Consider the following 72,089-nt stretch of genomic DNA (forward strand, 5'->3'; position numbering starts at 1 on the left):
TTACGTTTTTGTACCATTAAGATATAACTCTAAGCAATAAAAACAGAAACACTTCTTTTATTCCGATTCACAGCAATAAGTACACAAAGCACGTATATACAATGCAAAGTTATCGACAAAGATCGTGTCAAAAAGATTAGCAGCTTATAAAGATGTTGCCTAAACCAGGGCTTCCCAAACTGGGGGTCGCGACCTGCAAGGGGTCTCGTAACGAACTTTGGGGGTCGCAGAAAGTGTACCGATTTTTCACAAAGTAATTTTTCACAAATATTAACACAGTTGTTAACTTTAAGAGTTGCACACTCAATACTTCTATTTTTAGGAATTCATGTAGTAGGCTACAGTAAAATCAGAATATAAAGCCTTTTTGTTGCAATGTGAAGTAAGATAGCTTTCAAATTAAAGCTTTAAAAGGCTAATAGTGTTGAAAATTGGAGTCATGATTTTTCTAACGAGAAAAATCAGATTGAGTCCACCATTTTCGTAATGACATCTGGTTTTTAAAATTATGCTGTTTATCAAATTTGCTTGAAAAACTGAACGAACTTAACTTGTCTCTTTCAAGCAGAAAACATCAATATTTTTACATTGAATTCTAAATTTGAAGCGTTCATCAAAAATAAGAACAAAAAATTTAAACATCTGTTCGAAAATTAACACCAGGTTGAAAATAGTCAATTTGAAATGTTTTCATTTACTGAAGACTTTTTGGCTACCAATGATGTGGAATCAAATGTTATTAGAGCTCTGGTTATTAACCATTTGTCAAATCTGTTGAAACAGTTTCAGAAGTATTTTCTACCAAACTGTATTGGATCCAAAACCTAGGCTATTTACAAGAACTCAAAACCAAAGTACTGAGCACATCTCTCAGGAAGAACTTACTGATCTATTTTCTGATTTGAAGTTTAAATTTAGCCTACTGGAAATTTATGAATTTTGTGCAAAAAAAGTTTTACACTTTTTGGCTTTACGTAAAGTGGAATACCTACCATTGATTCAGCAGCAGCCAGTAGGGCTAACCGCACTCCTGCTGTTTGTATCAACGTTTCATGTTAAAAATTTTCAGCCGAGAAAACTGAAGCAAACGCAAAGCACTAGTATGGAGGATCGTCTCACCAACGATTCAATTACAATGATCAGCTAAAGGCTTCCTCAACCAAGCAAACATTGATGTAGAATCGTGGGAACAACTTGCCAGTGACAGGTCAACCTTGAGGAAAAAATCTAGTAACGGCACGGAATTTTTCGAAGAAAACAGCATACAAAAGGCTAAAAAAAAAAAAAAACATTAGAAAAAACAAGCTAAAAAGACGACGTTCTCCACCCTCTATACAATGTGACTTATGCCACGTCTTTTCCACCATAGACTATGGGATTTCAAAGCCGCATCCGATATCGCCATCCAAAGCGAAACTCGGTTTGATGACAAAACCAATGTTCGAACACGAGCTGGAGCCGACAACAATTTGTACGAGTCAGCGTTTCCAACGTTGATGGCAATCAAAACAAAACAAACACCATCAAAAACAAACAGCCTAAGCATCATTGAAACATTCTTGGGACTAGCATTAACAAGCATTGACCCACGGCTGGACTTGCTTTGTTGCAAAAACAACCGGTCGCATTCATCAAACTGAAAATATGTGTTTGGTTTTTAGCTTTTTTTTCTTTTTTTTTTCAGTAGGCTACGCGTAAATTGTAAAATATAAAATAGCTTAGTAGGCTTCAAGTATCGTTAGGTTGCTTTTAGTTTTCATTCGAATTAAACCTTTCCATAAATATCACAAATGTACATTTCGCACTGCTTATCCTTTTTACCGTGATAGGTCGCGGAAAATGTTAGGACATTGAAAGGGGTCGCTAGCAAAAAAGTTTGGGAAGCCCTGGCCTAAACCCTAAACCACCAACTTTTTAAAACTTGCAATATTTCTGTCTACAGTATAAATTCAACTCCCATTCGAGAATGTTTCAAGTTCAACGAATGGTAGTTTTAATGAATAGGCTACTGCATGAAAACATGCACAATGAGCCAAAGTAGGAAAAAAATACTTGAGTCACCACCAGGGGCTCCGAGAGGGGGAGAAGTCGGGCAACTTTTTCCCCTAGCACAACATTGTAAAGGAAAAACGAATAGGTTTTCGTTTCGCCACTTTTGAGAGGGGACCATTTTTATTACTAAAATAAAAATTACCAACTTTAAAATAAACAGATTTTTGAATGGAACGTGAAGTTACAAGTATTTTTCGACCATTGTAGGTGCTACTTTAGATGGGTTTCATCAAGAATAAATCATTCCCGTATTGAGTCAGGCACTCAGGTTATGTTAACTGTTTCAACACGTAAATTATGATGGTTATACGCCTGCTGATCTCCGTAATCTATATCTCTGAACGTTTTATGTGGTTCTAACTTGAAAACTAGTGGTGCTTTGGCTAAGCGTGTAGGCTACTATTTTTACTATTATTAAGTTAAGTGATGAAGGCAACCACGGACACAGTAAACTACAAAGTGGAGTGTCATTCTTACAATATGGTTTTGAGCACACATTTAAAATATGCAAACTTATCTCAATCAAACTTAATCTAATTTGATTGGATTAAAATTCAGTTACGATGAACACACTACAGTGAAGGTAAAAAGGTAAAGGTGGCCCCATACTTGATTCAAGTGTCCGGTATGAGAAGATAAGGTTCTCATTTTGCTATGCCTTCGGCACTGAGAGTAGGGTGGCCAGTTCCTTTTTCTCGGCCGCCTTTCCTGCAGCAACTACACCCACCCAATTTATTACACCCTGGATAGAGGTGAAAGGTGTTTTTCAACCGAGCTGAAGCCGGGATTCGAACCACCTAATTGGAAAGCCAACGCCTTACCTTTGCGCCATCTCACCGCAAGTAGGATAAAACATTAATAAAGTTTGGGAGAAAGTTTCGTATGATATGAAGCAATCGGGCATGTTTATAGAAAATTAATAGGCAAAGTAGACACACACTCACAGTTCATCCAAGAGTTCTGCATAAACAAACAACAGTAGATGACTGTGAATTCACGTAAATGCAATCCATCTTGCATTCCACTTAGCTCGGCTAGGTACTTATACGATCTAACTTGAACCCGCAGTATGGCGCTAGGTAATGGCAATGTTGAAAGTGACCTGACAGGTAATGCGCTTTGTGCAACAAGCAACACACCACCTATTAGTTCAATCCCAACAAAACAATAGAGCAATGCATTGGTAAAATATCAGCATTTGCATATACCCTGACAATACCAGTAGCCTATCGTAACTCGTGAAACAAGCTGACGCTGGAGGGCGATGCACTTGCGCGTAGGCAGGCGTCGAAGGCTCGGAGCGAGATTAGACAATCCAGGAGCCCGCAGTGCAGCGCTAGAAAGTCGCAACGTGGAAAGTGACTTGATAGGTAATGTGCTCTGTGACAGCACAATACCTATTAGTTCAATCTCAACAATGCTATAGAATAGTATAATGCATTGGCAAGCTGTTGCATCTTTGCGTATTATCCTGATGAGAAGAATACCAGTGTGACCGACTTCTGAAACAAACATAGCAGTGGAAGGGAAATGTGTTGGCAACCGACCTGGAATGTTCCAATACAATGCATAATTTTCGATGCTGATTGCCACGGGAATGACGAACTTCAAAATGAAGGGCTGAGTTGCAAGCATCACCTTACCTTGTAGTTCGACAACAAGATCGTGAAAAAAGCCGCAAAACAACATCCCGATGATCAAGGACATGGAAATGGCGAACTACAGGATAAAGGCTTCAAATGCGCACAGCACCGCACCAAGTAGTTCGACATCAACAAGACCATGAAAAAAGTGGCAAAAAAAGTCATTGCCGAAAGTGATGCAGTTGCTTCGGATCAACTGAGGGTGACGGATAACGTTTCCGTCAAAATCGGATGTTTCTAAGCACTAGCTCACAGCACTACAGATTAAAACTGGAGGAGAAGTGGACACTGTTTGATCGTCCACTTTATTATCATTGCAGAGGTCAGAAAAATAGGAAATGTCAAAAACGTAAGTTACATTAATTTTAAATTTATTCTTGCGTCTTTTATGGAGTCTAATGGAATAGACCACAAACGCACTCTGCCTTGTAATTATTCTGTGGTTTAAATTACACCACATTGAAACTATGTGACTTTGTGCATATAGGCCTACCCCAGGAATATAACTAACATAAATCTCTGAAAAACTAACTATCTAGCACCATGTTTAAACAAAATAGCAGCATTGTGAACCGTAGGAGTTTGACAGACCCCAACAGCTGTACAATGTAAATCCTGCTGTAGCGTCAGCACAAACCATTTGAGAGTTTCACTTTATGATATAAACCACAATGATAAACTTGTGTTTTTGTACTTCATAAACATTACAATAGTGTAAAAACGCAAGTAATATTTTCAAGTAGGTCTAACCATGTGATGATATTCTTATGAATTGAAGGAAGTAGAAATGTTCATAGAGCTACTAGGCAAAGTGCATCCACACAAACACTTCATCCAGCGGTGCTGGTTCGACTCTCAGGGTGTGCGCTTGAGCAACGCACGTTAAGGACTGCTCTCCATTCAGCGGGATCTAATGGATTGAATAGTTCCCCGGCAACAAGACTTCAACAATCGGAAACCTCACTCTGTCAATCTCGGTGACCTGGCCTGCGTCAGTGACTCAAAGCCTCTACAAGTATGCGAAACTGCCAGGGTTAAGCTCTGCAAGAAGCTTTCCCAGTCCGAGGATAAAAATTCAAATCAATCAATCAATCCAAGAACAGCAATCACCAGTAATATGTTTAAATGACCGTGATATCAGGTGAATGTAATTCACCTTCTCTGGCTATTGTAGCCTACTTTGCTGGGCTAGATAATCTGAACTAGAAGTGTGGCGCTAGAAAGTGACTGTGTTGAAGGTGAACTAATAGGTAATGTGGTCTGTTTAACAACAACACACCACATATTAGTTCAATCTCAACAAAGCAATAGAGCAATAAATTGTCCAATTGTTACATCTTTGCGTATTACCCTGATCAGTATATTGACTCGTGAAACAAATATGACATTGGAAGGCAATGCACTTGTTTTGGACAAACCAGGAAGGTGGCGAATGTGTAGGCCACCAACCTGGGATGTTCCAATACATATTTGCACCAGTGAGTCATCTGCAACGTCGAAACGCTGAAATGATAATCACGTCGAAGAAGACACAGTTGTTTTAGAGACATACAAAAAATCATTTACCATTTGGAATCAAGAAATTTGACGGTTGCAATTCACGCTGCTGAATGTCATGGAAATGGCGAACTACAGGATAAAGGCTCCAAGTGCACACAGCGCTTTACCCAGAAGTTCGACATCAACAAGACCATAAAGTTGCAAAAAACTCTCAGAACAGTTGCGTTGTAAGAAACGAGGGTCACGAATAAAGTTTCTTGTCAATCTCGGATGTTCATACTTACACAACATGATGCACTGCTCAAAGCTAGAAGAAAACAGAAGTGGAGCAGTTCGTTCGCCACGTCACATCTAGAAACTCTTAAGCCATTTACAAAAATGATGCAGTTGCTTAGGAACATCCTAGTAGGGTGACGAATAACGCTTCCTTCAACCTTGGATGTTTTTAAGCACTTGCATAACACTGAGCACAAAGCACTTCTCAAATTAGACATGGATGCTGTTTGATCGTTCTCTTATTGTAGCAGCAAAAATGAAGACTACACTAAATTTATTATAAAACTAAACGTAATCTGCTTTCAATGGGAATGGCATGACTTGCTGTGCTGAAACTACGCCAAGGGTTGTGCATCTGAGTAACAACGAGGGAAGTAGGGGTAAGCGGGCATGTTGATAAAAAGCTACTAGGCAAAGTAGACACGCAAAGTAGACAGTTTATCCAAGACTTTTGCATAAACATCACATTAAGCTGCAGGCTCCACTCCTGGTGGTGCCTTTCTGTTAAGTTTAGCTTTGCGATCATACTTTCCCGAAACCCCAGACACCAGTAATGTATTTAGATGACCATGAACTTAGACAAATGTAATTTCTCTTGTCTGGTTATCGTACTTTTCTCGGTTAAGTAGGCTACCTAGGCTATTTAGTCTAACCTGAACCCGCAGTGTGGCGCTGGACAGTTGCAGTGTCAAAAGTGGACTAATAGGTAATGTGCTCTGTGTAACAACAACACACCACATATTAATTCAATCCCAGCAAAGCAATGGAGCAATACATTGGCCAGCCGTCGCATCTTTGCGTATTACTCTGATCAGAAGAATGCCAGTGTGGCGACTCCTCACGTAAAGATGACAATGGAGAGCGATGCACTTGTTTCGGACAAACCAGGAAGGTGGCAAGTGTGTTAGCAACCGACCAGGGATGTTCCAATACATAGTTACATCAGTGGGTCATCTGTAACTTTAAAGGAATACAAGAAATCATTTATCAATTGAAGGAATCAAGAAATTTTAAGGTTGCAATTCACGATGCTAACTGCCATGGAAATGGCGAACTTCAGGATAAGAGCTTTAAGTGCAAACAGCACTTTACCCGAAAGTTCGACATCAACAAGACCATGAAAAGAATTGCAAAAAAACTCTCAGAACTTGCTAAGCCATTGCCGAAAGTGATGCAGTTGCTTTGGACAAAACGAGAGCGATGTATAACGCATTCCCCCAACCTTGGATGTTCCAAACCACTTACACAACACAGAGCATAATACACTTCTCAAATCTAGAAAATCAGAAGTGGATACTCTTTGATTGTCCCTTATAATTGCTGAGGCCAGAAAAAACTGTAGGAAAATTTTAAGTAGGCCAATATTATTGACTAATTATCTGCTGCTGAATATACGTAAATCCAATTCCGTTGTCGGGTTATCTTACTTTGCTTGGCTAGGTAGGCTACGTATATGATCTAACCAGAACCGCACTGTGACGCTAGAAAGAGGCACTGTCAAAAACAACCTAACAGATAATGTGCTCTTTGTGCGTCTACACACAACCTATCAATTCAATCACAACCATGCCATGAAATAGAGCAATGCGCTGGCAATTTGTTTTATCTGTGCGTATCACCCTGATCGGTAGAATAACTTATTGCGAGTGACAACTCAGTGAAGATGACAATGGCATGCGATACAATTGTTTTGAACAAACCAGGAAGATGGCTGATGTCAAAGCCACCCACCTGGGGTGTTCCAATACATATTTGCACCAGTAGGTCATCTGCAAATGTGTGTAGAAATCACAGAGACAAACCTCCGCTTTGAACATTATAAAAGTATGCATGTCGAAAAAGGTTCGAAAGCGAATCACCACTCAACCTGGAATGGCGGAACACTTCTTCCTACCTGACATGCTTGAACTTGTCACTTTGACGTGGAGAAAGCGATGTGTGTGCCAAAACGACGTTGGCTGCTTAGGTTACTGGGAAAGAATAAGCTGAAATTATATGAAAAATAGTTTTATAGTTCAAAATTGTAGTAACTTGAAATATTGAAGAAATTAACTTACATAAAGAGCCAAGTTTGCCATGAGCTTGAATGCTAAGATGCAAACAGCACAATGCACGAATCGATTCCCGATGTTGAATGGCAAACTACAGGATGAAGAGCTAAAGTGTAAACAACGCTTCACACTGTAGTTCGACAGCAACAAGACCATGAACAGAATTGTAAAAAAACTCGAAACTTGCTAAGCCATTGACAAAAGTGATGCAGTTGCTTTGGACAACGCGAGGTTGACCGATAAAGCTTCCCGTAAACCGCGGATGTTCCAAAGCACTTGCACAACGCAGAGCACGAAGCACTACAGCTTAAATCCAAAAAATCAGAAGTGGATACTGTCTGATCTTCCCTCACAGTACTTGCAAATGCCATTGCCATAAACTTTTGTAATAACAGCACATAGAACCTTTTAATGCCATTTTCTGAAGAAAGTGATATACTTGCTTTGGATATAACGAGGGCGACGGATAACATTTTCCGTCTACCTCGGCTGTTCCTAGAGGTGTTACAGATATTTGTGCACTTACACAACACTGGGCACGAGGCACTTCTCTAAATTTAAACCAAGTTGAACTCTCCGTTACGTCTTGACTTTCCAAAACACCTTCACACCGCATGTAAAACTGTACTATAGTAAAAAAAATGGTAAAAGCAAACACATCCATCGAATCCACCATACTTTTCCAAGGACAAAAAATGATCGAAGTCTAACTGGCGAGCCTAAACTATTCGATTTTTGTTCTCCAAGTTGTTACTACAGCGACTAACTCGTATCTGGTGATTGCTAGAAAATGTCTCCGCACTTATATCCATTTCTGTTCTAGTTAATCAAGCAAACATCCTAGGACTAGGTGATAGACAGAAAGTACAACACCAGATTGAGGTATCACTGTTTCTTTGTAAAACTGCAGACACTGAAATCTGGAAGATAACTATAACCTGCCGAGATTTCTAAGATTGGCCTTTCAGGTCAATCTTTGTCTGATCTAATTTTCTTCTTTTCTGCAATGAGGCGAAGCGATTGTCAACCTCATTTTAGGCTTAAATGAAAAGATAGAATGTCGATAACATGTCATCGATGTCATCAACCAATTTTTCAATCAGATGCCAAATTTAAAACTTCATTTCAATAAAAAGTGTCAATTTCCTACTTCTTCCACAGCTACAGTATACTTTCGACTACTAAACTATCTCATTTACTTTAGCTCAGATCCTTCTGGTTTTTATTACAAAACGTTGTTGTCCGACAAATCTAAAGAAGAGATTTAAGTATGATCATTCTTAAAGCTAAAAGATGTCTAAATGCTCAAAGCAATTGATTTAAATCGTGCTCGGGAAAGTTTCTGTTTTTTTAACGTTGAAAGCAGTGAAATATACGTATAAAGCTTGAATCAAAATATTTTGAAATTAAGGCATAAACTCACCATTTCAAATTACCCGCCACAAAATACGGAGACACGTGATCATGTGACAATAGCAATCAAACAACTTCTCCTAATTTACTGCTTGAAACATGCCCTGCATGCGAACGAAGAATTGCTAAGCATCGGTAAGAAGAAAGAAAGTTTTCTTTCGGTTAGATCAGTGGTTCCCAACTCGTTTTTAAGGCGACCCATTTAAAAAAAAAAGTCAGTTCGGTAAAATCTTGCGACCCAAGCAAATTGTCGTAATATTTTGGAAGCCATACAAGATTGTGTTGCAAACAAACAGCACTACAAAAGCAGTAACTTTTTCCGAAAATAATATGTTTATCAAATCACTAATGAGATAGCTGTGCTCGCTTGCTGTCAGGGAGCTTTTGAAGTCGAGGCGTTATTTTGCTTAGGCATAGCCGCATGTCGGCTTTAACTTCCAGCCGGTTTCGCTGCTCAGTTTTCAATACACACATGGCGCTAAATCCAATCTTACAAAGCCAAGTTGTTGCAAATGGAATCTGTTTTTGAATCCCAAGTTGTGAAACTGTGAGATACACTTTGTACATGGAAGCCCAAAAGTGGATGTTTGCAGAATCTTTGAGGTATTTGTCTTTGAAGGACGCAAAAGAAATACAGTTTGCTACTTCTGTCGTTATGTCCATAAACTGTTCTGCAACATGGATGGAAAGTTGAGGCAGATCTTTTCCAACAAATGAATCAATTATTATTCAATCATTTTGGTTATTAAGTGTTAGAGATTCTCCATAGTAGTGCACAAACTTTTTGGCAAACTGTTCCAGGTGTCTAATTATTATCATTTGCTTAATATCAACTTCCTTGCCACAGATATATTGCGTTAGCTGAGGAAATATATCGTACTCATCTCTGGTGACATAACTTTTCCAGAATATGAGTTTTTTGTGGGCAGAAACTTTTGCGGCGCGATCAATCACCGTAAAACCGTTGCCTTGCATATATAAATTTAGAGAATTCAGAGAGTAAAATATATCGGCAAGGTAAGCAACTTTTACCTTGAAATCTTCTTGCAAAAACTTTTCGGCTAATCTCACACAGTTCTGTTGCCTCAGGAAGATAGCAATCTCCTCTCGCAAATTACAAACTCGCTTCAGGACACGACCTCGTGACAACTATCGCACTTCTGTGTGCAACAGCAATGCTTGATAATAATCAGAATCCACAAAGACGAAAACAAATGCCGATATATTGGACTTGTTTTGATGAAGTTTACACACTTCACATCATTCAACACTTCGTGCAGCTCTTGAGACAGCTTTTGTGCAGCAAAGGCCTCTCTGTGGAGAAAGCAATAAGTTCATACAGCACTTGGGGCTTTGTCTTTGATGCGTTTTATCGTTTTACCACACCAGACTATGCGTGGTCCAACGTGTGGAAAGCTTTGTCATAGTTTGTCTGACATAGCGTTCGTGACATATAGTGCACGTTACAATATATATCCCGTAACTTTGTCAAGTTAATTTATGTTTGAGACTGAAATTTTTGTTGGGTTTACATTTAATAATAATAATAACAATAATAAAAGCGAAAACTGTTAAAACTTCTTGCACTACGATCATGCTACAAAGCTTTCCGATGTCTCGACATGAAACGCTTCATGACTTGTGTTTATATTTTCCAGTTTTGTGATCGATCTCTTCACGTTTTGAATTTTTTTATTGTTATATTTTTCGCCCAAGATACAATATGCCTGAAAAACAAGCGACCCAAAAAAATTATCAGGCGACCCAACTTTGGGTCGCGACCCATGAGTTGGGAACCACTGGGTTAGATTACTTGAAGCAGATTTATCAGCTCACTGGCCGAGTGGTTTCGTCGGTTCTAGGCTGGTAAATCTGAGATTGATTCCAGGTCGGGTCACACTGCAGACTTTAAAAACAATACCGACTGTGTTTTTTTGCATAACGCAGTGAGAATAAGTCTGGTAATAATGTGACGACGTCTTAAATCTGATAAAAATTGAAAAATGAGCTCTGTCTCTAAAAAGACTTTAGCTGTTGTAGAGCGACAATAAATAAAACCATAACATTATGATTGTTATTGAAACTGATTAAGAACTGAAGGTTGATTTTTTTTGTGCAAACACTCTGAGTTGTTGATATCAGAATAGCGTTGGTGCAATCTTTTGCAATGATCTTTAAGATGATCCTCTCATTGTATGAGGTTTTAATTTTGTACAAAACATTCGAATTTTTTTTAGGTAATATTCAACTTCAACCATACACGTAGTTGAACCTATAATTAAAATTTTGCAATTGGTGGTTAAATTTTACTACATTTTACTGCAATTGGTGGTTAAATTTTAAGTTTATGTTATGTGTTTGAAGATATTTTATCACCACGTAATTGCACAAAAATACCAGCTTGGATTAGATTTTCTTTGCATAGAAACGTGAAAATGTAAAAAAAGTCATTTAAAAACAATATTTTCTGTGCCTTTACTAAGTAAAAATGATCGATATGCATTCGGTATTCAATGATGCGTAACATTTCTGGTAGAAAATCCAGCGTTTGATTTCTGGCCTGATCATAACGAAATCCAAGTGAATCTCCATGGGAAGGAATATCACACAAATGAAGACAAAGAAATATGCTACAGCTAAAAATTATGAACATACACGGATACAAACCGTCTAAGAAATGCAAACTGTCCAGGTTTGAAAAATGTTATTATTAAAATGCATAGCGTCGTTGCATGCCAAATTGTTTGGAAAACAGAATAAAATTAATCAAACTGCTAATTGGTGTAATTATAATATAAAAGCTTGGTTTTCACTTTCAGTAGCATGATGATTGTTTATTTTACAAGTGTAGATACTAACGATCTGTTTTAGCCTGATGCTGCGAGTTCACTGCTGTGGTGGTAGCGGTTTCCCACAAGCTTTTGAAACACAGTTTACTAGTCATATGCAATGACGATTGGTGTGGTCAGAGTACTGAACTTGTGAAATGTAATTGGTAATTTATCCTCAGGTTTTCATAGTTTTGATGACCAACAAATTCTTTACTCAAACATGTAGCTTACTTTAATTAGCATAATTCTTTACTCAAACATGTAGCTTACTTTAATTAGCATAAACATAACTTTTAATAAAATAGTAAAAAAGCTCTTTTAAAAACAGAAAGAGACTGTTCTGATGATTTATCTTATTTCCTAGCAATCAGTTTTTTTTAATTTCACAGAGATTGAAAAACTGCGATAAGAGACGGCTAACCTATATAACAATTCTTGTTTTAAAAAAACACAGAAGAGTTTAATCAAACAAGCCGCATGTCAGATCGTTCAATTTGTGACCTCAATCATTTGTTTCGGCATCCGCATAAATAATAGTCCCTCAAACAAACACGGAGCAATCAGAGTCTGCACCTTCATAGCTTGAAATCAGGAAGTGTATTTCGCCCTTATTGGCGTTGTAACAATAGTTTCGTTTATCAGCGCAAGCAGCATGGTTTGCTGGATGGATTTCTCATCTTCGGACTGAGAAAGGTTCTGATCGGTTATTTCTGTGAGGTTTGCAAAGTCGTACAGACTTTAAACCACTGACGCAGGCCCCGTTACCGAGATTTACATAGTGAAGTTTCCAATTTTCGAAGTGTTGTGAATCATATCATCCACTAGGTGGCGCTGAATGAAAAACTGTTCTTGAAATACGTTGTTCAAGCGCACACAGTGAGAGTCAAACCAGCGCCACTTGAGGCCACTTCATTGGCCCACAACAAGTGAACAGAAAAGTTAAACTGCATGAACGACGTGATGCGAACAATAGTCAACGACTGGATTACTTGTTCACATACTTGCAAAGAAACCTAAAGAAAAAATAACATATTTTAAGATTCAGAATAAAATAACCTTCTGTTCAGTGACAACTGTTTAATTTTTTTTATCTCTGTGTTGAGTGTAGCTGATTTACATTTAAAGCAAAAATAAACGTTGATGCATATGTTTCTATGCTTTGCTCATCTAGAAATCCCAATTAACAAACATATCTTGGACGCCACCTACACAATGTTTGGCATTACAACGTAATGCTTGCGCAGTTGCGTCAAGCTGTGGAAGATACAATCATGGAAAACTACGGCTTCCATTAATTTGTTTCTGTTTCGATTAACCTTCATATATATGCCCAGTTGGTGCCATAATCAAGCATACTAGAACTAGACGTAAAGAAATTAACAAGCATTAAAATTGAAGAAACAAAGCATATACTGACAAGTATGGAATCCAGTTACTTTGTTCTTATGATTCTGAGCGTTTTTGCATTTGTTGCCAATGCGGGTTTGTTGTCCCAAGTGCGAGACAACATTGTCGCTGACAACAACGATTTCGGTTTTCCAAGGTGAGTCAAATAGTTTGAATTGAAATTGCAATGAAAGACAAATTGTTTGTCAAAATTTTGGTTGCAAGGTCTGATTTCTAGCTATCTCAATTTCAATCAAAAAACACAAACGATTTAAACGTTTAGTTTAGAGCATTTCTGATAATTATATCTAGGCTATATTTATTTTGCACTTTTGGTTCAAGTTAGTTTAATTCAATATTCAACATTAACATTTCATAAAAAATACATGTAAATAATATTTTGTTTATAAGTAGCCAACACACTAGAACTAGATGTAGGCCTACTCATTCTCATGCCATTATTCTTTTCTTCTGTAAGTACAGATACTTGTCTGAAAGTATCCAATACACAAGATGTACTTCACGCTGTATCGTTATGCTTTTATTCTGTACGAGATTACTTGAGCAAATTATATTTTTGTAAGTCAAAAGCAAAAAACAACAACAAAAATTGAAATCAACAACTTTAATGCTATCAAATAATGTTTCGTTGCAGTGAAATTTGTTCTGGAAATCCATTTTGTGATGACTTGTCCGAACAGCTGAGCAACAATCCTTCCTTCCTCGACCAACTTGAAGTTCGAGATGTCACTAACTCTGGCAAAGATATGTCGCAAAACTTTAACACTTCTGAAGTCGATGAGAGCAAGTCAGTATCTCGAGTTTCAAGGTCTACCAACACACCGAGTTGCCCTTCGTTCACTGAGCAATACGTCCTGAACGCCAGATGGATAAAAGACCGAAGCGTTTCCCCTTGGAGGTGGCAGATCAACCGTGATTGGAATAGGTAAGATTAAGCTCTTGCGCAAGTATGGACATGAGTAACAAAATAGTTGTTTCGTTGTTGTAATTGTTGCCTCATGTGGCTGCATTTCATCATATTGCACAGCCGCATGGTGAGCTCTCAATGTTATTGCTTCTATATATTATTGGTTGTCACAACAGATACAACTGAAAATAATATTTCTCTAAATTATTTCTCTAAACAGTTGAATGCCATTTTTATTCGAGAATAGCAATTTTTAGCTCCAAAACAGTCAACAACGCTTAAAAGTGTTTTTGCAACAAAAAGATCAAAAATTTAAAATTGTTATTTCATCCTGAAATAGCCATTTGAAGCAACAAAATAGCCTTTTAAACAGTGAAATCATGTATTTCCCAAATGAAACCACTGGAAACCGCTTAAACATGCGTTGTGCACTTTGAAAAAGTAATGTTGTGTTCAAATCGAGTAATGTTGCTTATTTGAAAGAAAAATTCTCGATCTGTAACTTAATACTTATCCATTAATTTAAGAAAATTCTAACATATTTAACATCTATTTAGAGTTCCAAGAGACATCCTAGAAACCGCTTGTCTTTGCAATGGATGCATCAGCCCAATCACATTTAAAAATGTTCATTACCTGGTGAGCGTACCAATGGTCTTGCCCCGCAAGGTGCATTACAGGAACAGCGACGGAACATACCGAGAGGCAAGCTACGTCACTGAAATGGGTTGCCGCTGCGACTTCGCTATTTACTTGTAATAATTCTATATCTCGATTGTTCTTGCAAAATCATAAAGTGCTTTCTACAAAATGTAAGATGAATGAACTTTAGTGTTTGTTTGAAAACTGCTCTAACATTAAGTTACAGTTGACAATATGAATGTGTTTTTTTTTATTTGATCAGGTACTTTTTATGCGATTGATTTTTCAACAACTTATGTGTAAATATTGTGACAAGCATTCTTATGTTATTCTGACTGTAAATGACATACTTTTATGCGAAATCGTTTTTGTGTGTTTCGTATTGAACTTTTACAAGTGTTGTGATTTTATGCAAGAGTTGAAGATATAACCTTTTATAACTCACCAGAAATTATAAATCTCTTTATTTATATATTGTGGTTCGATATGAAATAACATGATCTACTGCTTTTACAATCAGACCTGTCAAGTGTAGTCTACCAGGTGCATTATTAAGAAAATTGTAAACTGTGCTATTTTATTTTATTTATCAATTATTTTTTACTGTATGTTATCAAATCTAAAAAATATTTATTGGATTTGTGAATATATCTTTGTTGTATGACAGCTGTTATTAAATTTGTGCTTTCAAAACGGAACTGTAGAAATGTATTGTTTTTGTTTGCAACAAATTTGAAAGATGGTTTTACAATGAGACAATTACAATATCTTTATGGAGAAACCCTCAAAACTATTTTTTTGTACTACAACGATGCAGGCCCGTAACTAGCTTGGAGCGCTAGGGAAGGCAATAAGTATTCTAGAGGGAGCCCAACTTTTACCTTCCGTATCGTGTATGAAATCGACGTTTGTACACAATGTGGTTATATTTGCGCAAAAAACATTAATCGTAATACAGAGCATTTAGCATAGATTACACTGGTCTGCACGATTTTTGAAAACTGATTTAGAGTAATTTTTGGGCGCTGAATCCGAATCTGACCTCAGATTTGTCCTATCACGTCAGGTTTGTGAGATATAATAACAACAAATCGTTACTTTTGTCAAAAGTGGAAAATTTGACGTTGCGTTTATTACACATACACATTGTGCTATATCCAGAAATCCAAGCCATGTGGTGCATAAGTAGCTGAAATACACTCACAGTCCCACACACTATAATTTTGATACCAATATGTTTTCTAAGCAACATTATTAAAAAGACAGTAGGCCAACAAGCTAAAAGGGAGGCTAAAAATATACCTGACTCCCCCCGTCACTGTTTTGCATGAAACCACAAAGATTTAAGCAGGCCTATGACGATGCTTGTTCAGTAACCTTATTTAAACTGTTTTGGCCTGTCTAACACTAACCTTTCGTTATAGCACTGCATATGTTGGTATAGTAGCCTAAATGCAACGCCAAATCTTTCACTTTTGGCAAAATTAAAGTATTTTTGTTATCATATCTCAAAAATTTAATGTGATAGTAAAGATCTGAGTTCAGATTTGGATTCAGTCAGGGATGGAGGAACCACGTGGGCCTCATGGGCATGGACCCACCTACTTTATTTTCTGGGTGGGTCTGGCCCACCCACTTTTGAAAGCCAAATTTCTTTGAAAAGATAGCGAAAACGGCAAATCAGAGAGGGAGTTCCAAAAAAGGTCTTCACTCATTTGATACACAGTATAGTTTGATTATCTTTGATAGCTCAATGATGAAATCCAATCTTCAAACTTTTTTGTTGAGTCCATTATTGATGTGCAGCACGTGTGGGTGTGGTTGTGTGTGACTGGTGGAGCAATCTATCAATCAATATAATTATTCTCTATGCTCTCTATATGGTTAGAACTGTGTTATCATTACATATGCACGTACTGTATAACGCTGCATATTATTACTCCCAGGTGGTATTATAACTGTGTGTGTATTGTTGCCTTTTCATTTGTGTGTAGGTACATCGCCACATTTTGTACAGCGCTATATGGAGCAATTCAACAAGTTTGTAATTTTTTTGACCAAATCCGGCCCAAAAATGGAACATTTTGCCTGTTGGCACGAAAGGCAATTATGAAAACGCAATGTGTAAACCAGGTCCAGGGGTCGGCAACTATTTTCTAACAGCGGGCCAAAGCCAAACTTAACATGGTCTTAGCGGGCCGTAGCCTATTAACACCAGTTTTGATAGATTCAAAGGCATGATTTCAAGGCGTTGACGTAGCCTAATGCCTTCAGAATATCGGCTAGTAATATTTTTGACAGGAATCAGCTGAACAAATTCTTAAACATCAAAATCTTTGTTTACTGCACGCACAAATACTACCAGGTTAAAAATTGGCAGTCGTTGATTGTAGCCTACAGTTCTTTCAGTACTATATTGGAATCCTGGTGTTCTGCAACTTCCACATGGTCATGTAAGAACTGTTTTGCGACTTGTAATTTCGCCTCTGCTAGAGTATCTATCTTCAGTTTCGTATATTGTGGAATGAGCGATTCACGGTCCAAGAAGTTTTCATTTTTTCTTGAAAGGTCACGAACAGATGTGTAACACCATGAATTGTCTGCCAATCTGAGTTTCAAACTGCAAGTATAGAAGCTTACCCAGAACGCAAATGCCAAGGTGGTTGTCCGGCATGGGCTGTATCCAAGGGGGGGTGAGGGAAGTGATCACCCCCCCACTTATTGAAGTAGTTTGGAATGACTAAGACGATTTTAGCCCACTGTCTAAAAATCACCCCCTCCAAATTCTAAAAGTGGATAGAGCCCCTGTTGTCCGGTACTTTAACAACGCTTAGTGGCAGTCAACTGCACAGTATTCTGGAAACTGATCGCCTATCACACTGCTTAGCTCAGTTGGAAACTGGTGTAGGCCTACTCTGGATAAATCTCGAGTCTGTCTGTTTAACACAACATTTGACCAAACCATTAGACACACAGTGTTTATAATTAAACAACACAAGAAAATTGAGTATAAAACTGAAAAGTTAGCGAATAGAGCTAATTAACATCATTTGTTCCAGGGGGGGAGGGGGGGGGCAAACATTATTGCAGGGGGGTTTCGCCCCCCTGCGCTCCTCCCCCCTGCCCTAGTTACGGGCCTGCAACGATGTCAGTGATAGCAACAGACATAACTTTTATTCCAACACAAAGCAACAACGTTTTTAACACAGTTCGTGTGTCCTCTTGAATAAAAACTGTCGTAGTCGCAAGATGGCAGTTGAGATATCAATTTTGCTTACAATAAAATTGAAAAATGAGCCCTGTCGCTAAAAAGATTTTAGCTGTTGTAGAGCGACAATAAATAAAACCATAACATTATGATTGTTATTGCACCTGATTAAGGACTGAAATTTTTTTTTGTGCAAACCCTCTGAGTTGTTGATATCAGAACAGCGTTGATGCAATCTTTTGCAATCACGATGATACTCTCATTTTATGAGGTTTTAATTTTGTGCAAAATATTCGAATCTTTTTTAGGTAATATTCAACTTCAAACATACACGTAGTTGAACCTAATTACAATTTTGCAATTGGTGGTTAAATTTTACTCTCCACGATGTTATGTGTTTGAAGTCAAGGTCGGCTGCGTAGTCGAGTGGTGAGAACGTCTTGAGCGACGTTCGAAAGGACGTGGGTTCGACACCGCTCCAGTCAGAGCACGCGGCTGTGTCTCGGTGAAAGACACTTTAGGCAAGCCAAAATAAGGGGAGCAGCTGACTCGAAGACTATATGTCACTTCGCTGCTTCTTGTCGTCTGTTGTATCGCATCTGTGATCGCAGTGTACTGTATGTTATCGCAATGGGCGCAAATAAAAGCATGATGATTATTATTATTTTATCGTAATTGCACAAAAATACCAGCTTGAATTAGATTTTCTTTGCAAACGTGAAAATGTGAAAAAAGCCATTTAAGAACGAAATTTTCTGTGCCTTTACTAAGTAAAAAATGATCGATATGCATTCGGTATTCAATGATGCGTAACATTTCTGGTGGAAAATCCAGCGTTTGATTTCTGGCCTGATCATAACGAAATCCAAGTGAATCTCCATGGAAAGGTATGCCACACAAATGAAGGCAATGGAAATATGCTACAGCTAAAAGTTATGAAAATACCTTGATAAAGAATTGGACAAGACATGTTTTGATGTAATTTGTGCAAGTCATGCCTCAATGAGAGTAAATGTTTCTACCAGCCATCCTAAAACGGATGTGAATTTTTTTTGTGATGCTTTTGCTATTAGAAATATTGTGTAACTCTTATTCTTTGGCTTTTATTTCGATTCATGTAGAATGCTTGGTTTAAAAGGATTTATCTGAACATACTAACGCTTCGCATTGTACAACTGCGGATTGTAATTACATAACGGTGCCATGCACTTTTAGCCTATGCATTTTGAAATTTTAAAACAAATAGGATTCCGATACTAAGTTAGTATTTTGTTTTAATTCCAATGAACACCATCATTAAAAACTTTAATTTCTAACTTAGTTGTAGATGCTGCTATGACTCAGAACACGTAGAAACATCAAAGCAATGGCAGATCCAGAGAGGGGGGCGATTGGAGCAAAGCCCCCCTCTTTTAAAACACAGAAAAGTAACTTTACTCAGGGTGTATTTGCAAGTTTGGGTCAAATATACAGTACACTTACATGTAATTGTGATTTGTTGAAATCGCCCACCCTAGGGTTACTTACTGGATCAGGGGCGTATCCTCAAGGGAAGCATTGCTTCCCCTGTCAAAATTGAAAAAAGAGAAGATGATGTTTTCCAGTAAAACGATTTCGTAATTTCTTTACCTGAATACGAATTAGAACAGTTTCTAACTCATGTCCCCATATATGATTTTAGCTCGGTTTTAATTTTAAAAATTTGGAAGCTTACGGAAGCAATGTTTAGTGTCGCATCCCTTGCTCTCGTTTTTGCTATACCAAGAAACAAGTGAGAACAAGGAAAAAAGACAGCGCAAAGTTTGCGCGATTTACGTTTGTTTGAACTAATCTGTGGATGCAATTTTTAAGTTGCTTCCACAGTCGCAGAGTTGCCAGATGGACCGAATTCCTTGAATTAGGCTTGTTTTAAATTAACTCTTCAAAATGCATAATCAATATTTTTCAAATATTGTAACCTCACCAGATGAAACCATATTCACCATTGTTCAATACATGTTCTATACTTGTTTAATGCTCGTAATGTGGCGGATTAAAACTCATCTGCTGATCTGCTACAGTCATTTTATAGGTGCTATTTTTCGGGCTACTTTCAGAATTATTTTTGCTACAATTTATTACGATCCGCTACAAGTCATAAAATATATGTACATTTTATTATTTTTAATAGAAACAGGTAAATATATCCAATTGGCTTTTTTTCAAATATTTTCCTTGTTTTGGCCTTTTTTTGTATCATAGTCTGGCAACTCTGCTCGGTTGGATATTGTGCCAGTGGGCTATGTAATGAGAAAATCTAAGGCGCTGTTAATGTTATGGTTATATATCGGCCTAGTGAGCAAAAGTTTGAGCCAAATATTGGCTTTACACTGTTATCCTGGCTGGATAGACTTTGGCATAAGATAGGATATGTGAGGTCTAGGCTAGACTTGACTGAAATGAATTCTGGCTTAAAGTTAAAGCTACGGTACTAGGCTACAGCAGTAGATAGCTGATAGCTAAGTTTTTGGTGTAGGCTACTCTAATTTAGCCACATTTTTTGCCCGTTTGTGTGTAAGAGCTACCTTTAATAAGTTAATAGCTGTTAATCTGCTAAAAAATTTCATACAAATATTACCCTAAAAGTGTTTCCAGAAAGCACTATAATCCATTATTTGATTGTAATTTTGCAAAAAATTTCCGGGGGGGCATGCCTCCGCACCCCCCAAGAAAACACGTGCCTTCGGCACGCTCTAATCTCCCACGAGTTTCATTGCTTCCCTTGCTCAACCAACCAGGATACGCCACTGTACTGGATCCATTCCTGCATCAAAGTCCACTGATTGTTTACAAGCGTTGATCACAATCTGATGTTTGTGAAGTTTGCTTTTTCTGACACACGATTTGTTGTTGAAATTGGAGTCTTACTTTTTCCACAAGATTTTGAAGAGTTGCTTAGAACCGTATCACACAATTTTGAAGATGTCTTACCAGTTTTAAAAAAATGGTTGGTAGCCTTCTTGGTAGCCTATTAATTATCGCTTGTTGATTTGTAAAGCATTTTCCAAATGCTGTACAAGCTTGAATGTGACGAGTTCTATTTGGAAGACGTCGAGTTGTTATTCAATCAATCAATCATTTTATTTTTCGTCATTAACGGGTCCGGGACGAAAATAATACTAACTACAAAAATCGATATAGACCTACCAGCACGTTAATAAACGGGAAAAGGTGGCAAAACATTGAAAGATTTAAAACGTGCCTGAATGAAAAATCATGTAGTAGGCTATATATCAGTACTCAGTAGTTAGCACGGCCACAAAACCCAAAAAACAAATAGCAAAAAATAAAACAAAAACAGAGAGAAGCACCCATGTAGTAGGCTAATGAATGACAGCCTAATGAAAAGTGTTGTGGATTGAATTTGCCAGTTCCAATATTGATGTGGATGAGCAGTCATATTAATAATAATAGGATGGATTATTGTTGTGTTATTGTTATTATGTTATGTTATTATTAGATGTTATTATTGTTGTATAGAAGTACAAACCGTCCAAGATTGAAAAATGTTATTATTAAAATGCATAGCGTCGTTGCATGCCAAATTGTTTGGAAATACAGAATAAAATTAATCAAACTTTTAATTGGTCTAATATAAAAGCTTGAGTTTCACTTTCAGTAGCATGATTGTTTATTTCAGAAGTGTAGATGCTAACGATCTGTTTTAGCCTGATGCTGCGAGTTCACTGCTGTGGTGGGAGAGCAGTTTCCCACAAGCTTTTGGGATACAGTTTTCTAGTCATATGCAATGACGTGTGGTGTTGTGGTCAGAGTACTCAACTTGTGAAATTTAATTGGTGATTCATCTTCAGGTTTTCATAGTTTGATGACCAACAAATTCTTTACTTAAACATGTAGCTTACTTTAACTAGCATAAACATAACATAACTTTTAATAAAATAGTAAAGAAGTTTTTTTAAAAAACAGAAAGAGACTGTTCTGGTGATTTATCGTATTTCCTAGCAATCAGTTTTTTTAATTTCACAGAAATTGAAAAACTGCGATAAGAGACGGCTAACCTACTTAACAATTCTTGTTATAAAAAGGCACACAAAAAAGTTTAATCAAACAAGCCGCATGTCAGATCGTTCAATTTGTGACCCCCAATCATTTGTTTCGGCATCCGCATAAATAATAGTCCCTCAAACAAACATGGAGCAATTAGAGTCTGCACCTTCATAGCTTGAAATCAGGAAGTGTCTATCTCACGAATTAGCATTGGAGCAATATTTTTTTTTCACTGTGTGCAGCATGGTTTGTTGGTTTGATTTTTCATCTTCGGACTGAGAAAGGCTCTAAACGGTTATTCCTGTCAGCTTTGCAAAGTTGTAGAGACTTCAAAACACTGTCGCAGGCACCGTTATCGAGATTTGCAAAGTGAAGCTTCCAATTTTTGAAATTTTGTAGGCTGTGAGTCAGTTGTTTGTTTGTTTGTTTATCTTTATCCTGCATTGCGGGAAAGCGGACTTGAGCGCTATGCATCGGTGTACGCCTTCCGACGTACACCTGACCCACGCTGCAGCCGACGGCAATGTCTGTTTCCGGTTGTCTACTTTACTTATGACTTAAATTTGGTACTACCCATTACTCGAAATCGATCACTGGGTAGAGGCAATTATCGTAAAGTTTTTTGCCCAGAGAAACAACAGCAAGTGCGGGTGGCTGGAGTCGAACATGCAGGCTTTCGACTGTGAGCCCAACGCGCTAACCGCTCGCCATTGCTTCATCCACTAGGTGGCGCTGAATAAAAGTTGCTGAATAAAACCAGCGCCACTTAAGTCCACTTTATTGGCCCACAACAAGTGAACAGAAAAATTAAAATAAACTGCATAAACGATGTGGTGCGAACAATAGTCAACGACTGGATTACTTGTTCACATACTTGCAAAAAATAACACATTTTAAGATTCAGAATAAAATAACCTTCTGTTCAGTGACAACTGTTCAATTTTTTTATCTCTGTGTTGAGTGTAGCTGATTTACATTTAAAACAAAAATAAACGTTGATGCATATGTTTCTATGCTTTGCTCATCCAGAAATCCCAATTAACAAACATATCTTGGACGCCACCTACGCAATGTTTGGCATTACAACGTATTGCTTGCGCAGTTGCGTCAAACTGTTGGAGATACAATCATGGAAAACTACGGCTTCTATTCATTTGTTTCTGTTTCGATTAACCTTCATATATATGCCCAGTTGGGGCCATAATCAAGCATACTAGATCTAGACGTAGAGAAATTAACAAGCATTAAAATTAAAGAAACAAAGCATATACTGACAAGTATGGAATCCAGTTACTTTGTTCTTATGATTCTGAGCGTTTTTGCATTTGTTGCCAATGCGGGTTTGTTGTCCCAAGTGCGAGACAACATTGTCGCTGACAACAACGATTTCGGTTTTCCAAGGTGAGTCAAATAGTTTGAATTGAAATTGTAATGAAAGACAAATTGTTTGTCAAAATTTTGGTTGCAAGGTCTGATTTCTAGCTATCTCAATTTCAATCAAAAAACACAAACGATTTAAACGTTTAGTTTAGAGCATTTCTGATAATTATATCTAGGCTATATTTTTTTTGCACTTTTGGTTCAAGTTAGTTTAATTCAATATTCAACATTAACATTTCATAAAAAATACATGTAAATAATATTTTGTTTATAAGTAGCCAACACACTAGAACTAGATGTAGGCCTACTCATTCTCATGCCATTATTCTTTTCTTCTGTAAGTACAGATACTTGTCTGAAAGTATCCAATACACAAGATGTACTTCTCGCTATATCGTTATGCTTTTATTCTGTACGAGATTACTTGAGAAAATTATATTTTTGTAAGTCAAAAGCAAAAAACAACAACAAAAATTGAAATCAACAACTTTAATGCTATCAAATAATGTTTCGTTGCAGTGAAATTTGTTCTGGAAATCCATTTTGTGATGACTTGTCTGAACAGCTGAGCAACAATCCTTCCTTCCTCGACCAACTTGAAGTTCGAGATGTCACTAACTCTGGCAAAGATATGTCGCAAAACTTTAACATTTCTGAAGTCGATGAGGGCAAGTCAGTATCTCGAGTTTCAAGGTCTACCAACACACCGAGTTGCCCTTCGTTCACTGAGCAATACGTCCTGAACGCCAGATGGATAAAAGACCGAAGCGTTTCCCCTTGGAGGTGGCAGATCAACCGTGATTGGAATAGGTAAGATTAGGCTCTTGCGCAAGTATGGACATGAGTAACAAAATAGTTGTTTCGTTGTTGTAATTGTTGCCTCATGTGGCTGCATTTCATCATATTGCACAGCCGCATGGTGAGCTCTCAATGTTATTGCTTCTATATATTATTGATTGTCACAACAGATACAACTGAAAATCATATTTCTCTAAATTATTTCTCTAAACGGTTGAATGCCATTTTTATTCGAGAATAGCAATTTTTAGCTCCAAAACAGTCAACAACGCTTAAAAGTGTTTTTGCAACAAAAAGATCAAAAATTTAAAATTGTTATTTCATCATGAAATAGCCATTTGAAGCAACAAAATAGCCTTTTAAACAGTGAAATCATGTATTTCCCAAATGAAACCACTGGAAACCGCTTAAACATGCGTTTTGAACTTTGAAAACGTAATGTTGTGTTCAAATCGAGTAATGTTGCTTATTTGAAAGAAAAATTCTCGATCTGTAACTTAATACTTATCCATTAATTTAAGAAAATTCTAACATATTTAACATCTATTTAGAGTTCCAAGAGACATCCTAGAAACCGCTTGTCTTTGCAATGGATGCATCAGCCCAATCACATTTAAAAATGTTCATTACCTGGTGAGCGTACCAATGGTCTTGCCCCGCAAGGTGCATTACAGGAACAGCGACGGAACATACCGAGAAGCAAGCTACGTCACTGAAATGGGTTGCCGCTGCGACTTCGCTATTTACTTGTAATAATTCTATATCTCGATTGTTCTTGCAAAATCATAAAGTGCTTTCTACAAAATGTAAGATGAATGAACTTTAGTGTTTGTTTGAAAACTGCTCTAACATTAAGTTACAGTTGACAATATGAATGTGTTTTTTTTTATTTGATCAGGTACTTTTTATGCGATTGATTTTTCAACAACTTATGTGTAAATATTGTGACAAGCATTCTTATGTTATTCTGACTGTAAATGACATACTTTTATGCGAAATTGTGTTTGTGTGTTTCGTATTGAACTTTTACAAGTGTTGTGATTTTATGCATTAACTTTGCAAGAGTTGAAGATATAACCTTTTATAACTCACCAGAAATTATAAATCTCTTTATTTATATATTGTGGTTCGATATGAAATAACATGATTTACTGCTTTTACAATCAGACCTGTCAAGTGTAGTCTACCAGGTGCATTATTAAGCAAATTGTAAACTGTGCTATTTTATTTTATTTATCAATTATTTTTTACTGTATGTTATCAAATCTAAAAAATATTTATTGGATTTGTGAATATATCTTTGTTGTATGACAGCTGTTATTAAATTTGTGCTTTCAAAACGGAACTGTAGAAATGTATTGTTTTTGTTTGCAACAAATTTGAAAGATGGTTTTACAATGAGACAATTACAATATCTTTATGGAGAAACCCTCAAAACTATTTTTTGTACTACGTACAACGATGCAGGCCCGTAACTAGCTTGGAGCGCTAGGGAAGGCAATAAGTATTCTAGAGGGGGCCCAACTTTTACCTTCCGTATCGTGTATGAAATCGACGTTTGTACACAATGTGGTTATATTTGCGCAAAAACATTAATCGTAATACAGAGCATTTAGCATAGATTACACTGGTCTGCACGATTTTTGAAAACTGATTTAGAGTAATTTTTGGGCGCTGAATCCGAATCTGACCTCAGATTTGTCCTATCACGTCAATTTTGTGAGATATAATAACAACAAATTGTTACTTTTGTCAAAAGTGGAAAATTTGACGTTGCGTTTATTACACATACACATTGTGCTATATCCAGAAATCCAGGCCATGTGGTGCATAAGTAGCTGAAATACACCCACAGTCCCACACACTATAATTTTGATACCAATATGTTTTCTAAGCAACATTATTAAAAAGACAGTAGGCCAACAAGCTAAAAGGGAGGCTAAAAATATACCTGACTCCCCCCGTCACTGTTTTGCATGAAACCACAAAGATTTAAGCAGGCCTATGACGATGCTTGTTCAGTAACCTTATTTAAACTGTTTTGGCCTGTCTAACACTAACCTTTCGTTATAGCACTGCATATGTTGGTATAGTAGCCTAAATGCAACGCCAAATCTTTCACTTTTGGCAAAAATAAAGTAGTTTTGTTATCATATCTCAAAAATTTAATGTGATAGTAAAGATCTGAGTTCAGATTTGGAATTAGTCAGGAATGGAGGAGCCACGTGGGCCTCATGGGCATGGACCCACCTACTTTATTTTCTGGGTGGGCCTGGCCCACCCACTTTTGAAAGCCAAATTTCTTTGAAAAGATAGCGAAAACGGCAAATCAGAGAGGGAGTTCCAAAAAAGGTCTTCACTCATTTGATACACAGTATAGTTTGATTATCTTTGATAGCTCAATGATGAAATCCAATCTTCAAACGTTTTTGTTGAGTCCAATATTGATGTGCAGCACGTGTGGGTGTGGTTGTGTGTGACTGGTGGAGCAATCTATCAATCAATATAATTATTCTCTATGCTCTCTATATGGTTAGAACTGTGTTATCATTACATATGCACGTACTGTATAATGCTGCATAGTATTACTCCCAGGTGGTATTATAACTGTGTGTGTATTGTTGCCTTTTCATTTGTGTGTAGGTACATCGCCACATTTTGTACAGCGCTATATGGAGCAATTCAACAAGTTTGTAATTTTTTTGACCAAATCCGGCCCAAAAATGGAACATTTTGCCTGTTGGCACGAAAGGCAATTATGAAAACGCAATGTGTAAACCAGGTCCACGGGTCGGCAACTTTTTTCTAACAGCGGGCCAAAGCCAAACTTAACATGGTCTTAGCGGGCCGTAGCCTATTAACACCAGTTTTGATAGATTCAAAGGCATGATTTCAAGGCGTTGACGTAGCCTAATGCCTTCAGAATATCGGCTAGTAATATTTTTGACAGGAATCAGCTGAACAAATTCTTAAACATCAAAATCTTTGTTTACTGCACACACAAATACTACCAGGTTAAAAATTGGCAGTCGTTGATTGTAGCCTACAGTTCTTTCAGTACTATATTGGAATCCTGGTGTTCTGCAACTTCCACATGGTCATGTAAGAACTGTTTTGCGACTTGTAATTTCGCCTCTGCTAGAGTATCTATCTTCAGTTTCGTACATTGTGGAATGAGCGATTCACGGTCCAAGAAGTTTTCATTTTTCTTGAAAGGTCACGAACAGATGTGTAACACCATGAATTGTCTGCCAATCTGAGTTTCAAACTGCAAGTATAGAAGCTTACCCAGAACGCAAATGCCAAGGTGGTTGTCCGGCATGGGCTGTATCCAAGGGGGGGTGAGGGAAGTGATCACCCCTCCACTTATTGAAGTAGTTTGGAATGACTAAGACGATTTTAGCCCACTGTCTAAAAATCACCCCCTCCAAATTCTAAAAGTGGATAGAGCCCCTGTTGTCCGGTACTTTAACAACGCTTAGTGGCAGTCAACTGCACAGTATTCTGGAAACTGATCGCCTATCACACTGCTTAGCTCAGTTGGAAACTGGTGTAGGCCTACTCTGGATCTTACCAGCAATAAATCTCGAGTCTGTCTGTTTAACACAACATTTGACCAAACCATTAGACACACAGTGTTTATAATTAAACAACACAAGAAAATTGAGTATAAAACTGAAAAGTTGGCGAATAGAGCTAATTAACATCATTCGTTCCAGGGGGGGGGGGGGGGGGCAAACATTATTGCAGGGGGGTTTCGCCGCCCTGCGCCCCTCCCCCCTGCCCTAGTTACGGGCCTGCAACGATGTCAGTGATAGCAACAGACATAACTTTTATTCCAACACAAAGCAACGTTTTTAACACAGTTCGTGTGTCCTCTTGAATAAAAACTGTCGTAGTCGCAAGATGGCAGTTGAGATATCAATTTTGCTTACAATAAAATTGAAAAATGAGCCCTGTCGCTAAAAAGATTTTAGCTGTTGTAGAGCGACAATAAATAAAACCATAACATTATGATTGTTATTGCACCTGATTAAGGACTGATATTTTTTTTGTGCAAACACTCTGAGTTGTTGATATCAGAACAGCGTTGATGCAATCTTTTGCAATCACGATGATACTCTCATTTTATGAGGTTTTAATTTTGTGCAAAATATTCGAATCTTTTTTAGGTAATATTCAACTTCAAACATACACGTAGTTGAACCTAATTACAATTTTGCAATTGGTGGTTAAATTTTACTCTCCACGATGTTATGTGTTTGAAGTCAAGGTCGGCTGCGTAGTCGAGTGGTGAGAACGTCTTGAGCGACGTTCGAAAGGACGTGGGTTCGACACCGCTCCAGTCAGAGCACGCGGCTGTGTCTCGGTGAAAGACACTTTAGGCAAGCCAAAATAAGGGGAGCAGCTGACTCGAAGACTATATGTCACTTCGCTGCTTCTTGTCGTCTGTTGTATCGCATCTGTGATCGCAGTGTACTGTATGTTATCGCAATGGGCGCAAATAAAAGCATGATGATTATTATTATTTTATCGTAATTGCACAAAAATACCAGCTTGAATTAGATTTTCTTTGCAAACGTGAAAATGTGAAAAAAGCCATTTAAGAACGAAATTTTCTGTGCCTTTACTAAGTAAAAAATGATCGATATGCATTCGGTATTCAATGATGCGTAACATTTCTGGTGGAAAATCCAGCGTTTGATTTCTGGCCTGATCATAACGAAATCCAAGTGAATCTCCATGGAAAGGTATGCCACACAAATGAAGGCAATGGAAATATGCTACAGCTAAAAGTTATGAAAATACCTTGATAAAGAATTGGACAAGACATGTTTTGATGTAATTTGTGCAAGTCATGCCTCAATGAGAGTAAATGTTTCTACCAGCCATCCTAAAACGGATGTGAATTTTTTTTGTGATGCTTTTGCTATTAGAAATATTGTGTAACTCTTATTCTTTGGCTTTTATTTCGATTCATGTAGAATGCTTGGTTTAAAAGGATTTATCTGAACATACTAACGCTTCGCATTGTACAACTGCGGATTGTAATTACATAACGGTGCCATGCACTTTTAGCCTATGCATTTTGAAATTTTAAAACAAATAGGATTCCGATACTAAGTTAGTATTTTGTTTTAATTCCAATGAACACCATCATTAAAAACTTTAATTTCTAACTTAGTTGTAGATGCTGCTGTGACTCAGAACACGTAGAAACATCAAAGCAATGGCAGATCCAGAGAGGGGGGCGATTGGAGCAAAGCCCCCCTCTTTTAAAACACAGAAAAGTAACTTTACTCAGGGTGTATTTGCAAGTTTGGGTCAAATATACAGTACACTTACATGTAATTGTGATTTGTTGAAATCGCCCACCCTAGGGTTACTTACTGGATCAGGGGCGTATCCTCAAGGGAAGCATTGCTTCCCCTGTCAAAATTGAAAAAAGAGAAGATGATGTTTTCCAGTAAAACGATTTCGTAATTTCTTTACCTGAATACGAATTAGAACAGTTTCTAACTCATGTCCCCATATATGATTTTAGCTCGGTTTTAATTTTAAAAATTTGGAAGCTTACGGAAGCAATGTTTAGTGTCGCATCCCTTGCTCTCGTTTTTGCTATACCAAGAAACAAGTGAGAACAAGGAAAAAAGACAGCGCAAAGTTTGCGCGATTTACGTTTGTTTGAACTAATCTGTGGATGCAATTTTTAAGTTGCTTCCACAGTCGCAGAGTTGCCAGATGGACCGAATTCCTTGAATTAGGCTTGTTTTAAATTAACTCTTCAAAATGCATAATCAATATTTTTCAAATATTGTAACCTCACCAGATGAAACCATATTCACCATTGTTCAATACATGTTCTATACTTGTTTAATGCTCGTAATGTGGCGGATTAAAACTCATCTGCTGATCTGCTACAGTCATTTTATAGGTGCTATTTTTCGGGCTACTTTCAGAATTATTTTTGCTACAATTTATTACGATCCGCTACAAGTCATAAAATATATGTACATTTTATTATTTTTAATAGAAACAGGTAAATATATCCAATTGGCTTTTTTTCAAATATTTTCCTTGTTTTGGCCTTTTTTTGTATCATAGTCTGGCAACTCTGCTCGGTTGGATATTGTGCCAGTGGGCTATGTAATGAGAAAATCTAAGGCGCTGTTAATGTTATGGTTATATATCGGCCTAGTGAGCAAAAGTTTGAGCCAAATATTGGCTTTACACTGTTATCCTGGCTGGATAGACTTTGGCATAAGATAGGATATATGAGGTCTAGGCTAGACTTGACTGAAATGAATTCTGGCTTAAAGTTAAAGCTACGGTACTAGGCTACAGCAGTAGATAGCTGATAGCTAAGTTTTTGGTGTAGGCTACTCTAATTTAGCCACATTTTTTGCCCGTTTGTGTGTAAGAGCTACCTTTAATAAGTTAATAGCTGTTAATCTGCTAAAAAATTTCATACAAATATTACCCTAAAAGTGTTTCCAGAAAGCACTATAATCCATTATTTGATTGTAATTTTGCAAAAAATTTCCGGGGGGGCATGCCTCCGCACCCCCCAAGAAAACACGTGCCTTCGGCACGCTCTAATCTCCCACGAGTTTCATTGCTTCCCTTGCTCAACCAACCAGGATACGCCACTGTACTGGATCCATTCCTGCATCAAAGTCCACTGATTGTTTACAAGCGTTGATCACAATCTGATGTTTGTGAAGTTTGCTTTTTCTGACACACGATTTGTTGTTGAAATTGGAGTCTTACTTTTTCCACAAGATTTTGAAGAGTTGCTTAGAACCGTATCACACAATTTTGAAGATGTCTTACCAGTTTTAAAAAAATGGTTGGTAGCCTTCCTTCTTGGTAGCCTATTAATTATCGCTTGTTGATTTGTAAAGCATTTTCCAAATGCTGTACAAGCTTGAATGTGACGAGTTCTATTTGGAAGACGTCGAGTTGTTATTCAATCAATCAATCATTTTATTTTTCGTCATTAACGGGTCCGGGACGAAAATAATACTAACTACAAAAATCGATATAGACCTACCAGCACGTTAATAAACGGGAAAAGGTGGCAAAACATTGAAAGATTTAAAACGTGCCTGAATGAAAAATCATGTAGTAGGCTATATATCAGTACTCAGTAGTTAGCACGGCCACAAAACCCAAAAAACAAATAGCAAAAAATAAAACAAAAACAGAGAGAAGCACCCATGTAGTAGGCTAATGAATGACAGCCTAATGAAAAGTGTTGTGGATTGAATTTGCCAGTTCCAATATTGATGTGGATGAGCAGTCATATTAATAATAATAGGATGGATTATTGTTGTGTTATTGTTATTATGTTATGTTATTATTAGATGTTATTATTGTTGTATAGAAGTACAAACCGTCCAAGATTGAAAAATGTTATTATTAAAATGCATAGCGTCGTTGCATGCCAAATTGTTTGGAAATACAGAATAAAATTAATCAAACTTTTAATTGGTCTAATATAAAAGCTTGAGTTTCACTTTCAGTAGCATGATTGTTTATTTCAGAAGTGTAGATGCTAACGATCTGTTTTAGCCTGATGCTGCGAGTTCACTGCTGTGGTGGGAGAGCAGTTTCCCACAAGCTTTTGGGATACAGTTTTCTAGTCATATGCAATGACGTGTGGTGTTGTGGTCAGAGTACTCAACTTGTGAAATTTAATTGGTGATTCATCTTCAGGTTTTCATAGTTTGATGACCAACAAATTCTTTACTTAAACATGTAGCTTACTTTAACTAGCATAAACATAACATAACTTTTAATAAAATAGTAAAGAAGTTTTTTTAAAAAACAGAAAGAGACTGTTCTGGTGATTTATCGTATTTCCTAGCAATCAGTTTTTTTAATTTCACAGAAATTGAAAAACTGCGATAAGAGACGGCTAACCTACTTAACAATTCTTGTTATAAAAAGGCACACAAAAAAGTTTAATCAAACAAGCCGCATGTCAGATCGTTCAATTTGTGACCCCCAATCATTTGTTTCGGCATCCGCATAAATAATAGTCCCTCAAACAAACATGGAGCAATTAGAGTCTGCACCTTCATAGCTTGAAATCAGGAAGTGTCTATCTCACGAATTAGCATTGGAGCAATATTTTTTTTTCACTGTGTGCAGCATGGTTTGTTGGTTTGATTTTTCATCTTCGGACTGAGAAAGGCTCTAAACGGTTATTCCTGTCAGCTTTGCAAAGTTGTAGAGACTTCAAAACACTGTCGCAGGCACCGTTATCGAGATTTGCAAAGTGAAGCTTCCAATTTTTGAAATTTTGTAGGCTGTGAGTCAGTTGTTTGTTTGTTTGTTTATCTTTATCCTGCATTGCGGGAAAGCGGACTTGAGCGCTATGCATCGGTGTACGCCTTCCGACGTACACCTGACCCACGCTGCAGCCGACGGCAATGTCTGTTTCCGGTTGTCTACTTTACTTATGACTTAAATTTGGTACTACCCATTACTCGAAATCGATCACTGGGTAGAGGCAATTATCGTAAAGTTTTTTGCCCAGAGAAACAACAGCAAGTGCGGGTGGCTGGAGTCGAACATGCAGGCTTTCGACTGTGAGCCCAACGCGCTAACCGCTCGCCATTGCTTCATCCACTAGGTGGCGCTGAATAAAAGTTGCTGAATAAAACCAGCGCCACTTAAGTCCACTTTATTGGCCCACAACAAGTGAACAGAAAAATGAAAATAAACTGCATAAACGATGTGGTGCGAACAATAGTCAACGACTGGATTACTTGTTCACATACTTGCAAAAAATAACACATTTTAAGATTCAGAATAAAATAACCTTCTGTTCAGTGACAACTGTTCAATTTTTTTATCTCTGTGTTGAGTGTAGCTGATTTACATTTAAAACAAAAATAAACGTTGATGCATATGTTTCTATGCTTTGCTCATCCAGAAATCCCAATTAACAAACATATCTTGGACGCCACCTACGCAATGTTTGGCATTACAACGTATTGCTTGCGCAGTTGCGTCAAACTGTTGGAGATACAATCATGGAAAACTACGGCTTCTATTCATTTGTTTCTGTTTCGATTAACCTTCATATATATGCCCAGTTGGGGCCATAATCAAGCATACTAGATCTAGACGTAGAGAAATTAACAAGCATTAAAATTAAAGAAACAAAGCATATACTGACAAGTATGGAATCCAGTTACTTTGTTCTTATGATTCTGAGCGTTTTTGCATTTGTTGCCAATGCGGGTTTGTTGTCCCAAGTGCGAGACAACATTGTCGCTGACAACAACGATTTCGGTTTTCCAAGGTGAGTCAAATAGTTTGAATTGAAATTGTAATGAAAGACAAATTGTTTGTCAAAATTTTGGTTGCAAGGTCTGATTTCTAGCTATCTCAATTTCAATCAAAAAACACAAACGATTTAAACGTTTAGTTTAGAGCATTTCTGATAATTATATCTAGGCTATATTTTTTTTGCACTTTTGGTTCAAGTTAGTTTAATTCAATATTCAACATTAACATTTCATAAAAAATACATGTAAATAATATTTTGTTTATAAGTAGCCAACACACTAGAACTAGATGTAGGCCTACTCATTCTCATGCCATTATTCTTTTCTTCTGTAAGTACAGATACTTGTCTGAAAGTATCCAATACACAAGATGTACTTCTCGCTATATCGTTATGCTTTTATTCTGTACGAGATTACTTGAGAAAATTATATTTTTGTAAGTCAAAAGCAAAAAACAACAACAAAAATTGAAATCAACAACTTTAATGCTATCAAATAATGTTTCGTTGCAGTGAAATTTGTTCTGGAAATCCATTTTGTGATGACTTGTCTGAACAGCTGAGCAACAATCCTTCCTTCCTCGACCAACTTGAAGTTCGAGATGTCACTAACTCTGGCAAAGATATGTCGCAAAACTTTAACATTTCTGAAGTCGATGAGGGCAAGTCAGTATCTCGAGTTTCAAGGTCTACCAACACACCGAGTTGCCCTTCGTTCACTGAGCAATACGTCCTGAACGCCAGATGGATAAAAGACCGAAGCGTTTCCCCTTGGAGGTGGCAGATCAACCGTGATTGGAATAGGTAAGATTAGGCTCTTGCGCAAGTATGGACATGAGTAACAAAATAGTTGTTTCGTTGTTGTAATTGTTGCCTCATGTGGCTGCATTTCATCATATTGCACAGCCGCATGGTGAGCTCTCAATGTTATTGCTTCTATATATTATTGATTGTCACAACAGATACAACTGAAAATCATATTTCTCTAAATTATTTCTCTAAACGGTTGAATGCCATTTTTATTCGAGAATAGCAATTTTTAGCTCCAAAACAGTCAACAACGCTTAAAAGTGTTTTTGCAACAAAAAGATCAAAAATTTAAAATTGTTATTTCATCATGAAATAGCCATTTGAAGCAACAAAATAGCCTTTTAAACAGTGAAATCATGTATTTCCCAAATGAAACCACTGGAAACCGCTTAAACATGCGTTTTGAACTTTGAAAACGTAATGTTGTGTTCAAATCGAGTAATGTTGCTTATTTGAAAGAAAAATTCTCGATCTGTAACTTAATACTTATCCATTAATTTAAGAAAATTCTAACATATTTAACATCTATTTAGAGTTCCAAGAGACATCCTAGAAACCGCTTGTCTTTGCAATGGATGCATCAGCCCAATCACATTTAAAAATGTTCATTACCTGGTGAGCGTACCAATGGTCTTGCCCCGCAAGGTGCATTACAGGAACAGCGACGGAACATACCGAGAAGCAAGCTACGTCACTGAAATGGGTTGCCGCTGCGACTTCGCTATTTACTTGTAATAATTCTATATCTCGATTGTTCTTGCAAAATCATAAAGTGCTTTCTACAAAATGTAAGATGAATGAACTTTAGTGTTTGTTTGAAAACTGCTCTAACATTAAGTTACAGTTGACAATATGAATGTGTTTTTTTTTATTTGATCAGGTACTTTTTATGCGATTGATTTTTCAACAACTTATGTGTAAATATTGTGACAAGCATTCTTATGTTATTCTGACTGTAAATGACATACTTTTATGCGAAATTGTGTTTGTGTGTTTCGTATTGAACTTTTACAAGTGTTGTGATTTTATGCATTAACTTTGCAAGAGTTGAAGATATAACCTTTTATAACTCACCAGAAATTATAAATCTCTTTATTTATATATTGTGGTTCGATATGAAATAACATGATTTACTGCTTTTACAATCAGACCTGTCAAGTGTAGTCTACCAGGTGCATTATTAAGCAAATTGTAAACTGTGCTATTTTATTTTATTTATCAATTATTTTTTACTGTATGTTATCAAATCTAAAAAATATTTATTGGATTTGTGAATATATCTTTGTTGTATGACAGCTGTTATTAAATTTGTGCTTTCAAAACGGAACTGTAGAAATGTATTGTTTTTGTTTGCAACAAATTTGAAAGATGGTTTTACAATGAGACAATTACAATATCTTTATGGAGAAACCCTCAAAACTATTTTTTGTACTACGTACAACGATGCAGGCCCGTAACTAGCTTGGAGCGCTAGGGAAGGCAATAAGTATTCTAGAGGGGGCCCAACTTTTACCTTCCGTATCGTGTATGAAATCGACGTTTGTACACAATGTGGTTATATTTGCGCAAAAAACATTAATCGTAATACAGAGCATTTAGCATAGATTACACTGGTCTGCACGATTTTTGAAAACTGATTTAGAGTAATTTTTGGGCGCTGAATCCGAATCTGACCTCAGATTTGTCCTATCACGTCAATTTTGTGAGATATAATAACAACAAATTGTTACTTTTGTCAAAAGTGGAAAATTTGACGTTGCGTTTATTACACATACACATTGTGCTATATCCAGAAATCCAGGCCATGTGGTGCATAAGTAGCTGAAATACACCCACAGTCCCACACACTATAATTTTGATACCAATATGTTTTCTAAGCAACATTATTAAAAAGACAGTAGGCCAACAAGCTAAAAGGGAGGCTAAAAATATACCTGACTCCCCCCGTCACTGTTTTGCATGAAACCACAAAGATTTAAGCAGGCCTATGACGATGCTTGTTCAGTAACCTTATTTAAACTGTTTTGGCCTGTCTAACACTAACCTTTCGTTATAGCACTGCATATGTTGGTATAGTAGCCTAAATGCAACGCCAAATCTTTCACTTTTGGCAAAAATAAAGTAGTTTTGTTATCATATCTCAAAAATTTAATGTGATAGTAAAGATCTGAGTTCAGATTTGGAATTAGTCAGGAATGGAGGAACCACGTGGGCCTCATGGGCATGGACCCACCTACTTTATTTTCTGGGTGGGCCTGGCCCACCCACTTTTGAAAGCCAAATTTCTTTGAAAAGATAGCGAAAACGGCAAATCAGAGAGGGAGTTCCAAAAAAGGTCTTCACTCATTTGATACACAGTATAGTTTGATTATCTTTGATAGCTCAATGATGAAATCCAATCTTCAAACGTTTTTGTTGAGTCCAATATTGATGTGCAGCACGTGTGGGTGTGGTTGTGTGTGACTGGTGGAGCAATCTATCAATCAATATAATTATTCTCTATGCTCTCTATATGGTTAGACTGTGTTATCATTACATATGCACGTACTGTATAATGCTGCATAGTATTACTCCCAGGTGGTATTATAACTGTGTGTGTATTGTTGCCTTTTCATTTGTGTGTAGGTACATCGCCACATTTTGTACAGCGCTATATGGAGCAATTCAACAAGTTTGTAATTTTTTTGACCAAATCCGGCCCAAAAATGGAACATTTTGCCTGTTGGCACGAAAGGCAATTATGAAAACGCAATGTGTAAACCAGGTCCACGGGTCGGCAACTTTTTTCTAACAGCGGGCCAAAGCCAAACTTAACATGGTCTTAGCAGGCCGTAGCCTATTAACACCAGTTTTGATAGATTCAAAGGCATGATTTCAAGGCGTTGACGTAGCCTAATGCCTTCAGAATATCGGCTAGTAATATTTTTGACAGGAATCAGCTGAACAAATTCTTAAACATCAAAATCTTTGTTTACTGCACACACAAATACTACCAGGTTAAAAATTGGCAGTCGTTGATTGTAGCCTACAGTTCTTTCAGTACTATATTGGAATCCTGGTGTTCTGCAACTTCCACATGGTCATGTAAGAACTGTTTTGCGACTTGTAATTTCGCCTCTGCTAGAGTATCTATCTTCAGTTTCGTACATTGTGGAATGAGCGATTCACGGTCCAAGAAGTTTTCATTTTTCTTGAAAGGTCACGAACAGATGTGTAACACCATGAATTGTCTGCCAATCTGAGTTTCAAACTGCAAGTATAGAAGCTTACCCAGAACGCAAATGCCAAGGTGGTTGTCCGGCATGGGCTGTATCCAAGGGGGGGTGAGGGAAGTGATCACCCCTCCACTTATTGAAGTAGTTTGGAATGACTAAGACGATTTTAGCCCACTGTCTAAAAATCACCCCCTCCAAATTCTAAAAGTGGATAGAGCCCCTGTTGTCCGGTACTTTAACAACGCTTAGTGGCAGTCAACTGCACAGTATTCTGGAAACTGATCGCCTATCACACTGCTTAGCTCAGTTGGAAACTGGTGTAGGCCTACTCTGGATCTTACCAGCAATAAATCTCGAGTCTGTCTGTTTAACACAACATTTGACCAAACCATTAGACACACAGTGTTTATAATTAAACAACACAAGAAAATTGAGTATAAAACTGAAAAGTTGGCGAATAGAGCTAATTAACATCATTCGTTCCAGGGGGGGGGGGGGGGCAAACATTATTGCAGGGGGGTTTCGCCGCCCTGCGCCCCTCCCCCCTGCCCTAGTTACGGGCCTGCAACGATGTCAGTGATAGCAACAGACATAACTTTTATTCCAACACAAAGCAACGTTTTTAACACAGTTCGTGTGTCCTCTTGAATAAAAACTGTCGTAGTCGCAAGATGGCAGTTGAGATATCAATTTTGCTTACAATAAAATTGAAAAATGAGCCCTGTCGCTAAAAAGATTTTAGCTGTTGTAGAGCGACAATAAATAAAACCATAACATTATGATTGTTATTGCACCTGATTAAGGACTGATATTTTTTTTGTGCAAACACTCTGAGTTGTTGATATCAGAACAGCGTTGATGCAATCTTTTGCAATCACGATGATACTCTCATTTTATGAGGTTTTAATTTTGTGCAAAATATTCGAATCTTTTTTAGGTAATATTCAACTTCAAACATACACGTAGTTGAACCTAATTACAATTTTGCAATTGGTGGTTAAATTTTACTCTCCACGATGTTATGTGTTTGAAGTCAAGGTCGGCTGCGTAGTCGAGTGGTGAGAACGTCTTGAGCGACGTTCGAAAGGACGTGGGTTCGACACCGCTCCATAGCACGCGGCTGTGTCTCGGCGAAAGACACTTTAGGCAAGCCAAAATAAGGGGAGCAGCTGACTCGAAGACTATATGTCACTTCGCTGCTTCTTGTCGTCTGTTGTATCGCATCTGTGATCGCAGTGTACTGTATGTTATCGCAATGAGCGCAAATAAAAGCATGATGATTATTATTATTTTATCACCGCGTAATTGCACAAAAATACCAGCTTGAATTAGATTTTCTTTGCAAACGTGAAAATGTGAAAAAAAGCCATTTAAGAACGAAATTTTCTGTGCTTTTACTAAGTAAAAAATGATCGATATGCATTCGGTATTCAATGATGCGTAACATTTCTGGTGGAAAATCCAGCGTTTGATTTCTGGCCTGATCATAACGAAATCCAAGTGAATCTCCATGGAAAGGTATGCCACACAAATGAAGGCAATGGAAATATGCTACAGCTAAAAGTTATGAAAATACCTTGATAAAGAATTGGACAAGACATGTTTTGATGTAATTTGTGCAAGTCATGCCTCAATGAGAGTAAATATTTCTACCAGCCATCCTAAAACGGTTGTGAATTTTTTTTGTGATGCTTTTGCTATTAGAAATATTGTGTAACTCTTATTCTTTGGCTTTTATTTCGATTCATGTAGAATGCTTGGTTTAAAAGGATTTATCTGAACATACTAACGCTTCGCATTGTACAACTGCGGATTGTAATTTCATAACGGTGCCATGCACTTTTAGCCTATGCATTTTGAAATTTTAAAACAAATAGGATTCCGATACTAAGTTAGTATTTTGTTTTAATTCCAATGAACACCATCATTAAAAACTTTAATTTCTAACTTAGTTGTAGATGCTGCTGTGACTCAGAACACGTAGAAACATCAAAGCAATGGCAGATCCAGAGAGGGGGGCGATTGGAGCAAAGCCCCCCTCTTTTAAAACACAGAAAAGTAACTTTACTCAGGGTGTATTTGCAAGTTTGGGTCAAATATACAGTACACTTACATGTAATTGTGATTTGTTGAAATCGCCCACCCTAGGGTTACTTACTGGATCAGGGGCGTATCCTCAAGGGAAGCATTGCTTCCCCTGTCAAAATTGAAAAAAGAGAAGATGATGTTTTCCAGTAAAACGATTTCGTAATTTCTTTACCTGAATACGAATTAGAACAGTTTCTAACTCATGTCCCCATATATGATTTTAGCTCGGTTTTAATTTTAAAAATTTGGAAGCTTACGGAAGCAATGTTTAGTGTCGCATCCCTTGCTCTCGTTTTTGCTATACCAAGAAACAAGTGAGAACAAGGAAAAAAGACAGCGCAAAGTTTGCGCGATTTACGTTTGTTTGAACTAATCTGTGGATGCAATTTTTAAGTTGCTTCCACAGTCGCAGAGTTGCCAGATGGACCGAATTCCTCGAATTAGGCTTGTTTTAAATTAACTCTTCAAAATGCATAATCAATATTTTTCAAATATTGTAACCTCACCAGATGAAACCATATTCACCATTGTTCAATACATGTTCTATACTTGTTTAATGCTCGTAATGTGGCGGATTAAAACTCATCTGCTGATCTGCTACAGTCATTTTATAGGTGCTATTTTTCGGGCTACTTTCAGAATTATTTTTGCTACAATTTATTACGATCCGCTACAAGTCATAAAATATATGTACATCTTATTATTTTTAATAGAAACAGGTAAATATATCCAATTGGCTTTTTTTCAAATATTTTCCTTGTTTTGGCCTTTTTTTGTATCATAGTCTGGCAACTCTGCTTGGTTGGATATTGTGCCAGTGGGCTATGGAATGAGAAAATCTAAGGCGCTGTTAATGTTATGGTTATATATCGGCCTAGTGAGCAAAAGTTTGAGCCAAATATTGGCTTTAGGCTACACTGTTATCCTGGCTGGATAGACTTTGGCATAAGATAGGATATGTGAGGTCTAGGCTAGACTTGACTGAAATGAATTCTGGCTTAAAGTTAAAGCTACGGTACTAGGCTACAGCAGTAGATAGCTGATAGCTAAGTTTTTGGTGTAGGCTACTCTAATTTAGCCACATTTTTTGCCCGTTCGTGTGTAAGAGCTACCTTTAATAAGTTAATAGCTGTTAATCTGCTAATAAATTTCATACAAATATTACCCTAAAAGTGTTTCCAGAAAGCACTATAATCCATTATTTGATTGTAATTTTGCAAAAAATTTCCGGGGGGGCATGCCCCCGCACCCCCCAAGAAAACACGTGCCTTCGGCACGCTCTAATCTCCCACGAGTTTCATTGCTTCCCTTGCTCAACCAACCAGGATACGCCACTGTACTGGATCCATTCCTGCATCAAAGTCCACTGATTGTTTACAAGCGTTGATCACAATCTGATGTTTGTGAAGTTTGCTTTTTCTGACACACGATTTGTTGTTGAAATTGGAGTCTTACTTTTTCCACAAGATTTTGAAGAGTTGCTTAGAACCGTATCACACAATTTTGAAGATGTCTTACCAGTTTTAAAAAAATGGTTGGTAGCCTTCTTGGTAGCCTATTAATTATCGCTTGTTGATTTGTAAAGCATTTTCCAAATGCTGTACAAGCTTGAATGTGACGAGTTCTATTTGGAAGACGTCGAGTTGTTATTCGATCAATCAATCATTTTATTTTTCGTCATTAACGGGTCCGGTACGAAAATAATACTAACTACAAAAATCGATATAGACCTACCAGCACGTTAATAAACGGGAAAAGGTGGCAAAACATTGAAAGATTTAAAACGTGCCTGAATGAAAAATCATGTAGTAGGCTATATATCAGTACTCAGTAGTTAGCACGGCCACAAAACCCAAAAAACAAATAGCAAAAAATAAAACAAAAACAGAGAGAAGCACACATGTAGTAGGCTAATGAATGACAGCCTAATGAAAAGTGTTGTGGATTGAATTTGCCAGTTCCAATATTGATGTGGATGAGCAGTCATATTAATAATAATAGGATGGATTATTGTTGTGTTATTGTTATTATGTTATGTTATTATTAGATGTTATTATTGTTGTATAGAAGTACAAACCGTCCAAGATTGAAAAATGTTATTATTAAAATGCATAGCGTCGTTGCATGCCAAATTGTTTGGAAATACAGAATAAAATTAATCAAACTTTTAATTGGTCTAATATAAAAGCTTGAGTTTCACTTTCAGTAGCATGATTGTTTATTTCAGAAGTGTAGATGCTAACGATCTGTTTTAGCCTGATGCTGCGAGTTCACTGCTGTGGTGGGAGAGCGGTTTCCCACAAGCTTTTGGGATACAGGTTTCTAGTCATATGCAATGACGTGTGGTGTTGTGGTCAGAGTACTGAACTTGTGAAATTTAATTGGTGATTCATCTTCAGGTTTTCATAGTTTGATGACCAACAAATTCTTTACTTAAACATGTAGCTTACTTTAACTAGCATAAACATAACATAACTTTTAATAAAATAGTAAAGAAGTTTTTTTAAAAAACAGAAAGAGACTGTTCTGGTGATTTATCGTATTTCCTAGCAATCAGTTTTTTTAATTTCACAGAAATTGAAAAACTGCGATAAGAGACGGCTAACCTACTTAACAATTCTTGTTATAAAAAGGCACACAAAAAAGTTTAATTAAACAAGCCGCATGTCAGATCGTTCAATTTGTGACCCCCAATCATTTGTTTCGGCATCCGCATAAATAATAGTCCCTCAAACAAACATGGAGCAATTAGAGTCTGCACCTTCATAGCTTGAAATCAGGAAGTGTCTATCTCACGAATTAGCATTGGAGCAATATTTTTTTTTCACTGTGTGCAGCATGGTTTGTTGGTTTGATTTTTCATCTTCGGACTGAGAAAGGCTCTAAACGGTTATTCCTGTCAGCTTTGCAAAGTTGTAGAGACTTCAAAACACTGTCGCAGGCACCGTTATCGAGATTTGCAAAGTAAAGCTTCCAATTTTTGAAATTTTGTAGGCTGTGAGTCAGTTGTTTGTTTGTTTGTTTATCTTTATCCTGCATTGCGGGAAAGCGGACTTGAGCGCTATGCATCGGTGTACGCCTTCCGACGTACACCTGACCCACGCTGCAGCCGACGGCAATGTCTGTTTCCGGTTGTCTACTTTACTTATGACTTAAATTTGGTACTACCCATTACTCGAAATCGATCACTGGGTAGAGGCAATTATCGTAAAGTTTCTTGCCCAGAGAAACAACAGCAAGTGCGGGTGGCTGGAGTCGAACATGCAGGCTTTCGACTGTGAGCCCAACGCGCTAACCGCTCGCCATTGCTTCATCCACTAGGTGGCGCTGAATAAAAGTTGCTGAATAAAACCAGCGCCACTTAAGTCCACTTTATTGGCCCACAACAAGTGAACAGAAAAATTAAAATAAACTGCATAAACGATGTGGTGCGAACAATAGTCAACGACTGGATTACTTGTTCACATACTTGCAAAAAATAACACATTTTAAGATTCAGAATAAAATAACCTTCTGTTCAGTGACAACTGTTCAATTTTTTTTATCTCTGTGTTGAGTGTAGCTGATTTACATTTAAAACAAAAATAAACGTTGATGCATATGTTTCTATGCTTTGCTCATCCAGAAATCCCAATTAACAAACATATCTTGGACGCCACCTACGCAATGTTTGGCATTACAACGTATTGCTTGCGCAGTTGCGTCAAACTGTTGGAGATACAATCATGGAAAACTACGGCTTCTATTCATTTGTTTCTGTTTCGATTAACCTTCATATATATGCCCAGTTGGGGCCATAATCAAGCATACTAGATCTAGACGTAGAGAAATTAACAAGCATTAAAATTAAAGAAACAAAGCATATACTGACAAGTATGGAATCCAGTTACTTTGTTCTTATGATTCTGAGCGTTTTTGCATTTGTTGCCAATGCGGGTTTGTTGTCCCAAGTGCGAGACAACATTGTCGCTGACAACAACGATTTCGGTTTTCCAAGGTGAGTCAAATAGTTTGAATTGAAATTGTAATGAAAGACAAATTGTTTGTCAAAATTTTGGTTGCAAGGTCTGATTTCTAGCTATCTCAATTTCAATCAAAAAACACAAACGATTTAAACGTTTAGTTTAGAGCATTTCTGATAATTATATCTAGGCTATATTTTTTTTGCACTTTTGGTTCAAGTTAGTTTAATTCAATATTCAACATTAACATTTCATAAAAAATACATGTAAATAATATTTTGTTTATAAGTAGCCAACACACTAGAACTAGATGTAGGCCTACTCATTCTCATGCCATTATTCTTTTCTTCTGTAAGTACAGATACTTGTCTGAAAGTATCCAATACACAAGATGTACTTCTCGCTATATCGTTATGCTTTTATTCTGTACGAGATTACTTGAGAAAATTATATTTTTGTAAGTCAAAAGCAAAAAACAACAACAAAAATTGAAATCAACAACTTTAATGCTATCAAATAATGTTTCGTTGCAGTGAAATTTGTTCTGGAAATCCATTTTGTGATGACTTGTCTGAACAGCTGAGCAACAATCCTTCCTTCCTCGACCAACTTGAAGTTCGAGATGTCACTAACTCTGGCAAAGATATGTCGCAAAACTTTAACATTTCTGAAGTCGATGAGGGCAAGTCAGTATCTCGAGTTTCAAGGTCTACCAACACACCGAGTTGCCCTTCGTTCACTGAGCAATACGTCCTGAACGCCAGATGGATAAAAGACCGAAGCGTTTCCCCTTGGAGGTGGCAGATCAACCGTGATTGGAATAGGTAGGATTAGGCTCTTGCGCAAGTATGGACATGAGTAACAAAATAGTTGTTTCGTTGTTGTAATTGTTGCCTCATGTGGCTGCATTTCATCATATTGCACAGCAGCATGGTGAGCTCTCAATGTTATTGCTTCTATATATTATTGGTTGTCACAACAGATACAACTGAAAATAATATTTCTCTAAATTATTTCTCTAAACGGTTGAATGCCATTTTTATTCGAGAATAGCAATTTTTAGCTCCAAAACAGTCAACAACGCTTAAAAGTGTTTTTGCAACAAAAAGATCAAAAATTTAAAATTGTTATTTCATCATGAAATAGCCATTTGAAGCAACAAAATAGCTTTTTAAACAGTGAAATCATGTATTTCCCAAATGAAACCACTGGAAACCGCTTAAACATGCGTTTTGAACTTTGAAAACGTAATGTTGTGTTCAAATCGAGTAATGTTGCTTATTTGAAAGAAAAATTCTCGATCTGTAACTTAATACTTATCCATTAATTTAAGAAAATTCTAACATATTTAACATCTATTTAGAGTTCCAAGAGACATCCTAGAAACCGCTTGTCTTTGCAATGGATGCATCAGCCCAATCACATTTAAAAATGTTCATTACCTGGTGAGCGTACCAATGGTCTTGCCCCGCAAGGTGCATTACAGGAACAGCGACGGAACATACCGAGAAGCAAGCTACGTCACTGAAATGGGTTGCCGCTGCGACTTCGCTATTTACTTGTAATAATTCTATATCTCGATTGTTCTTGCAAAATCATAAAGTGCTTTCTACAAAATGTAAGATGAATGAACTTTAGTGTTTGTTTGAAAACTGCTCTAACATTAAGTTACAGTTGACAATATGAATGTGTTTTTTTTTATTTGATCAGGTACTTTTTATGCGATTGATTTTTCAACAACTTATGTGTAAATCTTGTGACAAGCATTCTTATGTTATTCTGACTGTAAATGACATACTTTTATGCAAAATTGTTTTTGTGTGTTTCGTATTGAACTTTTACAAGTGTTGTGATTTTATGCAAGAGTTGAAGATACAACCTTTTATAACTCACCAGAAATTATAAATCTCTTTATTTATATATTGTGGTTCGATATGAAATAACATGATCTACTGCTTTTACAATCAGACCTGTCAAGTGTAGTCTACCAGGTGCATTATTAAGCAAATTGTAAACTGTGCTATTTTATTTTATTTATCAATTATTTTTTACTGTATGTTATCAAATCTAAAAAATATTTATTGGATTTGTGAATATATCTTTGTTGTATGACAGCTGTTATTAAATTTGTGCTTTCAAAACGGAACTGTAGAAATGTATTGTTTTTGTTTGCAACAAATTTGAAAGATGGTTTTACAATGAGACAATTACAATATCTTTATGGAGAAACCCTCAAAACTATTTTTTGTACTACGTACAACGATGCAGGCCCGTAACTAGCTTGGAGCGCTAGGGAAGGCAATAAGTATTCTAGAGGGGGCCCAACTTTTACCTTCCGTATCGTGTATGAAATCGACGTTTGTACACAATGTGGTTATATTTGCGCAAAAACATTAATCGTAATACAGAGCATTTAGCATAGATTACACTGGTCTGCACGATTTTTGAAAACTGATTTAGAGTCATTTTTGGGCGCTGAATCCGAATCTGACCTCAGATTTGTCCTATCACGTCAGGTTTGTGAGATATAATAACAACAAATCGTTACTTTTGTCAAAAGTGGAAAATTTGACGTTGCGTTTATTACACATACACATTGTGCTATATCCAGAAATCCAAGCCATGTGGTGCATAAGTAGCTGAAAGACACTCACAGTCCCACACACTATAATTTTGATACCAATATGTTTTCTAAGCAACATTATTAAAAAGACAGCACGCCAACAAGCTAAAAGGGAGGCTAAAAATATACCTGACTCCCCCCGTCACTGTTTTGCATGAAACCACAAAGATTTAAGCAGGCCTATGACGATGCTTGTTCAGTAACCTCATTTAAACTGTTTTGGCCTGTCTAACACTAACCTTTCGTTATAGCACTGCATATGTTGGTATAGTAGCCTAAATGCAACGCCAAATCTTTCACTTTTGGCAAAAATAAAGTATTTTTGTTATCATATCTCAAAAATTTAATGTGATAGTAAAGATCTGAGTTCAGATTTGGATTCAGTCAGGGATGGAGGAGCCACGTGGGCCTCATGGGCATGGACCCACCTGGTCACAGCGGTAAACCATAATCTCTTCTTGGGAAAATTTTAACATAAAGTTCCCTAATCCGTTCGTCTGTATATAATGACCGAAGAAACACACACTTGAACTTCTTTTCAAACAGTGTATTCCTGTAAAATTAGCCCGAGGCTACCGAAAACGAGGGGGTGCAACGCCTACACCACTTAAACTGTCACTACACAACAGATTACTTGGATAAAAGACGGAACTTTTGTCCAGCTAGCAAGCACTAAGCCAACAGTTAAATGTGCGGCCAACTTTCAAACAATCATTTTACGAATGACCAGAATAGATATCAATATCTCAAATTCACGTATGCAGTACTGTGACGCAATAATGAAAAACAATTATGAAGTCATTCAACAGGTGTTCGAGCTAGTGAACCAATGCATTCATGTTTAAACAGGCCCAAACAGGTCCAAACAGATTTAAACAGGTCTGACACAAGTCTTATTAACGCTGGTGCAATTTTGGCTCATGTTTTAGGAATTTCCATGACGTAATATTCAGTAGACTTGAACGGTTTTTATATGACGTTTGATTTGGTGAAAATTGTCGGGAACACCACCTACTTTATTTTCTGGGTGGGCCTGGCCCACCCACTTTTGAAAGCCAAATTTCTTTGAAAAGATAGCGAAAACGGCAAATCAGAGAGGGAGTTCCAAAAAAGGTCTTCACTCATTTGATACACAGTATAGTTTGATTATCTTTGATAGCTCAATGATGAAATCCAATCTTCAAACGTTTTTGTTGAGTCCAATATTGATGTGCAGCACGTGTGGGTGTGGTTGTGTGTGACTGGTGGAGCAATCTATCAATCAATATAATTATTCTCTATGCTCTCTATATGGTTAGAACTGTGTTATCATTACATATGCACGTACTGTATAATGCTGCATAGTATTACTCCCAGGTGGTATTATAACTGTGTGTGTATTGTTGCCTTTTCATTTGTGTGTAGGTACATCGCCACATTTTGTACAGCGCTATATGGAGCAATTCAACAAGTTTGTAATTTTTTTGACCAAATCCGGCCCAAAAATGGAACATTTTGCCTGTTGGCACGAAAGGCAATTATGAAAACGCAATGTGTAAACCAGGTCCACGGGTCGGCAACTTTTTTCTAACAGCGGGCCAAAGCCAAACTTAACATGGTCTTAGCGGGCCGTAGCCTATTAACACCAGTTTTGATAGATTCAAAGGCATGATTTCAAGGCGTTGACGTAGCCTAATGCCTTCAGAATATCGGCTAGTAATATTTTTGACAGGAATCAGCTGAACAAATTCTTAAACATCAAAATCTTTGTTTACTGCACGCACAAATACTACCAGGTTAAAAATTGGCAGTCGTTGATTGTAGCCTACAGTTCTTTCAGTACTATATTGGAATCCTGGTGTTCTGCAACTTCCACATGGTCATGTAAGAACTGTTTTGCGACTTGTAATTTCGCCTCTGCTAGAGTATCTATCTTCAGTTTCGTACATTGTGGAATGAGCGATTCACGGTCCAAGAAGTTTTCATTTTTTCTTGAAAGGTCACGAACAGATGTGTAACACCATGAATTGTCTGCCAATCTGAGTTTCAAACTGCAAGTATAGAAGCTTACCCAGAACGCAAATGCCAAGGTGGTTGTCCGGCATGGGCTGTATCCAAGGGGGGGTGAGGGAAGTGATCACCCCCCCACTTATTGAAGTAGTTTGGAATGACTAAGACGATTTTAGCCCACTGTCTAAAAATCACCCCCTCCAAATTCTAAAAGTGGATAGAGCCCCTGTTGTCCGGTACTTTAACAACGCTTAGTGGCAGTCAACTGCACAGTATTCTGGAAACTGATCGCCTATCACACTGCTTAGCTCAGTTGGAAACTGGTGTAGGCCTACTCTGGATCTTACCAGCAATAAATCTCGAGTCTGTCTGTTTAACACAACATTTGACCAAACCATTAGACACACAGTGTTTATAATTAAACAACACAAGAAAATTGAGTATAAAACTGAAAAGTTAGCGAATAGAGCTAATTAACATCATTCGTTCCAGGGGGGGGGGGCAAACATTATTGCAGGGGGGTTTCGCCGCCCTGCGCCCCTCCCCCCTGCCCTAGTTACGGGCCTGCAACGATGTCAGTGATAGCAACAGACATAACTTTTATTCCAACACAAAGCAACGTTTTTAACACAGTTCGTGTGTCCTCTTGAATAAAAACTGTCGTAGTCGCAAGATGGCAGTTGAGATATCAATTTTGCTTACAATAAAATTGAAAAATGAGCCCTGTCGCTAAAAAGATTTTAGCTGTTGTAGAGCGACAATAAATAAAACCATAACATTATGATTGTTATTGCACCTGATTAAGGACTGATATTTTTTTTGTGCAAACACTCTGAGTTGTTGATATCAGAACAGCGTTGATGCAATCTTTTGCAATCACGATGATACTCTCATTTTATGAGGTTTTAATTTTGTGCAAAATATTCGAATCTTTTTTAGGTAATATTCAACTTCAAACATACACGTAGTTGAACCTAATTACAATTTTGCAATTGGTGGTTAAATTTTACTCTCCACGATGTTATGTGTTTGAAGTCAAGGTCGGCTGCGTAGTCGAGTGGTGAGAACGTCTTGAGCGACGTTCGAAAGGACGTGGGTTCGACACCGCTCCAGTCAGAGCACGCGGCTGTGTCTCGGCGAAAGACACTTTAGGCAAGCCAAAATAAGGGGAGCAGCTGACTCGAAGACTATATGTCACTTCGCTGCTTCTTGTCGTCTGTTGTATCGCATCTGTGATCGCAGTGTACTGTATGTTATCGCAATGAGCGCAAATAAAAGCATGATGATTATTATTATTTTATCACCGCGTAATTGCACAAAAATACCAGCTTGAATTAGATTTTCTTTGCAAACGTGAAAATGTGAAAAAAAGCCATTTAAGAACGAAATTTTCTGTGCCTTTACTAAGTAAAAAATGATCGATATGCATTCGGTATTCAATGATGCGTAACATTTCTGGTGGAAAATCCAGCGTTTGATTTCTGGCCTGATCATAACGAAATCCAAGTGAATCTCCATGGAAAGGTATGCCACACAAATGAAGGCAATGGAAATATGCTACAGCTAAAAGTTATGAAAATACCTTGATAAAGAATTGGACAAGACATGTTTTGATGTAATTTGTGCAAGTCATGCCTCAATGAGAGTAAATATTTCTACCAGCCATCCTAAAACGGTTGTGAATTTTTTTTGTGATGCTTTTGCTATTAGAAATATTGTGTAACTCTTATTCTTTGGCTTTTATTTCGATTCATGTAGAATGCTTGGTTTAAAAGGATTTATCTGAACATACTAACGCTTCGCATTGTACAACTGCGGATTGTAATTACATAACGGTGCCATGCACTTTTAGCCTATGCATTTTGAAATTTTAAAACAAATAGGATTCCGATACTAAGTTAGTATTTTGTTTTAATTCCAATGAACACCATCATTAAAAACTTTAATTTCTAACTTAGTTGTAGATGCTGCTGTGACTCAGAACACGTAGAAACATCAAAGCAATGGCAGATCCAGAGAGGGGGGCGATTGGAGCAAAGCCCCCCTCTTTTAAAACACAGAAAAGTAACTTTACTCAGGGTGTATTTGCAAGTTTGGGTCAAATATACAGTACACTTACATGTAATTGTGATTTGTTGAAATCGCCCACCCTAGGGTTACTTACTGGATCAGGGGCGTATCCTCAAGGGAAGCATTGCTTCCCCTGTCAAAATTGAAAAAAGAGAAGATGATGTTTTCCAGTAAAACGATTTCGTAATTTCTTTACCTGAATACGAATTAGAACAGTTTCTAACTCATGTCCCCATATATGATTTTAGCTCGGTTTTAATTTTAAAAATTTGGAAGCTTACGGAAGCAATGTTTAGTGTCGCATCCCTTGCTCTCGTTTTTGCTATACCAAGAAACAAGTGAGAACAAGGAAAAAAGACAGCGCAAAGTTTGCGCGATTTACGTTTGTTTGAACTAATCTGTGGATGCAATTTTTAAGTTGCTTCCACAGTCGCAGAGTTGCCAGATGGACCGAATTCCTCGAATTAGGCTTGTTTTAAATTAACTCTTCAAAATGCATAATCAATATTTTTCAAATATTGTAACCTCACCAGATGAAACCATATTCACCATTGTTCAATACATGTTCTATACTTGTTTAATGCTCGTAATGTGGCGGATTAAAACTCATCTGCTGATCTGCTACAGTCATTTTATAGGTGCTATTTTTCGGGCTACTTTCAGAATTATTTTTGCTACAATTTATTACGATCCGCTACAAGTCATAAAATATATGTACATCTTATTATTTTTAATAGAAACAGGTAAATATATCCAATTGGCTTTTTTTCAAATATTTTCCCTGTTTTGGCCTTTTTTTGTATCATAGTCTGGCAACTCTGCTCGGTTGGATATTGTGCCAGTGGGCTATGTAATGAGAAAATCTAAGGCGCTGTTAATGTTATGGTTATATATCGGCCTAGTGAGCAAAAGTTTGAGCCAAATATTGGCTTTACACTGTTATCCTGGCTGGATAGACTTTGGCATAAGATAGGATATGTGAGGTCTAGGCTAGACTTGACTGAAATGAATTCTGGCTTAAAGTTAAAGCTACGGTACTAGGCTACAGCAGTAGATAGCTGATAGCTAAGTTTTTGGTGTAGGCTACTCTAATTTAGCCACATTTTTTGCCCGTTCGTGTGTAAGAGCTACCTTTAATAAGTTAATAGCTGTTAATCTGCTAATAAATTTCATACAAATATTACCCTAAAAGTGTTTCCAGAAAGCACTATAATCCATTATTTGATTGTAATTTTGCAAAAAATTTCCGGGGGGGCATGCCCCCGCACCCCCCAAGAAAACACGTGCCTTCGGCACGCTCTAATCTCCCACGAGTTTCATTGCTTCCCTTGCTCAACCAACCAGGATACGCCACTGTACTGGATCCATTCCTGCATCAAAGTCCACTGATTGTTTACAAGCGTTGATCACAATCTGATGTTTGTGAAGTTTGCTTTTTCTGACACACGATTTGTTGTTGAAATTGGAGTCTTACTTTTTCCACAAGATTTTGAAGAGTTGCTTAGAACCGTATCACACAATTTTGAAGATGTCTTACCAGTTTTAAAAAAATGGTTGGTAGCCTTCTTGGTAGCCTATTAATTATCGCTTGTTGATTTGTAAAGCATTTTCCAAATGCTGTACAAGCTTGAATGTGACGAGTTCTATTTGGAAGACGTCGAGTTGTTATTCGATCAATCAATCATTTTATTTTTCGTCATTAACGGGTCCGGTACGAAAATAATACTAACTACAAAAATCGATATAGACCTACCAGCACGTTAATAAACGGGAAAAGGTGGCAAAACATTGAAAGATTTAAAACGTGCCTGAATGAAAAATCATGTAGTAGGCTATATATCAGTACTCAGTAGTTAGCACGGCCACAAAACCCAAAAAACAAATAGCAAAAAATAAAACAAAAACAGAGAGAAGCACACATGTAGTAGGCTAATGAATGACAGCCTAATGAAAAGTGTTGTGGATTGAATTTGCCAGTTCCAATATTGATGTGGATGAGCAGTCATATTAATAATAATAGGATGGATTATTGTTGTGTTATTGTTATTATGTTATGTTATTATTAGATGTTATTATTGTTGTATAGAAGTACAAACCGTCCAAGATTGAAAAATGTTATTATTAAAATGCATAGCGTCGTTGCATGCCAAATTGTTTGGAAATACAGAATAAAATTAATCAAACTTTTAATTGGTCTAATATAAAAGCTTGAGTTTCACTTTCAGTAGCATGATTGTTTATTTCAGAAGTGTAGATGCTAACGATCTGTTTTAGCCTGATGCTGCGAGTTCACTGCTGTGGTGGGAGAGCGGTTTCCCACAAGCTTTTGGGATACAGGTTTCTAGTCATATGCAATGACGTGTGGTGTTGTGGTCAGAGTACTGAACTTGTGAAATTTAATTGGTGATTCATCTTCAGGTTTTCATAGTTTGATGACCAACAAATTCTTTACTTAAACATGTAGCTTACTTTAACTAGCATAAACATAACATAACTTTTAATAAAATAGTAAAGAAGTTTTTTTAAAAAACAGAAAGAGACTGTTCTGGTGATTTATCGTATTTCCTAGCAATCAGTTTTTTTAATTTCACAGAAATTGAAAAACTGCGATAAGAGACGGCTAACCTACTTAACAATTCTTGTTATAAAAAGGCACACAAAAAAGTTTAATTAAACAAGCCGCATGTCAGATCGTTCAATTTGTGACCCCCAATCATTTGTTTCGGCATCCGCATAAATAATAGTCCCTCAAACAAACATGGAGCAATTAGAGTCTGCACCTTCATAGCTTGAAATCAGGAAGTGTCTATCTCACGAATTAGCATTGGAGCAATATTTTTTTTTCACTGTGTGCAGCATGGTTTGTTGGTTTGATTTTTCATCTTCGGACTGAGAAAGGCTCTAAACGGTTATTCCTGTCAGCTTTGCAAAGTTGTAGAGACTTCAAAACACTGTCGCAGGCACCGTTATCGAGATTTGCAAAGTGAAGCTTCCAATTTTTGAAATTTTGTAGGCTGTGAGTCAGTTGTTTGTTTGTTTGTTTATCTTTATCCTGCATTGCGGGAAAGCGGACTTGAGCGCTATGCATCGGTGTACGCCTTCCGACGTACACCTGACCCACGCTGCAGCCGACGGCAATGTCTGTTTCCGGTTGTCTACTTTACTTATGACTTAAATTTGGTACTACCCATTACTCGAAATCGATCACTGGGTAGAGGCAATTATCGTAAAGTTTCTTGCCCAGAGAAACAACAGCAAGTGCGGGTGGCTGGAGTCGAACATGCAGGCTTTCGACTGTGAGCCCAACGCGCTAACCGCTCGCCATTGCTTCATCCACTAGGTGGCGCTGAATAAAAGTTGCTGAATAAAACCAGCGCCACTTAAGTCCACTTTATTGGCCCACAACAAGTGAACAGAAAAATTAAAATAAACTGCATAAGCGATGTGGTGCGAACAATAGTCAACGACTGGATTACTTGTTCACATACTTGCAAAAAATAACACATTTTAAGATTCAGAATAAAATAACCTTCTGTTCAGTGACAACTGTTCAATTTTTTTTATCTCTGTGTTGAGTGTAGCTGATTTACATTTAAAACAAAAATAAACGTTGATGCATATGTTTCTATGCTTTGCTCATCCAGAAATCCCAATTAACAAACATATCTTGGACGCCACCTACGCAATGTTTGGCATTACAACGTATTGCTTGCGCAGTTGCGTCAAACTGTTGGAGATACAATCATGGAAAACTACGGCTTCTATTCATTTGTTTCTGTTTCGATTAACCTTCATATATATGCCCAGTTGGGGCCATAATCAAGCATACTAGATCTAGACGTAGAGAAATTAACAAGCATTAAAATTAAAGAAACAAAGCATATACTGACAAGTATGGAATCCAGTTACTTTGTTCTTATGATTCTGAGCGTTTTTGCATTTGTTGCCAATGCGGGTTTGTTGTCCCAAGTGCGAGACAACATTGTCGCTGACAACAACGATTTCGGTTTTCCAAGGTGAGTCAAATAGTTTGAATTGAAATTGTAATGAAAGACAAATTGTTTGTCAAAATTTTGGTTGCAAGGTCTGATTTCTAGCTATCTCAATTTCAATCAAAAAACACAAACGATTTAAACGTTTAGTTTAGAGCATTTCTGATAATTATATCTAGGCTATATTTTTTTTGCACTTTTGGTTCAAGTTAGTTTAATTCAATATTCAACATTAACATTTCATAAAAAATACATGTAAATAATATTTTGTTTATAAGTAGCCAACACACTAGAACTAGATGTAGGCCTACTCATTCTCATGCCATTATTCTTTTCTTCTGTAAGTACAGATACTTGTCTGAAAGTATCCAATACACAAGATGTACTTCTCGCTATATCGTTATGCTTTTATTCTGTACGAGATTACTTGAGAAAATTATATTTTTGTAAGTCAAAAGCAAAAAACAACAACAAAAATTGAAATCAACAACTTTAATGCTATCAAATAATGTTTCGTTGCAGTGAAATTTGTTCTGGAAATCCATTTTGTGATGACTTGTCTGAACAGCTGAGCAACAATCCTTCCTTCCTCGACCAACTTGAAGTTCGAGATGTCACTAACTCTGGCAAAGATATGTCGCAAAACTTTAACATTTCTGAAGTCGATGAGGGCAAGTCAGTATCTCGAGTTTCAAGGTCTACCAACACACCGAGTTGCCCTTCGTTCACTGAGCAATACGTCCTGAACGCCAGATGGATAAAAGACCGAAGCGTTTCCCCTTGGAGGTGGCAGATCAACCGTGATTGGAATAGGTAGGATTAGGCTCTTGCGCAAGTATGGACATGAGTAACAAAATAGTTGTTTCGTTGTTGTAATTGTTGCCTCATGTGGCTGCATTTCATCATATTGCACAGCAGCATGGTGAGCTCTCAATGTTATTGCTTCTATATATTATTGGTTGTCACAACAGATACAACTGAAAATAATATTTCTCTAAATTATTTCTCTAAACGGTTGAATGCCATTTTTATTCGAGAATAGCAATTTTTAGCTCCAAAACAGTCAACAACGCTTAAAAGTGTTTTTGCAACAAAAAGATCAAAAATTTAAAATTGTTATTTCATCATGAAATAGCCATTTGAAGCAACAAAATAGCTTTTTAAACAGTGAAATCATGTATTTCCCAAATGAAACCACTGGAAACCGCTTAAACATGCGTTTTGAACTTTGAAAACGTAATGTTGTGTTCAAATCGAGTAATGTTGCTTATTTGAAAGAAAAATTCTCGATCTGTAACTTAATACTTATCCATTAATTTAAGAAAATTCTAACATATTTAACATCTATTTAGAGTTCCAAGAGACATCCTAGAAACCGCTTGTCTTTGCAATGGATGCATCAGCCCAATCACATTTAAAAATGTTCATTACCTGGTGAGCGTACCAATGGTCTTGCCCCGCAAGGTGCATTACAGGAACAGCGACGGAACATACCGAGAAGCAAGCTACGTCACTGAAATGGGTTGCCGCTGCGACTTCGCTATTTACTTGTAATAATTCTATATCTCGATTGTTCTTGCAAAATCATAAAGTGCTTTCTACAAAATGTAAGATGAATGAACTTTAGTGTTTGTTTGAAAACTGCTCTAACATTAAGTTACAGTTGACAATATGAATGTTTTTTTTTTTATTTGATCAGGTACTTTTTATGCGATTGATTTTTCAACAACTTATGTGTAAATCTTGTGACAAGCATTCTTATGTTATTCTGACTGTAAATGACATACTTTTATGCGAAATTGTTTTTGTGTGTTTCGTATTGAACTTTTACAAGTGTTGTGATTTTATGCAAGAGTTGAAGATACAACCTTTTATAACTCACCAGAAATTATAAATCTCTTTATTTATATATTGTGGTTCGATATGAAATAACATGATCTACTGCTTTTACAATCAGACCTGTCAAGTGTAGTCTACCAGGTGCATTATTAAGCAAATTGTAAACTGTGCTATTTTATTTTATTTATCAATTATTTTTTACTGTATGTTATCAAATCTAAAAAATATTTATTGGATTTGTGAATATATCTTTGTTGTATGACAGCTGTTATTAAATTTGTGCTTTCAAAACGGAACTGTAGAAATGTATTGTTTTTGTTTGCAACAAATTTGAAAGATGGTTTTACAATGAGACAATTACAATATCTTTATGGAGAAACCCTCAAAACTATTTTTTGTACTACGTACAACGATGCAGGCCCGTAACTAGCTTGGAGCGCTAGGGAAGGCAATAAGTATTCTAGAGGGGGCCCAACTTTTACCTTCCGTATCGTGTATGAAATCGACGTTTGTACACAATGTGGTTATATTTGCGCAAAAAACATTAATCGTAATACAGAGCATTTAGCATAGATTACACTGGTCTGCACGATTTTTGAAAACTGATTTAGAGTCATTTTTGGGCGCTGAATCCGAATCTGACCTCAGATTTGTCCTATCACGTCAAGTTTGTGAGATATAATAATAACAAATCGTTACTTTTGTCAAAAGTGGAAAATTTGACGTTGCGTTTATTACACATACACATTGTGCTATATCCAGAAATCCAAGCCATGTGGTGCATAAGTAGCTGAAATACACTCACAGTCCCACACACTATAATTTTGATACCAATATGTTTTCTAAGCAACATTATTAAAAAGAAATTACGCCAACAAGCTTAAAGGGAGGCTAAAAATATACCTGACTCCCCCCGTCACTGTTTTGCATGAAACCACAAAGATTTAAGCAGGCCTATGACGATGCTTGTTCAGTAACCTTATTTAAACTGTTTTGGCCTGTCTAACACTAACCTTTCGTTATAGCACTGCATACGTTGGTATAGTAGCCTAAATGCAACGCCAAATCTTTCACTTTTGGCAAAAATAAAGTATTTTTGTTATCATATCTCAAAAATTTAATGTGATAGTAAAGATCTGAGTTCAGATTTGGATTCAGTCAGGGATGGAGGAGCCACGTGGGCCTCATGGGCATGGACCCACCTACTTTATTTTCTGGGTGGGCCTGGCCCACCCACTTTTGAAAGCCAAATTTCTTTGAAAAGATAGCGAAAACGGCAAATCAGAGAGGGAGTTCCAAAAAAGGTCTTCACTCATTTGATACAGAGTATAGTTTGATTATCTTTGATAGCTCAATGATGAAATCCAATCTTCAAACTTTTTTGTTGAGTCCATTGTTGATGTGCAGCACGTGTGGGTGTGGTTGTGTGTGACTGGTGGAGCAATCTATCAATCAATATAATTATTCTCTATGCTCTCTATGGTTAGAACTGTGTTATCATTACATATGCACGTACTGTATAATGCTGCATATTATTACTCCCAGGTGGTATTATAACTGTGTGTGTATTGTTGCCTTTTTATTTGTGTGTAGGTACATCGCCACATTTTGTACAGCGCTATATGGAGCAATTCAACAAGTTTGTAATTTTTTTGACCAAATCCGGCCCAAAAATGGAACATTTTGCCTGTTGGCACGAAAGGCAATTATGAAAACGCAATGTGTAAACCAGGTCCAGGGGTCGGCAACTTTTTTCTAACAGCGGGCCAAAGCCAAACTTAACATGGTCTTAGCGGGCCGTAGCCTATTAACACCAGTTTTGATAGATTCAAAGGCATGATTTCAAGGCGTTGACGTAGCCTAATGCCTTCAGAATATCGGCTAGTAATATCTTTGACAGGAATCAGCTGAACAAATTCTTAAACACCAAAGTCTTTGTTTACTGCACGCACAAATACTACCAGGTTAAAAATTGGCAGTCGTTGATTGTAGCCTACAGTTCTTTCAGTACTATATTGGAATCCTGGTGTTCTGCAACTTCCACATGGTCATGTAAGAACTGTTTTGCGACTTGTAATTTCGCCTCTGATGGAATATCTATCTTCAGTTTCGTATATTGTGGAATGAGCGATTCACGGTCCAAGAAGTTTTCATTTTTTCTTGAAAGGTCACGAACAAATGTGTAACGCCATGAATTGTCTGCCAATCTGAGTTTCAAACTGCAAGTATAGAAGCTTACCCAGAACGCAAATGCCAAGGTGGTTGTCCGGTACTTTAACAACGCTTAGTGGCAGTCAACTGCACTGTATTCTGGAAACTGATCGCCTATCACACTGCTTAGCTCAGTTGGAAACTGGTGTAGGCCTACTTTGGATCTTACCAGCAATAAATCTCGAGTCTGTCTGTTTAACACAACATTTGACCAAACCATTAACCACACAGTGTTTATAATTAAACAACACAAGAAAATTGAGTATAAAACTGAAAAGTTGGCGAATAGAGCTAATTAACATCATTTGTTCCAGGGGGGGGGGAACATTATTGCAGGGGGTTTCGCCCCCCCCCCCTGCGCCCCTTTAGTTACGGGCCTGCAACGATGTCAGTGATAGCAACGGACATAACTTTTATTCCAACACAAAGCAACAACGTTTTTAACACAGTTCGTGTGTCCTCTTGAATGAAAACTGTCGTAGTCGCAAGATGGCAGTTGAGATATCAATTTTGCTTACAATAAAATTGAAAAATGAGCCCTGTCGCTAAAAAGATTTTAGCTGCTGTAGAGCGACAATAAATAAAACCATAACATTATGATTGTTATTGCACTTGATTAAGGACTGAAATTTTTTTTGTGCAAACACTCTGAGTTGTTGATATCAGAACAGCGTTGATGCAATCTTTTGCAATCACGATGATACTCTCATGTTATGAGGTTTTAATTTTGTGCAAAATATTCGAATCTTTTTTAGGTAATATTCAACTTCAAACATACACGTAGTTGAACCTAATTACAATTTTGCAATTGGTAGTTAAATTTTACTCTCCGCGATGTTATGTGTTTGAAGACAAGGTCGGCTGCGTAGTCGAGTGGTGAGAACGTCTTGAGCGACGTTCGAAAGGACGTGGGTTCGACACCGCTCCAGTCAGAGCACGCGGCTGTGTCTCGGTGAAAGACACTTTAGGCAAGCCAAAATAAGGGGAGCAGCTGACTCGAAGACTATATGTCACTTCGCTGCTTCTTGTCGTCTGTTGTATCGCATCTGTGATCGCAGTGTACTGTATGTTATCGCAATGGGCGCAAATAAAAGCATGATGATTATTATTATTTTATCACCGCGTAATTGCACAAAAATACCAGCTTGAATTAGATTTTCTTTGCAAACGTGAAAATGTGAAAAAAGCCGTTTAAGAACGAAATTTTCTGTGCCTTTACTAAGTAAAAAATGATCGATATGCATTCGGTATTCAATGATGCGTAACATTTCTGGTGGAAAATCCAGCGTTTGATTTCTGGCCTGATCATAACGAAGTCCAAGTGAATCTCCATGGGAAGGAATATCACACAAATGAAGACAAAGAAAATATGCTACAGCTAAAAATTATGAACATACACGGATACAAACCGACTAAGAAATGCAAACTGTCCAGGTTTGAAAAATATTATTAAAATGCATAGCGTCGTTGCATGCCAAATTGTTTGGAAAACAGAATAAAATTAATCAAACTGCTAATTGGTGAAATTATAATATAAAAGCTTGGTTTTCACTTTCAGTAGCATGATGATTGTTTATTTTACAAGTGTAAATACTAACGATCTGTTTTAGCCTGATGCTGCGAGTTCACTGCTGTGGTGGTAGCGGTTTCCCACAAGCTTTTGAAACACAGTTTACTAGTCATATGCAATGACGATTGGTGTGGTCAGAGTACTCAACTTGTGAAATGTAATTGGTAATTTATCCTCAGGTTTTCATAGTTTTGATGACCAACAAATTCTTTACTCAAACATGTAGCTCACTTTAATTAGCATAATTCTTTACTCAAACATGTAGCTTACTTTAATTAGCATAAACATAACTTTTAATAAAATAGTAAAAAAGCTCTTTTAAAAACAGAAAGAGACTGTTCTGATGATTTATCTTATTTCCTAGCAATCAGTTTTTTTAAATTTTACAGAGATTGAAAAACTGCGATAAGAGACGGCTAACCTATATAACAATTCTTGTTTTAAAAAAACACAGAAGAGTTTAATCAAACAAGCCGCATGTCAGATCGTTCAATTTGTGACCTCAATCATTTGTTTCGGCATCCGCATAAATAATAGTCCCTCAAACAAACACGGAGCAATCAGAGTCTGCACTATCATAGCTTGAAATCAGGAAGTGTATTTCGCCCTTATTGGCGTTGTAACAATAGTTTCGTTTATCAGCGCATGCAGCATGGTTTGCTGGATGGATTTCTCATCTTCGGACTGAGAAAGGTTCTGATCGGTTATTTCTGTGAGGTTTGCAAAGTCGTACAGATTTTAAACCACTGACGCAGGCCCCGTTACCGAGATTTACATAGTGAAGTTTCCAATTTTCGAAGTGTTGTGAATCATATCATCCACTAGGTGGCGCTGAATGAAAAACTGTTCTTGAAATACGTTGTTCAAGCGCACACAGTGAGAGTCAAACCAGCGCCACTTGAGGCCACTTCATTGGCCCACAACAAGTGACTTGTTTAATGCTCGTAATGTGGCGGATTAAAACTCATCTGCTGATCTGCTACAGTCATTTTATAGGTGCTATTTTTCGGGCTACTTTCAGAATTATTTTTGCTACAATTTATTACGATCCGCTACAAGTCATAAAATATATGTACATTTTATTATTTTTAATAGAAACAGGTAAATATATCCAATTGGCTTTTTTCAAATATTTTCCTTGTTTTGGCCTTTTTTTGTATCATAGTCTGGCAACTCTGCTCGGTTGGATATTGTGCCAGTGGGCTATGTAATAAGAAAATCTAAGGCGCTGTTAATGTTATGGTTATATATCGGCCTAGTGAGCAAAAGTTTGCGCCAAATATTGGCTTTACACTGTTATCCTGGCTGGATAGACTTTGGCATAAGATAGGATATGTGAGGTCTAGGCTAGACTTGACTGAAATGAATTCTGGCTTAAAGTTAAAGCGACTAGGCTACAGCAGTAGATAGCTGATAGCTAAGTTTTTGGTGTACTCTAATTTAGCCACATTTTTTGCTCGTTCGTGTGTAAGAGCTACCTTTAATAAGTTAATAGCTGTTAATCTGCTAATAAATTTCATACAAATATTACCCTAAAAGTGTTTCCAGAAAGCACTATAATCCATTATTTGATTGTAATTTTGCAAAAAATTTCCGGGGGGGCATGCCCCCGCACCCCCCAAGAAAACACGTGCCTTCGGCACGCTCTAATCTCCCACGAGTTTCATTGCTTCCCTTGCTCAACCAACCAGGATACGCCACTGTACTGGATCCATTCCTGCATCAAAGTCCACTGATTGTTTACAAGCGTTGATCACAATCTGATGTTTGTGAAGTTTGCTTTTTCTGACACACGATTTGTTGTTGAAATTGGAGTCTTACTTTTTCCACAAGATTTTGAAGAGTTGCTTAGAACCGTATCACACAATTTTGAAGATGTCTTACCAGTTTTAAAAAAATGGTTGGTAGCCTTCTTGGTAGCCTATTAATTATCGCTTGTTGATTTGTAAAGCATTTTCCAAATGCTGTACAAGCTTGAATGTGACGAGTTCTATTTGGAAGACGTCGAGTTATTATTCAATCAATCAATCATTTTATTTTTCGTCATTAAAGGGTCCGGGACGAAAATAATACTAACTACAAAAATCGATATAGACCTACCAGCACGTTAATAAACGGGAAAAGGTGGCAAAACATTGAAAGGTTTAAAACGTGCCTGAATGAAAAATCATGTAGTAGGCTATACATCAGTACTCAGTAGTTAGCACGGTGCTCTTGCACAAGACGCCCTGTTGGTCAACCGGAAAAAATGATGACGTCACACACATATTGGAATAGACTATTATGAAAGAAGAAGAGCGGGGTGGAAATGCACTGAAACACACCGGAAAGAAATTGTCTCCCATTTATTGATTTGTTGTTCAATTTCAACAAATTTGCTATCGTAGGAAAGCACAAGCATAGATCTAACCAACTAAGTTAATACCAAGTCCCAAAATACTACTAGCTCCATCTAGTGGTCACTTAAACTTGACCATCAAAACTTCAACCAAAACTTCACCAAAACTTCATTTTAAATGATAAACAATCTAAATCAAATCCAATTAAAAGAACATGTTACTGTGTATTGAAGTACTAACTTTCATTTTTATATCTTATTTAATATGCGAGCAATCGTTGTTCGAAGACAGCCCCCCAACGAAGCTTTTGCCCAATGCATTTCAATGACGAATCGATCGTCTTTCAGTTCACGCCCTATGTGATCACGATAATTAATTGTCTCCCATTTATTCATTTCTTGCTCAATTTCAACAGATTTGCTATCGTTGAAAAGCAGAAGCATAGGTCTAACCAACTAAGTTAATACCAAGTCCCAAAATACTTCCAGCTCCATCTAGTGGCCACCTAAACTTGACCAAATGCAAACCATCACCAAAACTTCATTTTAAATGATAAACAATCTAAATCAAATCCAATTAAAAGAACATGTCACTGTTTATTGAAGGGCTAACCTTCATTTTTATATCTTATTTAATATAGGAGCAATCGTTGTTCGAAGACAGCCCCCCAACGAAGCTTTTTCCCAATGCATTTCAATGGCGAATCGATCGTCTTTCAGTTCACGCCCTGCGTGTTCACGATAATTAATTGTCTCCCATTTATTCATTTCTTGCTCAATTTCAACAGATTTGCTATCGTTGAAAAGCACAAGCATATATCTAACCAACTAAGTTAATATCAAGTCCCAAAATACTACTAGCTCCACCTAGTGGCCACCTAAACTTGACCAAATTCAAACCATTATCAAAAGTTTATTTGCAATGATAAAAACATTTAACGACAACCAATTAAAAGAACATGTCACTGTTTATTGAAGTGTTAACTTTCATTTTTATATCTTATTTAATATGCGAGCAATCGTTGTTCGAAGACAGCCCCCCAACGAAGCTTTTGCCCAATGCATTTCAATGGCGAATCGATCGTCTTTCAGTTCACGCCCTGCGTGTTCACGATAATTAATTGTCTCCCATTTATTCATTTCTTGCTCAATTTCAACAGATTTGCTATCGTTGAACAGCACAAGCACAGATCTAACCAACTAAGTTAATATCAAGTCCCAAAATACTACTAGCTCCATCTAGTGGCCACCTAAACTTGACCAAATGCAAACCATCACCAAAACTTCATTTTAAATGATAAACAATCTAAATCAAATCCAATTAAAAGAACATGTCACTGTTTATTGAAGGGCTAACCTTCATTTTTATATCTTATTTAATATAGGAGCAATCGTTGTTCGAAGACAGCCCCCCAACGAAGCTTTTTCCCAATGCATTTCAATGGCGAATCGATCGTCTTTCAGTTCACGCCCTGCGTGTTCACGATAATTAATTGTCTCCCATTTATTCATTTCTTGCTCAATTTCAACAGATTTGCTATCGTTGAAAAGCAGAAGCATATATCTAACCAACCAAGTTAATATCAAGTCCCAAAAAACTACTAGCTCCATCTAGTGGCCACCTAAACTTGACCAAATTCAAACCACTATCAAAAGTTTATTTGCAATGATAAACAATCTAAATAAAATCCAATTAAAAGAACATATTACTGTTTATTGAAGGGCTAACCTTCATTTTTATATCTTATTTAATATGCGAGCAATCGTTGTTCGAAGACAGCCCCCCAACGAAGCTTTTTCCCAATGCATTTCAATGGCGAATCGATCGTCTTTCAGTTCACGCCCTGTGTGATCACGATAATTAATTGTCTCCCATTTATTCATTTCTTGCTCAATTTCAACAGATTTGCTATCGTTGAAAAGCAGAAGCATAGGTCTAACCAACCAAGTTAATACCAAGTCCCAAAAAACTACTAGCTCCATCTAGTGGCCACCTAAACTTGACCAAATGCAAACCATTACCAAAACTTCATTTTAAATGATAAACAATCTAACTCAAATCCAATTAAAAGAACATGTCACTGTTTATTGATGGGCTAACCTTCATTTTTATATCTTATTTAAAATAGGAGCAATCGTTGTTCGAATCAGCCCCCCAACGAAGTTTTTTCCTAATGAATTTCAATGGCGAATCGATCGTCTTTCAGTTCACGCCCTGCGTGTTCACGATAATTAATTGTCTCCCATTTATTCATTTCTTGCTCAATTTTAACAGATTTGCTATCGTTGAAAAGCACAAGCATATATCTAACCAACTAAGTTAATATCAAGTCCCAAAATACTACTAGCTCCACCTAGTGGCCACCTAAACTTGACCAAATTCAAACCATTATCAAAAGTTTATTTGCAATGATAAAAACATTTAACGACAACCAATTAAAAGAACATGTCACTGTTTATTGAAGTGTTAACTTTCATTTTTATATCTTATTTAATATGCGAGCAATCGTTGTTCGAAGACAGCCCCCCAACGAAGCTTTTGCCCAATGCATTTCAATGGCGAATCGATCGTCTTTCAGTTCACGCCCTGCGTGTTCACGATAATTAATTGTCTCCCATTTATTCATTTCTTGCTCAATTTCAACAGATTTGCTATCGTTGAACAGCACAAGCACAGATCTAACCAACTAAGTTAATATCAAGTCCCAAAATACTACTAGCTCCATCTAGTGGCCACCTAAACTTGACCAAATGCAAACCATCACCAAAACTTCATTTTAAATGATAAACAATCTAAATCAAATCCAATTAAAAGAACATGTCACTGTTTATTGAAGGGCTAACCTTCATTTTTATATCTTATTTAATATAGGAGCAATCGTTGTTCGAAGACAGCCCCCCAACGAAGCTTTTTCCCAATGCATTTCAATGGCGAATCGATCGTCTTTCAGTTCACGCCCTGCGTGTTCACGATAATTAATTGTCTCCCATTTATTCATTTCTTGCTCAATTTCAACAGATTTGCTATCGTTGAAAAGCAGAAGCATATATCTAACCAACCAAGTTAATATCAAGTCCCAAAAAACTACTAGCTCTATCTAGTGGCCACCTAAACTTGACCAAATTCAAACCACTATCAAAAGTTTATTTGCAATGATAAACAATCTAAATAAAATCCAATTAAAAGAACATATTACTGTTTATTGAAGGGCTAACCTTCATTTTTATATCTTATTTAATATGCGAGCAATCGTTGTTCGAAGACAGCCCCCCAACGAAGCTTTTTCCCAATGCATTTCAATGGCGAATCGATCGTCTTTCAGTTCACGCCCTGTGTGATCACGATAATTAATTGTCTCCCATTTATTCATTTCTTGCTCAATTTCAACAGATTTGCTACCGTTGAAAAGCACAAGCATCGATCTAACCAACTAAGTTAATATCAAGTCCCAAAATACTACTAGCTCCATCTAGTGGCCACCTAAACTTGACCAAATGCAAACCATCACCAAAACTTCATTTTAAATGATAAACAATCTAAATCAAATCCAATTAAAAGAACATGTCACTGTTTATTGAAGGGCTAACCTTCATTTTTATATCTTATTTAATATAGGAGCAATCGTTGTTCGAAGACAGCCCCCCAACGAAGCTTTTTCCCAATGCATTTCAATGGCGAATCGATCGTCTTTCAGTTCACGCCCTGCGTGTTCACGATAATTAATTGTCTCCCATTTATTCATTTCTTGCTCAATTTCAACAGATTTGCTATCGTTGAAAAGCAGAAGCATATATCTAACCAACCAAGTTAATATCAAGTCCCAAAAAACTACTAGCTCTATCTAGTGGCCACCTAAACTTGACCAAATTCAAACCACTATCAAAAGTTTATTTGCAATGATAAACAATCTAAATAAAATCCAATTAAAAGAACATATTACTGTTTATTGAAGGGCTAACCTTCATTTTTATATCTTATTTAATATGCGAGCAATCGTTGTTCGAAGACAGCCCCCCAACGAAGCTTTTTCCCAATGCATTTCAATGGCGAATCGATCGTCTTTCAGTTCACGCCCTGTGTGATCACGATAATTAATTGTCTCCCATTTATTCATTTCTTGCTCAATTTCAACAGATTTGCTACCGTTGAAAAGCACAAGCATAGATCTAACCAACTAAGTTAATATCAAGTCCCAAAATACTACTAGCTCCATCTAGTGGCCACCTAAACTTGACCAAATTCAAACCATTACCAAAACTTCATTTTAAATCATAAACAGTCTAAATCAAATCCAATTAAAAGAACATGTTACTGTGTATTGAAGGGCTAACCTTCATTTTTATATCTTATTTAAAATAGGAGCAATCGTTGTTCGAATCAGCCCCCGAACGAAGCTTTTTCCTAATGAATTTCAATGGCGAATCGATCGTCTTTCAGTTCACGCCCTGTGTGATCACGATAATTAATTGTCTCCCATTTATTCATTTCTTGCTCAAATTCAACAGATTTGCTATCGTTGAAAAGCACAAGCATATATCTAACCAACTAAGTTAATATCAAGTCCCAAAATACTACTAGCTCCATCTAGTGGCCACCTAAACTTGACCAAATTCAAACCATTATCAAAAGTTTATTTGCAATGATAAAAACATTTAACGACAACCAATTGCAAGAACATATTACTGTTTATTGAAGGGCTAACTTTCATTTTTATATCTTATTTAATATGCGAGCAATCGTTGTTCGAAGACAGCCCCCCCCAACGAAGCTTTTTCCCAATGCATTTCAATGGCGAATTGATCGTCTTTCAGTTCACGCCCTGCGTGATCACGATAATTAATTGTCTCCCATTTATTCATTTCTTGCTCAATTTCAACAGATTTGCTATCGTTGAAAAGCACAAGCATAGATCTAACCAACTAAGTTAATATCAAATCCCAAAATACTACTAGCTCCATCTAGTGGCCACCTAAACTTGACCAAATTCAAACCATCACCAAAACTTCATTTTAAATGATAAACAATCTAAATCAAATCCAATTAAAAGAACATGTCACTGTTTATTGAAGGGCTAACCTTCATTTTTATATCTTATTTAATATAGGAGCAATCGTTGTTCGAAAACAGCTCCCCAACGAAGCTTTTTCCCAATGCATTTCAATGACGAATCGATCGTCTTTCAGTTCACGCCCTGCGTGTTCACGATAATTAATTGTCTCCCATTTATTCATTTCTTGCTCAATTTCAACAGATTTGCTATCGTTGAAAAGCACAAGCATAGATCTAACCAACTAAGTTAATACCAAGTCCCATAATACTACTAGCTCCATCTAGTGGCCACCTAAACTTGACCAAATGCAAACCATTACCAAAACTTCATTTTAAGTGATGAACAATCTAAATCAAATCCAATTAAAAGAACATGTCACTGTTTATTGAAGGGCTAACCTTCATTTTTATATCTTATTTAAAATAGGAGCAATCGTTGTTCGAATCAGCCCCCCAACGAAGCTTTTTCCTAATGAATTTCAATGGCGAATCGATCGTCTTTCAGTTCACGCCCTGCGTGTTCACGATAATTAATTGTCTCCCATTTATTCATTTCTTGCTCAATTTCAACAGATTTGCTACCGTCGAAAAGCACAAGCATATATCTAACCAACTAAGTTAATATCAAGTCCCAAAATACTACTAGCTCTATCTAGTGGCCACCTAAACTTGACCAAATTCAAACCATTATCAAAAGTTTATTTGCAATGATAAAAACATTTAACGACAACCAATTGCAAGAACATATTACTGTTTATTGAAGGGCTAATTTTCATTTTTATATCTTATTTAATATGCGAGCAATCGTTGTTCGAAGACAGCCCCCCCCCAACGAAGCTTTTGCCCAATGCATTTCAATGGCGAATCGATCGTCTTTCAGTTCACGCCCTGCGTGTTTACGATAATTAATTGTCTCCCATTTATTCATTTCTTGCTCAATTTCAACAGATTTGCTATCGTTGAAAAGCACAAGCATAGATCTAACCAACTAAGTTAATATCAAATCCCAAAATACTACTAGCTCCATCTAGTGGCCACCTAAACTTGACCAAATGCAAACCATCACCAAAACTTCATTTTAAATGATAAACAATCTAAATCAAATCCAATTAAAAGAACATGTCACTGTTTATTGAAGGGCTAACCTTCATTTTTATATCTTATTTAATATAGGAGCAATCGTTGTTCGAAGACAGCTCCCCAACGAAGCTTTTTCCCAATGCATTTCAATGGCGAATCGATCGTCTTTCAGTTCACGCCCTGCGTGTTCACGATAATTAATTGTCTCCCATTTATTCATTTCTTGCTCAATTTCAACAGATTTGCTATCGTTGAAAAGCAGAAGCATATATCTAACCAACCAAGTTAATATCAAATCCCAAAATACTACTAGCTCCATCTAGTGGCCACCTAAACTTGACCAAATGCAAACCATCACCAAAACTTCATTTTAAATGATAAACAATCTAAATCAAATCCAATTAAAAGAACATGTCACTGTTTATTGAAGGGCTTATTCATTTTTATATCTTATTTAATATAGGAGCAATCGTTGTTCGAAGACAGCTCCCCAACGAAGCTTTTTCCCAATGCATTTCAATGACGAATCGATCGTCTTTCAGTTCACGCCCTGCGTGTTCACGATAATTAATTGTCTCCCATTTATTCATTTCTTGCTCAATTTCAACAGATTTGCTATCGTTGAAAAGCACAAGCATAGATCTAACCAACTAAGTTAATACCAAGTCCCATAATACTACTAGCTCCGTCTAGTGGCCACCTAAACTTGACCAAATTCAAACCACTATCAAAAGTTTAATTGCAATGATAAACAATCTAAATAAAATCCAATTAAAAGAACATATTACTGTTTATTGAAGGGCTAACTTTCATTTTTATATCTTATTTGATATGCGAGCAATCGTTGTTCGAAGACAGCCCCTCAACGAAGCTTTTTCCCAATGCATTTCAATGGCGAATCGATCGTCTTTCAGTTCACGCCCTGTGTGATCACGATAATTAATTGTCTCCCATTTATTCATTTCTTGCTCAATTTCAACAGATTTGCTACCGTTGAAAAGCACAAGCATAGATCTAACCAACTAAGTTAATATCAAGTCCCAAAATACTACTAGCTCCATCTAGTGGCCACCTAAACTTGACCAAATTCAAACCATTATCAAAAGTTTATTTGCAATGATAAAAACATTTAACGACAACCAATTGCAAGAACATATTACTGTTTATTGAAGGGCAAACTTTCATTTTTATATCTTATTTAATATGCGAGCAATCGTTGTTCGAAGACAGCCCCCCCCAACGAAGCTTTTGCCCAATGCATTTCAATGGCGAATCGATCGTCTTTCAGTTCACGCCCTGCGTGATCACGATAATTAATTGTCTCCCATTTATTCATTTCTTGCTCAATTTCAACAGATTTGCTATCGTTGAAAAGCACAAGCATATATCTAACCAACTAAGTTAATATCAAGTCCCAAAATACTACTAGCTCCACCTAGTGGCCACCTAAACTTGACCAAATTCAAACCATTATCAAAAGTTTATTTGCAATGATAAAAACATTTAACGACAACCAATTAAAAGAACATGTCACTGTTTATTGAAGTGTTAACTTTCATTTTTATATCTTATTTAATATGCGAGCAATCGTTGTTCGAAGACAGCCCCCCAACGAAGCTTTTGCCCAATGCATTTCAATGGCGAATCGATCGTCTTTCAGTTCACGCCCTGCGTGTTCACGATAATTAATTGTCTCCCATTTATTCATTTCTTGCTCAATTTCAACAGATTTGCTATCGTTGAACAGCACAAGCACAGATCTAACCAACTAAGTTAATATCAAGTCCCAAAATACTACTAGCTCCATCTAGTGGCCACCTAAACTTGACCAAATGCAAACCATCACCAAAACTTCATTTTAAATGATAAACAATCTAAATCAAATCCAATTAAAAGAACATGTCACTGTTTATTGAAGGGCTAACCTTCATTTTTATATCTTATTTAATATAGGAGCAATCGTTGTTCGAAGACAGCCCCCCAACGAAGCTTTTTCCCAATGCATTTCAATGGCGAATCGATCGTCTTTCAGTTCACGCCCTGCGTGTTCACGATAATTAATTGTCTCCCATTTATTCATTTCTTGCTCAATTTCAACAGATTTGCTATCGTTGAAAAGCAGAAGCATATATCTAACCAACCAAGTTAATATCAAGTCCCAAAAAACTACTAGCTCCATCTAGTGGCCACCTAAACTTGACCAAATTCAAACCACTATCAAAAGTTTATTTGCAATGATAAACAATCTAAATAAAATCCAATTAAAAGAACATATTACTGTTTATTGAAGGGCTAACCTTCATTTTTATATCTTATTTAATATGCGAGCAATCGTTGTTCGAAGACAGCCCCCCAACGAAGCTTTTTCCCAATGCATTTCAATGGCGAATCGATCGTCTTTCAGTTCACGCCCTGTGTGATCACGATAATTAATTGTCTCCCATTTATTCATTTCTTGCTCAATTTCAACAGATTTGCTACCGTTGAAAAGCACAAGCATAGGTCTAACCAACTAAGTTAATATCAAGTCCCAAAATACTACTAGCTCCATCTAGTGGCCACCTAAACTTGACCAAATGCAAACCATCACCAAAACTTCATTTTAAATGATAAACAATCTAAATCAAATCCAATTAAAAGAACATGTCACTGTTTATTGAAGGGCTAACTTTCATTTTTATATCTTATTTAATATATGAGCAATCGTTGTTCGAATCAGCCCCCCAACGAAGCTTTTTCCTAATGAATTTCAATGGCGAATCGATCGTCTTTCAGTTCACGCCCTGCGTGATCACGATAATTAATTGTCTCCCATTTATTAATTTCTTGCTCAATTTCAACAGATTTGCTATCGTTGAAAAGCACAAGCATATATCTAACCAACTAAGTTAATATCAAGTCCCAAAATACTACTAGCTCCATCTAGTGGCCACCTAAACTTGACCAAATTCAAACCATTATCAAAAGTTTAATTGCAATGATAAACAGTCTAAATCAAATCCAATTAAAAGAACATGTTACTGTGTATTAAAGTACTAACTTTCATTTTTATATTTTATTTAATATGTGAGCAATCGTTGTTCGAAGACAGCCCCCCAGCGAAGCTTTTGCCCAATGCATTTTAAATGACGAATCGATCGTCTTTCAGTTCACGCCCTGTGTGATCACGATAATTAATTGTCTCCCATTTATTCATTTCTTGCTCAATTTCAACAGATTTGCTATCGTTGAAAAGCAGAAGCATAGGTCTAACCAACCAAGTTAATACCAAGTCCCAAAAAACTACTAGCTCCATCTAGTGGCCACCTAAACTTGACCAAATGCAAACCATTACCAAAACTTCATTTTAAATGATAAACAATCTAAATCAAATCCAATTAAAAGAACATGTCACTGTTTATTGATGGGCTAACCTTCATTTTTATATCTTATTTAAAATAGGAGCAATCGTTGTTCGAATCAGCCCCCCAACGAAGTTTTTTCCTAATGAATTTCAATGGCGAATCGATCGTCTTTCAGTTCACGCCCTGCGTGTTCACGATAATTAATTGTCTCCCATTTATTCATTTCTTGCTCAATTTTAACAGATTTGCTATCGTTGAAAAGCAGAAGCATATATCTAACCAACTAAGTTAATATCAAGTCCCAAAATACTACTAGCTCCACCTAGTGGCCACCTAAACTTGACCAAATTCAAACCATTATCAAAAGTTTATTTGCAATGATAAAAACATTTAACGACAACCAATTAAAAGAACATGTCACTGTTTATTGAAGTGTTAACTTTCATTTTTAT

General features: G+C 36.9%; 5 protein-coding genes across 5 annotated transcripts; all 5 read left to right on the forward strand.

The window, feature by feature from the left end:
* The first annotated feature begins 13,187 nt into the window (after window positions 1-13,187).
* On the forward strand, window positions 13,188-15,014 carry LOC145772482 (interleukin-17C-like). Its single transcript, XM_082584359.1, has 3 exons — window positions 13,188-13,309; window positions 13,808-14,098; window positions 14,638-15,014. The coding sequence occupies exons 1-3, from the start codon at window positions 13,188-13,190 to the stop codon at window positions 14,837-14,839; spliced, it is 615 nt and encodes a 204-aa protein (XP_082440485.1). The 3' UTR covers window positions 14,840-15,014.
* Window positions 15,015-23,256: 8,242 nt separating this feature from the next.
* Window positions 23,257-24,950, forward strand: LOC145772483 (interleukin-17C-like). The gene is made up of 3 exons (XM_082584360.1): window positions 23,257-23,378; window positions 23,877-24,167; window positions 24,707-24,950. The coding sequence occupies exons 1-3, from the start codon at window positions 23,257-23,259 to the stop codon at window positions 24,906-24,908; spliced, it is 615 nt and encodes a 204-aa protein (XP_082440486.1). The 3' UTR covers window positions 24,909-24,950.
* Window positions 24,951-33,349: 8,399 nt separating this feature from the next.
* Window positions 33,350-35,043, forward strand: LOC145772484 (interleukin-17C-like). Its single transcript, XM_082584361.1, has 3 exons — window positions 33,350-33,471; window positions 33,970-34,260; window positions 34,800-35,043. The coding sequence occupies exons 1-3, from the start codon at window positions 33,350-33,352 to the stop codon at window positions 34,999-35,001; spliced, it is 615 nt and encodes a 204-aa protein (XP_082440487.1). The 3' UTR covers window positions 35,002-35,043.
* An 8,401-nt stretch (window positions 35,044-43,444) lies between these two features.
* LOC145772486 (interleukin-17C-like) lies at window positions 43,445-45,096 on the forward strand. The gene is made up of 3 exons (XM_082584362.1): window positions 43,445-43,566; window positions 44,065-44,355; window positions 44,895-45,096. Exons 1-3 carry the CDS (start codon window positions 43,445-43,447, stop codon window positions 45,094-45,096), a joined length of 615 nt encoding a protein of 204 aa, XP_082440488.1.
* A 9,011-nt stretch (window positions 45,097-54,107) lies between these two features.
* Window positions 54,108-55,759, forward strand: LOC145772487 (interleukin-17C-like). Its single transcript, XM_082584363.1, has 3 exons — window positions 54,108-54,229; window positions 54,728-55,018; window positions 55,558-55,759. Exons 1-3 carry the CDS (start codon window positions 54,108-54,110, stop codon window positions 55,757-55,759), a joined length of 615 nt encoding a protein of 204 aa, XP_082440489.1.
* Window positions 55,760-72,089: the final 16,330 nt, after the last annotated feature.

The sequence above is a fragment of the Aplidium turbinatum genome, chromosome 6 (genome assembly GCF_918807975.1).
Source record: "Aplidium turbinatum chromosome 6, kaAplTurb1.1, whole genome shotgun sequence".
Lineage (NCBI taxonomy): Eukaryota > Metazoa > Chordata > Ascidiacea > Aplousobranchia > Polyclinidae > Aplidium > Aplidium turbinatum.

What these genes read in the sequence shown, in the direction of transcription:
- LOC145772482 (XM_082584359.1), top strand. Translation starts at nt 13,188, where the DNA reads ATGGAATCCAGTTACTTTGTTCTTATGATTCTGAGCGTTTTTGCATTT. An exon ending in AACGATTTCGGTTTTCCAAG is followed by an intron (nt 13,310 to 13,807) that starts GTGAGTCAAATA and finishes GTTTCGTTGCAG; the next exon opens with TGAAATTTGTTCTGGAAATC. An exon ending in ATCAACCGTGATTGGAATAG is followed by an intron (nt 14,099 to 14,637) that starts GTAAGATTAAGC and finishes ACATCTATTTAG; the next exon opens with AGTTCCAAGAGACATCCTAG.
- LOC145772487 (XM_082584363.1), top strand. Translation starts at nt 54,108, where the DNA reads ATGGAATCCAGTTACTTTGTTCTTATGATTCTGAGCGTTTTTGCATTT. An exon ending in AACGATTTCGGTTTTCCAAG is followed by an intron (nt 54,230 to 54,727) that starts GTGAGTCAAATA and finishes GTTTCGTTGCAG; the next exon opens with TGAAATTTGTTCTGGAAATC. An exon ending in ATCAACCGTGATTGGAATAG is followed by an intron (nt 55,019 to 55,557) that starts GTAGGATTAGGC and finishes ACATCTATTTAG; the next exon opens with AGTTCCAAGAGACATCCTAG.
- LOC145772484 (XM_082584361.1), top strand. Translation starts at nt 33,350, where the DNA reads ATGGAATCCAGTTACTTTGTTCTTATGATTCTGAGCGTTTTTGCATTT. An exon ending in AACGATTTCGGTTTTCCAAG is followed by an intron (nt 33,472 to 33,969) that starts GTGAGTCAAATA and finishes GTTTCGTTGCAG; the next exon opens with TGAAATTTGTTCTGGAAATC. An exon ending in ATCAACCGTGATTGGAATAG is followed by an intron (nt 34,261 to 34,799) that starts GTAAGATTAGGC and finishes ACATCTATTTAG; the next exon opens with AGTTCCAAGAGACATCCTAG.
- LOC145772483 (XM_082584360.1), top strand. Translation starts at nt 23,257, where the DNA reads ATGGAATCCAGTTACTTTGTTCTTATGATTCTGAGCGTTTTTGCATTT. An exon ending in AACGATTTCGGTTTTCCAAG is followed by an intron (nt 23,379 to 23,876) that starts GTGAGTCAAATA and finishes GTTTCGTTGCAG; the next exon opens with TGAAATTTGTTCTGGAAATC. An exon ending in ATCAACCGTGATTGGAATAG is followed by an intron (nt 24,168 to 24,706) that starts GTAAGATTAGGC and finishes ACATCTATTTAG; the next exon opens with AGTTCCAAGAGACATCCTAG.
- LOC145772486 (XM_082584362.1), top strand. Translation starts at nt 43,445, where the DNA reads ATGGAATCCAGTTACTTTGTTCTTATGATTCTGAGCGTTTTTGCATTT. An exon ending in AACGATTTCGGTTTTCCAAG is followed by an intron (nt 43,567 to 44,064) that starts GTGAGTCAAATA and finishes GTTTCGTTGCAG; the next exon opens with TGAAATTTGTTCTGGAAATC. An exon ending in ATCAACCGTGATTGGAATAG is followed by an intron (nt 44,356 to 44,894) that starts GTAGGATTAGGC and finishes ACATCTATTTAG; the next exon opens with AGTTCCAAGAGACATCCTAG.